The sequence below is a fragment of the Impatiens glandulifera genome, chromosome 1 (assembly GCF_907164915.1).
Source record: "Impatiens glandulifera chromosome 1, dImpGla2.1, whole genome shotgun sequence".
In the NCBI taxonomy this organism is placed as follows: Eukaryota; Viridiplantae; Streptophyta; class Magnoliopsida; order Ericales; family Balsaminaceae; genus Impatiens; species Impatiens glandulifera.
In genome coordinates this window covers 155442680-155503627 of record NC_061862.1, presented here as the reverse complement: position 1 = coordinate 155503627, position 60948 = coordinate 155442680, and the positions used below count along the sequence as shown (strand labels likewise).

At 28.1% G+C, this 60948-nt stretch overlaps 1 protein-coding gene and 1 pseudogene across 1 annotated transcript; both read left to right on the top strand.

Moving 5' to 3' along the window:
• The first annotated feature begins 7159 nt into the window (after positions 1-7159).
• Positions 7160-8256, top strand: LOC124912264 (annotated as a pseudogene).
• Positions 8257-21540: 13284 nt separating this feature from the next.
• On the top strand, positions 21541-22068 carry LOC124912255 (F-box/kelch-repeat protein At1g15670-like). The gene has a single exon (XM_047452826.1). The coding sequence runs from the start codon at positions 21541-21543 to the stop codon at positions 22066-22068; it is 528 nt and encodes a 175-aa protein (XP_047308782.1).
• The last annotated feature ends 38880 nt before the right edge of the window (positions 22069-60948 follow it).

Below are 60948 nucleotides of genomic sequence, written 5' to 3'. Positions count from 1 at the left end.
TGAGGTTGAACTTAGACGAAGTAAACGAGCTAGAACCGAAAAATCATTTGGTCCAGGTTATATTACTTTCATGATGGAAAGTGAACCTCAAACGTATAATGAGGCAATTAACTCATCTGAAGGGCCTCAGTGAAAAGAGGCAATTAATAGTGAGATAGAATCTATCTTGCAAAACTATACATGGGAACTAGTGGATCTTCCTCCGGGAAATAAAACACTAGGTTGCCGATGGATTTTCAAAAGGAAAATGAAAGCTGATGGATCAATTGATAAATATAAGGCAAGACTGGTGGTAAAAGGATATCGCCAACGAGAAGGTCTTGATTATTTTGATACATATTCTCCAGTTACGAGAATAACTTCTATTCGATTGATTCTTGCGATTGCTTCTTTGCGCAATCTAGAAGTTCATCAAATAGACGTAAAAATAGATTTCTTAAATGGAGACTTGGAAGAAGAAATTTACATAGATCAACCTCAAGGGTTTTCTTCTCAAGGGCAAGAAAATAAAGTTTGTAAATTAGTTAAGTCATTGTATGGCTTAAAACAAGCTCCAAAACAATGGCATGAGAAATTTGATCATGCTATGATCTCAAGTGGATTTAAGATCAATGAATGTGATAAATGTATTTATATTAAAGACACAAAAAATGGTTACGTCATTTTATGTCTTTATGTAGATGACATACTTATCATTGGAAGTGATGATAAAATGGTTAAATCCACTAAAGATATGTTAAATTCAAAATTTGACATGAAAGATATGGGATTGGCTGATGTGATTCTTGGAATCAAAGTGATTAGAACATCGGAAGGGATAGTTCTAAGTCAGTCACATTATGTGGATAAAATCCTCGAAAAATTTAACAATGATGATTCTGCATTGGCTAAGACTCCGATAGATACGAGTCAACATCTATCTAAAAATCGCGGAGAGAGTGTTTCTCAATTAAAATATTCTCGAATAATTGGGAGTCTAATGTACTTAATAAGTTGTACAAGACCAGATATAGCTTATGCAGTAAGCAAACTAAGTAGATACACGAGTAATCCGGGTAATAATCATTGGAGAGCCATTGTACGATTACTTAGGTATTTAAGAAATACTCGTGATTATAGTCTGCACTACACGAGACATCCTGCTGTTATCGAAGGGTACACTGATGCTAATTGGATTTCAGATATGAAAGACTCTAAGTCAACAAGTGGATATGTATTTACACTTGGAGGTGCAGCTATATCTTGGAAATCTTCTAAACAAACTGTTATTGCTAGATCCACGATGGAATCTGAATTTATAGCTCTTGACAAATGTGGTGAAGAAGTTGAATGACTACGTCTATTCTTAGAAGATATTCCAATATGGTCTAAGCCTGTACCAGCAATTTCTATTCATTGTGATAGTCAATCTGCGATTGGACGAGCTAAGAGTCATATGTATAATGGTAAGTCTAGACATATACGTCGTAGACATAATACCATTAGACAATTACTCTCTACTGGAATTATCTCAATTGATTACGTAAAATCAAAAGATAATATTGCGGATCCGCTAACCAAAGGGTTAAATAGAGAGTTGGTGTTAAAGTCCTCACAAGGAATGGGACTTAAGCCTACAATAAGTTAGTATGAAGGGAAACCCAACCTATGATGATTGGAGATCCTGAGAACTAGGTTCAATGGGACAACCTAATTGTACTAAACTTGGTAGATTGCTATGGGTAAAAATCCTACGATAAAATAGCATTTTGGGAAAGGATAAGCACACATGCTTTTAATGATTCTTTATGAATAAAGAGATCACCTATGTGAGAGAGAAGTGGGGCCGCTTCGAAAGAATTGCACGGCTCAATTCTAGACCCTCTCACTGAACCAGGCGAGTGTTCATGGCCAAAACGAACACAATCATGAGAACTGACATGTATCAGGAAGAATTTTATGTGAAAGTGTGTAATCGTTTACATAAAAGGCAGAATAGTTCAAGGACATCGAGTATACTAATCGGCTAGTAAAGTTATATACTTTCATAAGGGAAGGTTCAAAGGGTTACACCTACCTATCCTATGTAAAATTCAACTGTTGAACCTTTCACCGGGTTAATCTTTCAATTTCCATTAATGTGGGGGATTGTTGGAATTAAACTAATTCCATTAATTAAATGGAAATGATATTTGGGCTAATGAAATTCACACCAAATTCAAATGTGAATTAAGTGTGAAATTAATCCAAATGAAATTCACATGAAATTCAAATGTGAATTAAAGTGAAATTAATCCAAATGAAATTCACATGAAATTCAAATGTGAATTAAAGTGAAATTAATCCAAATGAAATTCACATGAAATTCAAATGTAAATTAAGGTGAAATTTCATTCAAATGAAATTCACATCAAATTCATTGTGAATTAAATTTGTTAATTATTACAATTAACATAAATGTCTTGAATGAGGCAATTAACAAATGATGTTAATTGTCATTGTAACTACAAAATATTTATTGTAGGATGTAACTTGCAAAGATGATGAAAAGGCAAACAACGATAACCGTTGGATGAATGGATGATGGATTAATGACCGTTGGATTAAAGAATTGATTATGAGTTTAATTTTCAACTATAAATATCCCTTCACATTGTATTCCTCTCTATACATCATCTCATCACTTCTCTCTCTAGAATTCTAAAGTCTTTCCTTGTTCTTGTGAGTATTCTTGTGATTGTGATTCAGGTACTTTTGTCTAGTTCGCTGTTGTAGTGGTTTTCTGTGCTAAATCATTGCAGGTTCCGTTGTACCCTGGGAAGCAGCCACCGACGAAACTCTCCAGCACAAACGGGAGACGGTGAAACTGTTTTAAGGGAACTGTGATTCCACAGGCCTCGGAGCAGACGAGAAGATTTTTCTTCATTTCTTAAATAATCTGTTGTATTTGTTTTATTATCATTGTATTATTTTTCATATATCATTTACGTGTAATTTTTATGAGATAAGATTACCAACAGATTGTGTATATGATTTTACTGTTTTTGCAGATGACACCAAACAAAACCCTTATTAATGATTTTAATGGTCGTGTTTCATGGAAATCCACCGGTCCCAGCTTGGCAAAAATAAAGGAGAGGTTTACTCACCATGATCTTTTGGATAGGGCTTTGCAGACCCAATTCCAGTATATATTCAAAGCCCCGACATTATATTTTTCGGGAACCATACTTCATCAGATGCTTATAAAAAAAATCAGCTCAAATTCGAAGGAGATAAGGTTCTAGGTCAATGGTAAGGAGGTCTGCTGGGGCATTAAGGATTATGCATTGGTGATAGGCCTCAACTTTGGCATATTTCCTTTGGTGGAGGAGGTTGAAGAATGTCCACCCCTTGTCATCAAATATTTTAAGGATAAAAAGGATGTTAGACTGAAAGAGCTTGAAGACATTTTCGTCGGATGCTCAGATAAGGAGGATTCATGGAAGATGGGGCTCATATTTCTCATTTACCAGTATCTGTTCGCATCTAATAATAGGAGAAAGATAAGTTTGAGAATCTTTCACATGGTGGAAAATATGGAGATGTTCCTCTAATTTCTATGGGGAAAGGTGTCCTTCAGAGCAACCCTATAGGGTATTGACAAAGATATGAAACACCTCCGCGGGTTATATCTCGCCAAGAAGAAAACCTGGGAAAAGAAAAGCATTTGTGATGTCGCTTATACTTTACATGGGTTCGCACTAGCATTCCAAGTGTGGACCTATGAGCTTATCAATACATTCGTCCCCAAATTTGCTGAAAGGACACTGGAAGATGATCCTACAAGCCCAAGGATAGTGCTCTATAAATCTTTTAGGACTTATACCGGACCTGAGGTATCCACAGCCATCCAGAAGTGCAATGTTTGAAGAAAAATTCATGAGTCTGCGGAGGAGAAGCAGATGTACTCTGGGGACGACTTTGAAGATATGACAGACAACATTTATGATGAATTCTTTGAATTTGATGGGAGGAAGAGAAAGATTGAGGTTTGTGAAGAAGAAGAAAAACATGAAAGGACTCCCAAACCACCGGTCAAGAAGAAGAGACATATTAGTCCCCTGGTCCCTGAAGTTAACGATGAAACTAGCCAAGACAACTCTCATGAAATCCTTTCTGCGACGACTCCTCTTCCAACTAATGAAGACAATTCTACATCTTGTGCACCCAATCGAGTGTCTCGTGCCTATACTGATGCTAAACTTGATGAGCTGACTAAGTTGGACTTTAATTTTGTCCACTCTATCTCATTGGCATCTTAATAAATTAATCGTACAAAATTTAAAATCTATTAATTCAATAGGGTAACTCAAATAATATAATCATGTTTTACCAATCAAATAAGACTGATTTAATTCCAATTAAACGTATTCAATTGAGCGAGAGTACTGATAAAGTGAGTCAATTTACTTTTTATATTAAAAAGGATTACAATTTATTAAAACTTGTGTGATGTGGTTTAATTGGAATTTTTTTATCTCAAAAGTTCGATCATTTTATTTTTTAAAAATAGGAAAAACTATAATATTTACCATGTTTAAATATATTTATCAGAAATATTATGAAACTTGACAAATTATATTTGTTTGTCAGCTAGTCTTTTTTTTTCAAAATTTGATAAAAAAAAAATTCCTGCTAAATCTTTTTTATTTCGAACGTGGTGAAATCAAACTGGATCATTTTCGTGTCTACAAATATGTGTTGTTTAAACTTTAAATCCACATTTTTTTTAATTTTTTAAAATATTCACATTCTTTCTTTAAATCCATTAATTAACTAATTAATTATATATTTCTCACTATTAGTCACTTAATTTTATAAATATAAATATATATAAATAATTAAAATAAATTAATATTATATATTAAAATAACAAGCATATTTTATATTTACTTAATTTTAAAAATATAATATATAAATAAAATTAAAATTGCTTAAAATAATAATTTTATATATTTTAAATAAATAGAAACATATATATATAAATTAAAATTATTAATCTTATTAAAATTTTTTTTATTAATTTTACTAAAAAATATTAAAATATTTTAATCTAAAATTATATATATATTTATATATATATATATATATATATATATATATATATATATATATATATATATATATATGAATTGAAATTATTAATTTCATAATAAAAAATTAGAAGGCATGATTATTATTGTTGTTTCGAATTTGTTAAATTTAGGTTCAAATTATGGATAGAGTCATACAGAGACTTCAACTATAAAATTTTGTACGTTCGGTCTATCTCTTTTATTTAAAGTGTCATTTTATGTTTTAAAATTAGATGTAATTTGACTGCCTTTATAAGATATAATGGAAAAAACTAATAACCTGTGTAGAAAGAAATTTTTAGAAATTATATATATATATATATATATATATATATATATATATATATATTTATTTAGAGAAATATAGAAGAAAAAATTTGTGAGAGAATTTTAATAAAATTTATTACACATGTAATTCTTTTCTCGTATTCATCTCATGTCTCACGTACATTGTACATGTATAATGTAATATATATATATATAATTTTTTTTTGGTTGTTGTTGAAGTATGTATTAATTATTAAGACTTGTTCAAGTTATTTAAATTAAATCACTTAATTCATTATTCAAAATATTAAAATAATTTTATCAAAAACATTTTTACTTTCTTAAAATTAGTAATAATCATTCTCTTATTTTTTTCGTTATAAAACCCCATCCAAACAAACAAATTTATTTTTATACTTTAATATTTTCTAAAACAAATATACTTTAGTTAAAATTATATATATATTATATCTGTAGACTAGGCCAATAGGCATATAAAAAGAAGAAATATGACCGGTCATGTAGCCATTGGGAAAGAAAGAGATTGCCAATATCGAGGCCACACTCCATTTCGATGTCCATCAATCAATCAAATATTAGTTAATAATGCATTTTTTTTAATTAATTTCTTTTTTTAATATATAATATTTAATTTAATATTTTACTTTTAATTATATATATTTTAAATTTATATTAAATAATTTAGAAATTTAATTAGAAAATATAAATAATTTAGAAAAAATAATAAAAAGGTGGATATTTGAGGGAAAAAAAAGGTATAAAATCCAATTTTTGTTCCATATATATTATTTATGAATTTTACTGAAAACCTAACTATTACATTCTTATTCGTTAATTAAATTATTATATGTATTAAATAAAATATAAAATTATCTTATTTTAATATTTTTAAATTTATTATTAATTAATATATATCAATAATAAAAATAGTTAGAAAATATATAATTAACTTTTTTAATTATATTTTTATTATTAAATTAATTAATTATATTTAACCCCTCACATAAAGAGAAATTTGACGAAATAACCCTAAAATAATAGGCTTATTTCCAAATTTAGCATAGGCATAATAAGTTTCGCAAAATTAACCTTTTGCCATGGGTAAAAGACAATTCTACCCTTAATTAAAAATTTGGATTATTTCTATTTCTTTTCCTCTCTCCTCATTTCCTTTCAGTTTCTCCTCCACCGACCTTTGGTTTTCCTTTCTCTCCTTTCAGTTTCTCCCATTTCAGTTTCTTCCTCGACGATCTAAGCGAAGCAACGAAAAGAATGAAACCGATAGATCAACTCCCCAAAGCAACGCCCCGGAATGCCTTCATCATTTCAGGTGAGTTATGCTCATTTTTCTGTCGTTTTCCTTGCATGAATGCTGAAATAGAATAATAGTTTAGGGTTTTAGCGTTTTGGGGGTGGATGAATGGTTTAAGGTTTAATATGCATCTGTCGCAGGCGAAAAATGCATCTGTCGCCTGCGAAAAATGCATCTGTCGCCTGCGAAAAATGCATCTGTCGCCTACGAAAAATGCATATGTCGCCTGCGAAAATACATTTTTCGCCTGTCGGAGTTCACAACCTTCGCTGTTTGCGCGATTCTACTTGGAATCCTAGTTATTTTGATCATACACTTTTCTTTCTAACTTTTAGATTTAGAATCTCATGAAATTTTCTGAAATCTACCCGTGAATAATACAACAAATCTAGTTATTAAGGGTTGAAGTTTCAAATTTGTAATGCAGGTTCTCAGTTATTAAGGAAAGATGCATTCAACACAAATGACTTATATTGCAACAATTTGTTGTTTAGTGATTACATTGTTGGTTTCTACTAAATTAGTCTTGACATATATATTATGCTGGAGGGAACCAAAGGAACAAAATGTTATATTGGTTATCATTCTCATGGCTCCTTTATATGCTGTTGTATCCTACACTTGTTTGTTACAATTTAAATGGAGCAATTCTTATTTTACTTTTCTTGAATAAATCAAGGGAATGCTATGAAACTTTGGTAAGTATAGTATCAAACATTTTTAAGGGTTTTGTAATTCCAATGAGAGATTATTCCGTTGTTGTTATAAATGAAGGTGATTGCTAAGTTTATGGCGTTGATGTATAGCTATTTGGAACATATCTTTGAGAAAGAACATAGTTCCAGATGGGGTAAAAGGAAGAGAAATTCACCACTCGTTTCCAATGACTCTCTTTCAGGTGGGTAAAACTTGTTTTTTTTGTGTAGTTTTTGAAGATTTTATTTCCTCTATTTCAAAGATGTGGTTCTTTTTATACTAATTGCAGCCCCATACAGTTCGGTTGAATCACCAATTGCTAAAACTTCTAAAGTAGTGGACATGGCAGTTTGTATGTTCAATCTTGATGATAATTCTTCAAAGAATGAGAATATATCCGAGTTGGATTAACTGGACATTCACTATTATCTTAAACGTTTTAGTCTCACTTGCATTGTATTCTCTTGTGATCTTTTACCATGTGTTTGATAAAGAATTGAAACCACACAGCCCTCTAGCGAAATTCTTGTGCATCAAGGGAATTGTCTTCTTCTGTTTCTAACAGGTAATATTCTAACCTTCCGTTTGAATATGGATCCAAATCATTATATTTGTGAATCATTCAATCTATTGTGTACAAACAAAACAGGAGATTGTGCTTGAGATTCTAGCTGCCATGGGGTAATAAAATCCCATCATATTTGGATTGATGTGGAGCAAATTGAAGAGGCGTATCAGAATGTGTTGGTGTGTCTGGAGATGGGTTTTTTCGTCATTATTCAGCAGTACGCTTACAGTGTCGACCCCTATAGAATTGGTGTTGTATCATCTTCATCGTCAATCAAGGAGAAGAAGAAAGTCTAGTAGTTTCATCTCGTTTGTATTCTGTCGTGGGAAGATGATGAATTATGTAACTTTGTTCTATTTTTGTTAATTATGTTGTGGGATGTAACTTGTGTTTGTCTTGGATTTTATTAAGATCTTGAGATTTTTGTTAAAATAAATTATCAAATAAATAAAACATATATTATATCATTTGAGTAAGTTATCAAAAAATAGAGACATATTAAGTTTAATTTATGTTAAATGATGATTATATTAAAAAAAAAGTTCATCTATGCCTTTTGTAGTGAGTATGAAGACAAAAGAAAGATCAATCATAAATTCAAAAGAAAAAAGATGCATCCAAATTCTTCTACTGTGTTCTACTCATGTCATATTTTTCAATCATCTTTTTCTTTTAAACATCTTTGACGAGTTTGTTTAATAACTTTTACAATATCCCAGTGTAGGAACAAAAACAAAAGGTGTCTGTCCTGTTTTACTAAGTAGTTTACTATCACAAAGACTCAGTTATCGTCAAGCTAGTTTCCATCATAGATTAAAATCCAGATTTATCTGATTCCAAAGGAGAAGTGAGTCAACACATAATGCAACAATTGTAGAATGATTGAACTTATGGAGTATTAGATGAATTGTGAACCTTTATGGAGCTAGTTCAACTGACAAGATTTCTCTAAGCAATGTACGTAGAAGAGACATAGATCCAATATACACACATATATATGATTTTCAGTGATTAACTAAGATATTATTATCACCAAATGATAAGAAATAAATAACAAATTTTAAGTATAAATGACCCAATTCTCACGAGCAAAAACCTTTATCTTTCACGAGGATTTACTAGCTGCGAGAAAATAGCACTTGTCGCCACATCTTCCTCCCCATAACTCGCACCCTCCACCCTAATTGCGCTGTTGTTATCAAACGCTTCCATAGGTGGAGGATTCGATGCAATTCCTTGAATATGGTTCGTGCTGTTGTCTTCCGGTTCTGTCAGAGCCGATGAAGATTCCTCAAGCTAGAGAGTATACTCCAAATTCCACAAAACATCTCCAATTGACGGTCTGACAACTCCATGCTCCTCTAGACATTTCTCGCCCGTATCATTGTACTTCTTCAGGGAAGCAAGGTTCACTTTCCTTGAAAAAAACAAAGAAAAAAAATGATACTTTATCTTACAAAACACAAAGGACAATAACATTTTACTTCATTTTTTGCTCAACAACAAGAACTCAACACATGCAAATGCAATTTTCGTAGGCGCAAATGCGCAATTTTCGCAGGCGACAGATGCGTAATTTTCGCAGGCAACAGATGCGCAATTTTCGCAGGCGACATATGCATATTCGCAGACGATAGATGCATATTCGCAGACGACAGATGCATATTCGTCTGCGACATATGCATTTTCGCCTGAGACGCCTACGACAAATGCATATTAAACCCTAAACCATTCAGTCACCATTTAAAATCTTAAACCAAACCCTAAACTATCAATCTTTCGTTTCAGCATTATTGCAAGGAAAACGATGAAAAACGGACATAACTCACCTGAAATGATGAATGCATTTCGGGGCGTTGCTTCAGGGAGTTGATCTATCGGCTTCATTCGTTTCGTTGCTTCGCTTAGATCGTCGGGGGAGAAACTGAAATGGGAGAAACTGAAAGGAGTGAAAGGAAAACCAAAGGTTGGTCGAGAAGAAACTGAGAGGGAATGAAGAGAGAGGAAAAGAAACATAAATAACCCAAATTTTTAATTAAGGATAGAATTGTCTTTTACCCATGACAAAAGGTTAATTTTACAAAATTTATCATGCCTATGCTAAATCAGGGTTATTTCGTCAAATTTCCCCACATAAATAGAAATGGCACATTTAATGACATGTTTGACCAACGATATAGTGGTTTCGCTAGCTGAATTAGATATAGAAGAATATTAAATATTATGAAGACTTCATCCCATAATAGAGTTTTAATTTTGGCAGAACTCAAACAAGTGTCATCGTTTAAGCAAGACATTATGTGTTGACAATATATAGATAGTTTTCACGTGGGACATTGCTAGAAAGTGTTTACTAAGATGATTTATTATAATTTTTATTGGGAAAAAACTTTGAGAGTCAAATATTTCATACAACATTTTGTTTTTGAATAGAGCATTATTCATAGTGAAATTCTAGCAGATGATATGTGCATGAAAAAATGTTGTATTATGGCGAGTCGTATGTGTCAAAAATATGTTGAATCGGTTACTCATTTACATTTACATTGTCGAGGTTGACTAGTATTTGGAGCATTTTGTGAAGTATTACTGTAATTAATTAGGTGATGCATGAGTCTTTAGGTAGTTGTTGGAATTCATTGGGTGATGTATTAGTCTTTAGGTTTGTTGAAAAGTTTGGATTGATGCGCCTGATATGGTAGACCTACATATTTGGGTTACCATCGTAATTATTCTTTGGTTAATTATCTGGTTGGAGAGAAATCGTCGAAATTTTAATAATCGTAATCATCTGATTCGTATCATTCATAATACTATTATTATGATGCTTTCTATGATTCGTTCACAAAAGTTAGTAGAGTTTGTTGAGGAATTAATTGTTTTTTTTATGATTTATGAGTTCGATAACTTTTAACTATAGTTTTTTTTCTTTTATTTGTCATTTTCATGTAATATTTTTTCGTTGTGTTTAAACATAAATTTTCATTTTAAATATACATAGACCTTTAAAAAAAAAATTATATCATTTTTACCTAATTCTCATGCCACAATCCATCCATTAGTCAGTCAACCATTATTTATACATTAAAGATTTAACTAAATCATTAGCATTCAACTCAAATTATAACAGTTTAATACAAACGAGAGCAATCATTCCTCTTTTGTTCTGCTCTAATGGACTATAAATGAACGGTTTGATAGAAGATAGTGCATTTCAGTGAACATTATGAGCAATGATTTTTAAAACAAATGGTCACAATGGTATTGATGGGAAAAGTAATCTTAAAAACATGTTGTTTTTCTAATTAATTAAGTATAAGAAATGAGAAAAAAATAGAATGAAATCAAAACGATAATATAAGACAAATTTTAGCATAAAAAACCTCTATTTAAATTGAGAGTAAAACCACGTAATCAGTCAGGCCACTTAACAATGCACAATCATCAACAATGTTACAAACAGGGGACACTAATCAATTGCATCAAGATCACTCAATAATCTTGGTAATAACAATAAAGAACAGAAAGAGTAAGATCAACCAACTTTACCAATTATGTAATTCTGATTTCATTTCAACAGACTTAGAAGACCTAGAAAACAAATCTTCACCATTTAGAAACATAGCTTCAGAAATAACCAATAAACAGTCAATGTTTGAAGTCGATCAAACGGTGCAAACTCCGGTAAACATAATCTTCCCTAGCTGCTAGCTTAAACCCTTGAATTTGTTTTTCTTTGATCACTCTTTTGTTGTTCTCAAAACACAATACGATATTGGATCTTGAACACTATTTTTAAAGAAATATAGGCTAACTATTCATCAACCATTGTGTTGGATTTGTGGATTGGTATCAAAGAGCAATATCTAGAAAATAAGGGCTCACAATATTTTCTAATTCAGAAGACAATAAGTAATTTACGATAATTTACTCTTTCAATTGAAAAATATTATTCTAAGTTTAAGAAACTATGGGATGAACATATGGCCTTTGAGTCATTACCATGTTATAATTTTGATCCAAGAACACCTTGTTGATGTAGAACGGTAAAATTTGTAGTTCAACCGGACACATCTAATAAACTCACATAGTTTCTTATGGATTAAAATGAATATTATAATAATGCAATATAACAAATAGTCCTTATGAACCAAAAACCAAGTATTAATCGTGCTTATGCGATGTTGCTAAATATATAGAAAGGAAAAGATAAATTTAGTCATTAATGAAAGATCAAACAAAAAACTTTGCTATGTTAATTAAGGATCATTTAGACCCACAAATGGGACAAACTATGTGTAGAAGTAATAGAGGTAGATGACGAATACAGTCTACAAACAAAAGTAATAACAAACGAGCATCCTCGTTTTAATACCAGGATTAGGTAGGTGGAATAGTGCAACTAGGGCGGGGCCATTCAGGATGAGGTGCCAGTTCCGGAGGAGGAAGGAAGTATAGTCTTATCACGGGTCGGCAGAGGTTTTTTATCCTAAAAAGATGGATATGCGGATTTGGTTCGGCGGCAATTACAGTCTGTTTCCCAGGGTAAGATTACTCCAAAAGATCAGCAATCTAGCCCAGTCGCTTCCGGCTATTCTCGATCCCTCTGTCAAGTTCGTCGATCCTCTCAAGTTTCTTGTCCCGTTGAAGGATTTTTCTCTTTTTTTATGAATTGTATACTGCACTTATTATAGAACTGAGGGACATAATCAAGAAGGTGTTTCGAATTAATTAGTTACCCTGACTCGTGTAAGGGTGTTTCATTTACTTATTTACCCTCCTAATTAATTATAGTTTTCATTTTTTCACTCTAAATATTTAATATTTAAAATATAAATTTAAAATAAAAAGGGTATTTTAGTCTTTTTGGAAATTATTTTAAGTGATGGAATAAATAAGAAGTGATTGATTTGAAAAGTGAATTGGTGGAGATTAAAATAAAAACCTTACAAGAACAAGGCCTAGAGCCTAAGACAATGTTGAAAAGATAACACACTGATCTTGTGATACTTGTGACTTGAAAGTTAGAACTTATCACCATCTAACACACGGTAAAAAAACAAAAAGAAAAAGAAAAAAAAGAAGATAGATATTATCCGGTAATACTTTAATAGAAGAAGAAGAGCACGGTCCGGTACAGTATTGGACCGGTGGTAGTGTTTTAGAGAGAGAAAGATTTAAGTCAAAATGGAATATGCTTAGGTCATCTCCAATTCAAATACATATTCTTAAACTCAAAATGCAGTAAATATCTCATCAAATAATAATTCATCTCCAACTCAAATTCAAACTTAAAAAAATATTTTCACAATATTCCTTTTTATAATAATTTTTTAATTTTTAATATTATCTATATATTTATCTAAAATTACAAATTGAACCCATAACTTTACAATAGCTTATTAAAGAAAATTTTGATAAAATTAAATATAAATCAATAATTTATTTTTTCAGTTTTTCTACGTGTTTTATTTTATTAAAATTGTTTTTATTATTTATTATTTTTTTTTATCAATATTGTTTATTTTTATAAATTTATAATACGTAAAAAATATAAAATATAAATATAAATTATTCATATAACAAATTAAAGTTATCATGAATTAAACATATAAATAAATTAAAATATTAATAAATAAAACTTGTAATCAAATTAAAATATAAATAAGTTATATAAATTAATTAAAACAAACTAAAAAGATTTAAATGAATGTTTTGAAAACTTTTGAGTATGTGAACAGTCTCCTTGCATATTTGGGTTTGGAGGAGAAAGATTTTGCAGGAAAACAAAAAATGCAGTTGAGTTTGCAGGTGAATTGAAAGGTTAAAACCTATAATGAAGTTGAGTTTGCAGGTGGGTTAAAGATGATCTTACTATTTACAAAGCTTAGATTCAAACAAAAGATCAATTATTTTGAAGAAGTCGAGGAGTCCTCGTTAATACGAAATAGTTGAGTTAATATTTGTTTAAAATTGATATTTGAAATTGAGAAAAAGTATAAATAATAAAACTTAACGATTTTTTCGTTTTTAACGTTTTCAACGATTTGACCGAGTCAATACGCGAGTCATCGTCAATTTTATATTTCTGCGATTTTTTGTGACACGCAAACTTGGACGAATTTACGAGTTGAGTCGCGATTTTGACCGCACTGGTTTTACCCGCCTTTCAAACAATTTTTCTCAAAATACTTACCTTTTCATTCTTATTCCCAAAATACTCACATTTTTCTCTTTAAATCATTAATTAACATTTTAATTACACATTTTCTACACTAATCCAATAATTATTTTATTTTATAAATATAAATATATATAATTAAAATTAATAATACATATATTAAATAAAATATATTACACAAATATTAAAATAACAAATATTAAAATAACGTATATATTTTTTTTACTTAATTTTATAAATATGATAAATTCATAAATATAGGCGTATGAAATTATTTTTATTTTAGTTAACAATATTTATTTGAATTATTTAATTTATAATGTTTATTTTTAATTATATATATTATATTTATAAAATTAAGTAAAAATAAAATATATATATTATTTTAAATTTATGTAATATATTTTCTTTTAATATATAATATTAAAAGTTTATGTAATGTATAATATTTATTTAAATTATTTAATTTATAAGGTGTAATTTTAATTATATATTATATTTATAAAATTAAGTAAAAATAAATATATATGTTATTTTAATATTTATGTAATATATTTTATTTAATATATATTATTAATTTTAATTATATATTATATTTATAGAATAAAGTAATTAGTGAATTTAATTTTGAATATGAGTAATTAAAATGTTAATTAATAATTTAGAAGGTGAAATGCGTATAATTTGGAAATATAAATGAAAAGTTGAGTAGTTTGAAAAAAAATATTTGAAAGATGGTAAAACATGAATTGATTCTAGTTCCGATTATAACTCTCATCTCAGATGGAAATTTTCCGGATTTGTCAAAGTTCTATTCAATACCATTAGAAATTAAGGTAAAATGCAGCTCTCCTATATAGCCTATTTTCCAAGTTTAATCCATTTCCCTTATCTATGAAGAAGTTTAAATGTTTTAATACTTCTGTTAGTGAGTTCTCATTTATTTGGTTACTCATTTCAGTTGTGCTTTGATTGACTGTGCTCCCTCATAATAGGGTTGAAAATAATTAATAAAATAAAAAAATAATCATTTCAACCCTACGAATCAAATGGTCACAGAAAACATGTCTCTCTTTAATTGGAGTCTCAAAGATGAATTTGACGTAAGTTTCATCAAATTGATTTTTTTTTTCATAGAAATTAAATAAACAATGAAGATTTTTAATAAGATAGATAATATCCATATCTTTAATATATTATATTGATTATATTTTATATAAAAAAATATTATGAAACTAATTGTGATCTATATCTCAGCTAATTATGTTTATTTATTTTTTTAATTTAAGTGGAAATGCAGGTTCATAGTTATAATTATCTTTTTGAACTAATGGTGATCTATCATACTTTTCTCACCTTCTTCTCCTCTCTTTTTCTTATTCCTAGTTTTCTCTCATTGTCTTCAGCATTCTATAGCTTTGTAATCCTATTAGTTTAGATAACAATTATACATTTATTTTCATCCTCTTACATAATGCTTATTAAAATGGATGTATCTTAATCAAATTATCTCGATGATTTTTTTTTTTTCCAATTTAACCAATAATTGATTAGGTATTATATTTGAATGTCATACGTCTATCCCTAAACACGCAAAACAAAATATCAAGTTATATTTATAATGTCATTTATAGTTATATAATATTATATATAAAAAAAATAAAAATATTATGAATCTAAATAAATTATTATTATATTATATTTTAATTTTGAAATATTATTTCCATAATGTATAATAAAAACGTATGCTCACAAAGATTTTTCGAACTCTAAGGATTATACTTAGAGATTACAAAGATACTCTACCCGTCGATAAGTGAAGTACGACTCCGACCCCGACCCGACAAATATATTTATTTTCAATTTCATCCTCGATTCGCCAGATGAAATGTGTACCCATTACCCGATTAAATAAATGTAAAATTATAAATATTGAAAAATAAAAAATAGAACTTTAAATAATTTTACAACTAATTATAATATTGAGATTTAAAAAATAAATAAAAATAATATTTAATTATATATTTATGGCCCGAACTTGAGTCAATTTTTATCGAATTAGCTCGAACTTTAAATTGTGTCATAGAAGGCTCTATCGCAAATTTAGTCATTTATGTTTTTTTACAAACGGAACCCCATAATTTTACTCTAACATAATATTTTATTCGAATTAATTTACCATATTAGTAAAAATAAAATAGCAATTCTTGTTTTTCGATTTTTCCAATTATTTTCATACATTACACAAATTTTAAAACTTTCAAACCGTATTTGGTTATGTAGATTGTGTATCTCTAAAAAATACTCAATTTAAAATGTAAATACGTCCAAATTGATAAACTCTACACAATATTATGTCGTTATTACGTTGTTTGAAAAATAAATAAAAATCTATTTATATTCTAAATTTCTCAATTCTTTTTCTTAAATTTCACATTAGTTTAGTCACTTAAAACAACTTCAACAAATTATAATGCATAAATCTCAAAATAATATTTAATTTTTTAAAAATATGTTCAAAACGTTTATATATATACCGCATCTAGTAAATAACAATATATTTTTTAGAATTAAAGGAGAACTAGCATGACATCCGTTTAAAGTTTCATCCATGATGGTCTTTCTACCTTGGGATGTGGGATGTGTGATATGAGGAAAGACAAATAGTCTGAGTTGACTCGGACCATACAGAGTCTCGGCTTTAGCGGATGTCAAGTAATTGAGAACAAATTTATTGTTGCAACTTTTTGCATCTTATCTATCACCAAGAATATTGAGATATACAATTTTAAATTAAGAGAATGTAAACAGATTTAAAGTAATCTGTTGTGTTTGAACTACAGGCCGTATGAATATTTCTTTGGGCATGAAACAGGTGATCGGATCTTGGCAATTTGTTCAAGCAAAGACTCGTGATGTAGATTTGAAGTTTATATACTATCAGTGGGTGATCGTCGGTTATTCGATCTATTATAAGATAAGAAATGATCAAATATTTTCATTCTCTATAAAAGAATTTAATATGATTCAAATTGAGGTCCCTAATCAGATTTATAGTGACATTTATCAATGTGATAGAGATTAACCAAATCTAATTGTTATTTTTACAGGTGTAATAATATTTTCTAAAACAAATAAAATGAATTTACTCTTAGGTAGTGTTTGGTACGATATATTAGTTATATAAGTACAAGCTGTAAGGGGTATAAATTTACTCTTAGGTAGTGTTTGATTTTACTTAAATTTTCTCTTAAGAACCTTTATTTCATAAAAAAAAATAGGAAAAAATAGGTTTTTAAATTTTGAAAATTAATTTTTTATTTGTGTTTAGAGGATATGGTTTAAATAAAAGAATGTGACTTAAATAGAGATATAAAATTAAAGACTAATTTTAATATTTAAATGAATAAAATTATTGATTAGATTCTTGATATAATGTTTTAATTTTGAGATAAAAACTAAATTTTATATCAATAATGAAACATCAAACAAACCCTTACATGTATTTATATTTTGCAATATGGACTAGTGCTTAGTTAAAAATAAGAAAATAAAAAATTATAATTTGAACTTGATTGCCTCTAATAAAAAGCAAAGCAGAAATCATTTCACTTTCTTTTTAACTTTATTTATTTTAATTTTTTTTACTTTCCAAAATACTTAAATTCTATCCTAAACTCATTAATTAAACTAGTAATTACATCTCTCTTTCAATAAACTTAATAATTACTTAATTTTATAAACATAATATATATAATTAAAATTAATAATATTTTATTAAATAATTAAATTTAATTTAAATATTTTATTAAATAATTAAATTTAATTTAAATATTATATATTAAAATAAAATATATTATATAAATATTAAAAAATATATTAAAAAAATAATAACATAATTTTATATTTATTAAATTTTATAAATATAATCAAATAATTCAAATAAATATTGTAAGTTAAAATAAAATATATTACAAAAAATAAAATCAAATAAAATTTTATTTGATCTTTATATATTTTGTATAATTTACTTATTTGAATTATTTATTTTTATTTTTATTTAATTTTATAAATATTTAATATTTAATTTTATTATAAAACATGAATTCTTATTAGGTGATTAAGACATAATTAAATCTATTTGACTAGTCAACTAAGAAAGAAGGATAGATGTATTTTAAATTAAATTATTTAAATAAATATTATAAATTAAAATAAAATATATTTAGTAAACATTAAAATAAAATGTATATTTTATTTATATAGTTTAATTTTATTTATATAACTTTATTTTGACGTTTATAAAATATGTATTTATTTAAAAAATTTAATTTAATATTTTTAATTTTAATTATATAAATTATAATTATAAAATTAAGTAAAAATAAAATATGTTTGTAATTTTAATATTTATATAATATATATTTATTTTAATATATAATATTTAAATTTATTTTATTTTAATTATTTAAATATTATTAATTTAATTATATAGATAAAATATATTTATTATTTGATTATATAAATAAATATTATTAATTTAATATTTATTTGAGAATTTTTAAATATTTGAAAATGTGTAATTAATGAGTTAATTATGAAGTCAGAGATAAATATTTTGAAAATTAAAAAAAAATTAAAAAAAAATAATAAATAAAAAGTGAATATAAGGCCTTGTTTTGTTTTGAATATAAAATTAATTTTTCAATTAATTACTTATTATCAATTATATCACTTATTTCATTAACTAAAATATTAAACTATCATGTATTTTAAATTATTAATTTTATTTTATTTATATATATTTATATCTTTTAATTTTTTTTTATCAAAAATAATTACTATCTCCTCAAAATCATCCACCGTCATTGTTTATTCTTTATCTAGGTTAACCGTAATTTGAACTAGTCCTAATTGTTTATGCTGATATTCCAAAGAGGCCACTCCATTTTGTATGTCAATCAATGTTAGTTTGTAATGCATTTAATTTATTTTTTAATAAATATATAATGTTTTCATTTTATTATTTAATATAATAGAAGTATAGAAGGATGAAATTTGAAAAAAAGGGATATTGTGCAATTTTATTGGCATACAAAATATTTCCCAAGCAATTTTATTGAAATTCTTTATTTTGTCGGTATTCTTAATATAACATGTTTATTTTAATTATATATTTATATTAAATAATTTATAAATTAAAATAAAAAATATATGATTTATAAAAGATAATTAAAAGGTGGATATTTGAGAAATAAAAGGTGTATAACATTCAGTTTGTTTCATATTTTTGTAAATTTTATTTAAAACTCAACTATTATATATCTATTTATTAATTAAATTGTTATATTTATTAAAGAAAATATAAAATTATTTTTTTATAATTTAGTTATTAATAATATTTACCAATAGGATAATTAGATAATGTATATTAAACTTTTTTTTTAAATATTTTTATTATTAAATAAATGAATTATATTTAACCCTTGCGTAAATACAAGGTTAAATATGAGAATGACCTATATCATTTGTAGCGGCTCCGAAAGCCACACTCCATCAGTCATGCAGTCACTCGACCATTATTTATATATTAAAGATTTAACTAAATCATTAACGTCCACTTTTGTGGATCTCTTCTTCGGTGGCCAGTGATTGGCTTATAATTTAGATTATGTAAGAATCTGGTATTATAATTTTATATAATAAAATAATGAATAAAATTATAATTAAACATATATATATTTTTTTTCCTTAAACACAATTTTATCTTTGTATGTGTTTAAATTTATAATCTTAGGTTTTGTTCGGTTATTAGTTTTTTTAGAAAATTAAGAGAGAAAAATATTGAATGATAGGTAATAATTTTGAGAAGGTAATGATTATTTTTAATAAAAAAAACTTAAAAGTATTGATATATATATATATAAATAAAATATAAAATAATAATTTAAATTAGAAAGTATTTTAGTATTTTATTAATGAAATAAGTGATGTGATCTATTGGAAAATTGATTTGGGTTAGATTTTTTTTAAACTAAACAAGAACTTAACGGTTTCTCTTTATTCATTTTCATTCATTTTTTACCTATTCTTTTATAATTTTATAATCTCTTTTAATTTCTTTAATTTATATAAAATTATTATAATAATAATAAAAGATAAATTTAAACATATATTATTCTCTTTTTCATATGCCTATCATTTAGGCCTGGTTCTTTTATAAGTTATTTTAAAAACCTAAATAAAATTAATTTTTCAATCCATCACTTTTCATCAATCACATCACTAATTTTATTAATTAAAATATAAAAATACTCTATATTTTAATTTTTTATTTATTTTATTTATATATATCAATACACTTTAAGTCTTTTTATCAAAAAAATAATCATTATTTTCTCAAAATTATCACTATCAATTAAGACAATTAAGGCCTTGTGTGGGATTGAGATTTTTTTTAAAACCTAGAAAGGGGAAAAAATAATGATTAGTAATGATTTTGAAAATGTGATAATTATTTTTGATAAAAAGACTTAAACTTATGTTTGATAGTGAGTATAGCACTTATTTTTATAGGAAAAAAGCTCACTTAGACGTATGTACTTGTACAACTAGCTAACTTAGACATATGTACTAATAAAAGATCATTTAAACATATGTACTATCAAAAATTGGCTCATTTAGCCTATTTTAATAACCATGCTTAACTTTTATTTTTAAATTTATATATTTATTTAATAAATATTAATATATTTATTCATTATTTAAAATCCAGCTACACTCTAATTCCAGATCCATTCTTAACTATACCTACTTATTATGTTTGTCATTAACAACTTACCTAGCTAGGCTATATAGAAGAGGTTGCCTGAAATCATTTAAGGGCTTGTTCGGATTGAGGTTTTTTTAAAAACCTAGAGGGAGAAAATAATAATGACCGGTGATGATTTTGAGAAAGTGGTGATTATTTTTGGTAAAATAACTTAAAGGGTATTTAAAGGGTATTGATATATATAAATAAAATAAAAAATAATAATTTAAAATAGAGAGTATATCAATATTTTGGTTAATGAAATTAGTGATGTCATTGTTGAGAAGTGATTGATTGGAAAATTGATTTTGTTTGGGTTTTTCAAATAACCCATTACATAAACATTATATACTAATGGATTGATTGATTATAACATTTTTATCAATTTCTATCTTCTATCATCGCTCAACCAAGTATTAAATAAAAAGCGGCCAGTATTAATATCACAACAATAACGTTCCTTCTGAATCTCTTCGTATCCTCCCAGGTTAATTAAATACCACCCACCATTAATGGAACTGGCAATTCGAAAATTGATCTATTAATATCTCATGTTCTTCATCTCTGAAACACCAACAATTATAGAAAATGAAACATTCTCGTCTGTCCGAAGATCTGATTCTTGAGTGTCTGGTTCGACTTCCCAGAAAGTCCAGATACACGGCATCTCTTGTATGCCGTAAATGGCTTCAGCTTATCGAAAGCCGTCAATTTTACCTGCTCAGGAAACAACTTGGACTTATCAAACACTCGGCTTGCTTGCTCCATGCCAATCCTGAGATGAGATCAGACGAACCTCCCACTCCCAGTTATGTTATCAATGTTTTAAACCCGTTGAGTGGTGAGTGTAAAACACTGTCCCCTCTTCCTAATTCCACAGTTGAGTTCGATGATCTTAGCCAGATTGTTAGCTCGCAAGGGAAACTCGTCCTTTTGAATAGTTCTGATCCGTTCGTTAGTTCACTTTCGAATTCATTGTTTGTGTTTGACTTTTCATCTGGACGCTGGCGGCAAGGAAAGAACTTGCCAAAACGGAAGTTTTCTTTCGCGATGGCTGCTTCCGACGATTGCCGGGTATTCGTCGCCGGTGGCTATATAATAACAGGAAGACGGTGACTCAAATTCAGCATGGATGTACGATGTGATGAAGGACGAGTGGTCCGAGCTGCCTCCTGTTAGAGATTATAAAGAAGGCCACTGCAGAGGGGAGTTGATTGGTAACGAATTCAGGGTTTTATCCATGTTCTGGACTGATATATACAATTTTAATGTTGGAGAATGGAGACATGTTCAGAATTTTCCAGATTTTTCCATGTTTCTATGTTCCAACTTCCATCCGTTTGATACAATACCGTTGGGGGTTCGAACTTTATTGATTGAATATCAGAATGCACTAGATGGGGGATCGAACTTTATACGCCATGAATCAGCCGGTCATCTTGATAGGTTTGAGGTTCCTTATCACATTTTATCAAGCTGTTCTGTAGAGTTGCACTAAATTGAGAAAGGTTAGAAATTATCAAATGTTATCAGATTTATGATGATGTTTATTCAATGTGTTGTTTAGAGGTGCATTGAATTGGAGAGTAAGGTTGTGTTTTGTTTTTGTTGGTTTTCTTATCAAGAGAGTCCTACTTGTTTAAGGGCATCCTCTCATCTTCTTAGTGTTTTGTTCTTTTTCTAGCTATAACTTGATTATGTTGTTCTTAAGGCTGTTTCAATGAATATGCATTCTTAAATTCCTTTTCAAAATGGATTTTATTTAAATAAAAAGTTAAATTCATAATACTAATTAGATATGTTATAGTATTTCCATTTTGATTTATATATATATATATATATATATATATATATATATATATATTTAATTTTAATAATTTTGGCTTAGTTTAATTTATTTTATTTTAATAAGTTTGACAAAAAAAAAATTAATGTATCTTATTTTAGATTTTTAATTAATGTTTACTCAATATATTTTATAATGTATTGCCGATAAAGATATGAGATCTCTTTCGAAAAAATTAATAGATTTGGTCGAAGAACTCATTAAATTTTTTCAGAACCCCGAGATTGTTAACGCTAAATTTTATCTTATTTTTGTTTGTTGATAATTTTTTGCTTATATTTTCATTATTGCTCTCAAATGGTTAATTACGTTATATTTATGGTTGTAGATAATTATCTTTCAATAAGTGGTTAGTGAATATGTGAATAGTCGTATTTTTTTTGTAATGTTTTAACGTTATGTTTAAACGATTATCGTTTATATCATTATAATTGACCTTTTAAAAAATGTCATTTTGATAAAATATAAATTTTACTCTAATAATATGAATGAAAAAATATTGCTAACAATAAACATTATAATGGATTATAACATTTTACCGATTCCCAGAACAAAATAGACATGATCATTCATGAGTAACTCAGCCATTAATTAAATGGTCGAATTGGCTCATATTTAGATCAATTTAAATTTCGAAGCTCTTCTTTAACACCAATAAGGCTTTCATTGTTACAACTATTAACGCTTATGTCCACTCATGAGACTAAATTAAATATGAACAATGATAGTGAGTATGCACACTACTATTGGAACTAACCTATCCAGTCTCCTACTAGGGAAGGGCTTCCGTAACACCCGTAACCATAATGACTAAAATCCCTTTTAGAAAGAAAATACATAATCCACCGTAGGGCTGAAAATGAGACAAGTTGCTCGTGAGTTTCCCGTGAGCAGCTCGGTCAAAGCTCGGCTCGAGCTCGGCTCATTATATAATCGAGCCGAGTTCGAGTAGTTATATACCCGACTCGAGTACTCATCGAGCTACCCGAGTTTATAATATCTATTTTTAATTTTTAATTTATATTTCATATTTAATTTTTATAATAAAAAAATGCATTTAATTATATTCACTCTCCAATCTCCATCCAGTCCATCAATCTATTGTATCCAACCGTCAACAACAAAGAAAGCTAGGGTTTCTTTTTAGAATCGGGTCCTCCTTTGTATTCGGCGGATCAACGTCAATCAGGTTCTTTCTCTTCTCTCTTCAGTCTCCAGAATCCTACCACATGTTTCGGTTGAAGACAGATCGGGTATAGTAACTATTCCATGTGTTCTTCTGCGTAAATCTTCTTCTTTGACAGATCAGGTTCTTGTTCTTGAAAGTCATATGCTTTTGTGTTTGATCTTTTCTTTAGAGAGAAAGTAGATGCATGAATGTTAATACAGTTTCCCATGGTTAAACGGGTTTGTGTTTGAATTGATTACAAGTTTAGTTGCTGTTGTTGTTTATATATGAGAAAGAACAGAGAGGTGATGAAATTAGTTGCATCAACGACTTGCGAGGAGTATTTTTAGAACACCAACATGATTTTGGTAAATCCATAGTTGTATTTTGGGTGGCTTTTAGATCAATCATGTCCGTAGATGGTGGTGTGGCTGAAATTGAGAGCAATGAAGTTCAACAAGATGAAACATTAGGAATGTTGAAATTAAATTCTACTAATGTTGATGGGGGAAGAATCACAACAAAATCAAAATCAAGAAGAACATGAGGAAGGTTTTCATATCAATAAAAGAAGAAAAACGTCAACTGTTTGGAATGATTTTGAAATTGTTACGGCGGTGGATGGAAATGAAAAGGCAAAATGCAAGCATTGTTTTTCTCTTTTAACAATATGTAAAGGATCTACAACAAGTCTTTTGAGACACAGTATAAACTGCATTAAGAAAAAGTTAAATTTGAGAGAAGTTGAACAATAAATGAAGCTGAACTTTTTGCCAAGTGATTCAGGTTCAAATTCTCTTCCTTATTTACATACTGGAAAATTTGATATGGAACAAATGAGAGAGGCAGGCTACTAACTGGGTTATGATGCATAAGCATCCATTCACTATTTTAGATGAGGAAGGATTTAATTTGATGATGAAAATAAGGGATGCCTAAATGGAAAAAAAAATTAATAGAGTTACTTGCAAGGCTGATTGCGTTAAGATTTTTGAGATTGAGAAAAGTAAGTTGAAAAAAATTGGAATGTGTTCATACATGGTTATTACAGGCCATTGGATTGATTTTTCTTGGAAGTTACAAAAAAGGTTCTAAGTTTTGCCAATATTCCACCACCAAGAAGGAGTCTTCAAATTTCTAATGCTGTTTTCAAAATGTATGAAAGATTAGGGTATTGAGAATAAAGTTATAACAATTACTGTTGACAATGCTTCGAATAATGATGTAGTTATTCGGTATATGAAAGATACCATTCGAAGGTCTAGATCATTGACATGTGATAGAAATCTATTCCATGTGCGTTGTTGTACGCATATATTAAACTTATGTGTTTAAGATGGATTAGGAGTGATTGAAGATATCATTGGTGATATTCGAGAAGGCGTGGAATATGTTAATCGCTCAGAGACAAGGCGTGTATAATTTGCTGAGTGTGTCCAACAATTGCAGTTAAAAGATCAGAAATTGATTCGTGTTTGTAAAATAAGATGGAACTCTACATTTGAGATGTTATGTTGTGCACTCAAATTTAAAGAAGCTTTCAATATGTTTAACGAACGCAATCCCTTTTACGATTTTTGCCCTTCAGAAGAAGGTTTGGAGAAAGCACAAAAAAATTGCTCATTATTAAAAGAATTTTGGACAGCAACACACATCATTTCGCGTAGTAGTGAATATCCCACTTCTAATTGTTTCTTCAAGAAGTTCAAAAAATAAAATCTACCTTGGATGGGCATGTGAATGATGAGGATTCTTTTATCAAAGAATTGGCTTTGAAAATGAAGAAAACATTTGACAAGTATTGGGGTGATTGTAACTTGTTGATGGCTTTAGCTGTAGTTCTAGATCCAACCAAAAAAATGTTAACAATTGACTTTTGTTTTCCAAAACTATATTCTCATGGTGATGCCTATTAGAAATCTTGTCTTGAAATAAATTACAGAAATATATATAAAATGATGTAAAAATAAATGAAATAAATAAAATATATGAAGAACAAAATTACCAATTGAGATGTTGATTTGAGGCATGTGTTAGACACATTTCCCTTAAAACAGTTCTATTGTCTCCCGTTTGTGCTAGAGCTTATCGTAGAAGGCTGTCTCCCAGGGTACAACGAATCCAGTAGTGATTCTGCACTGAAATCACTACTCGTCGAACTTGATCAGCATACCTGAACTATCACCGGGTTTTAACGGAAATATCAAGCAAATAACTCGAAGAACACTCACAAAACAAGAAGAAGATTTTTGGAAATCTAGAGTGAGAAAGAATAAAATGATGAAGTGAGTTTTAGATTATAGATGAGAGATTTTATATGTTGAAAAGTTAAATCATTAAATAAAATCATCATTTGATCCAACGGTTGACATTGTTTGTCTCTTCATTACCTTAACGTTTTTCTCTTCGTTATAGAATAATTGTTTGCCAAAACAATTAAGGCATTTACAATTCAATACTAATACATGGTTTCCAATTTGTTAATAATAATATTAATTATCATAACAAATAATAATACTACAAATTAACAACATTTTGTTAATTGGTCATCAAGGCATTTTAGATCAATTAATTGAAATTAATTGATTTAAATTATAAATTTGGATCAAATTTCACCCTTTAATTCACGTTTGAATTTCATGTGAATTTAATTTGATTTTATTACCCACATTCTAATTTCCATTCATTAATGGAATTTTTAGAACTAGTTTAAAAATTCCAACAATGGCCAAAGAAATATTTGTAAGGTTAAAGATGCTCTTGCTAGCCTTTATGATGTCTATGTTGCTGAAAATGATTGTGAAAGGATTTCTCGTTCATTCCATTTGGAAAATCTTGGCTCTTCCAACTCTATTGCGATTCAACGTGATTCTTCATCCAATTGGGATGACTTTGATGCTTATTGTGCGGAAATTAAGACTTCAGAGCCTTCAAAATCTGAATTATTAGACTATCTTGAAAAGGGTCGTTTGAAGAAGACTGAAATTCCCAAAGATTTTTCATGTTTAGATTGGTGGAAAATGAATAGACTACAATATCCAGTGTTATCAAAAATGTCAGCTAATATTTTAGTTATTCCTGTAAGTTCGGTAGCTTTCGAAGCAACATTTAGTGTTAGGACGAGGGTCATTGATTCTTATCGTTCATCACTTTCCCCAAAGACGGTGCAAGTTCTTTTATGTGAAGGAGATTGGCTTCGACATTTGCATGGAGTGAAAAAAAATTCGAAGGTAAATTAAATTTCAATACTCTTTATTTTACGTTAAAATATATTATTATTTGAACATTAATTTAACTATATGTTGTTTTTTTACAGAGAGATAAAACTTATCAAGAAATTTGTCTTCCGGTGTTATTTTATGTTCGACCGATTTAATATGTTATATTTTTGAACTTTTGAGTTTGGGCTTTGGAATTTGGATTCCGAATTCTAAGTAATGTTTTATGTTGGACTAATTCAATATGTTGTATGTTTGGACTTTGGATTTTAGATATTTTAGTTGGAATGGTTATGTTTTAAGTTGAATGGTTTAAATGTGTAATGTTGTATTTTCAATTTGATGGAATGCTTATATTTTAGGTGAAAGGAATGATTTTAGATGTTTGTTCATTTTGTTGTGAACTTTTGATATAGTGAAACTATTTTGAGTTGAAATGATTTGATATGTTTTAATTTTATATGTTTTCGAGTCGAGTTCGAGCTCGAGCTATAAATCGAACTAATCGAGTCGAGCTCGAGTTGAGCTCGAGCTGAGCTCTTGAGCTCGGTTAAATCCAAGTTAATCGAGTCGAGTTTGAGTCGAGCTCGAGCATTTATTTTGAGTTCGAGCTCGAGCCTTAATTTTGGTACTCGGCCGAGCTCGAGCTTGAGTTTGAGTAGTTGGAATTTTTCGAGCTCGAGCTCGAGTAGATCTCTACTCGAGCTCGGCTCGACTCATTTACAACCATAATCCCCCGTCTGCAGTTCTTCATAGACAAGTCAGGGATCCATAATGACTTCATTGACTGATCACCGAGAAAGAAAGACATTTTACGCAGCATTTTAGGTCAGAAAATCCAACCTTCTTAGAAACACGCTTCAATAGTGAATCTATCATCTCAACCTTGGGTGATTGCGTGCAGACACATGTCCGACTGAAAAAGTTCTTTTTGGAAGATCAACCAATTTGAGGATCATTATAGTTAAAGTTATAACAAATAAGATTTTGTCTTAAAAGTTTGAAACGTCGTTAATGTATTAATTATGTGACATTTATAAATAAATAAAATATTTATATCATTAATTTAACTATCGAACTTTAACAAATTAAGAGTTTTAACTACTAAATTTTAGAGAACCGAGTTTTTACATTTGTGGTTGTCTTTGTGTCTAGATTAGCGTAGATAAATTGCATTTTGTGTTGTATGCATGGAAAGAATCAAAGTCGAAAACTAAAGTAAAGGTTTGTGAAATTTTGGGTTTGGGGATAGATTAGTAAATGTTTGTGAGCCTCGCGCGGTTTAGTTGTCGACCGAGAAAACTAGCTCGATCAAATTAGCTAGCGATCGAGAATGTTGGCATAGTTTTTGACCGTAAATAGAGCGCCATATCTTGTTTTCTTAGATGGGTGTCCAAAAAGGAATTCGACCGAGAAAACACAACGTAAAGAAAAATATTAACTTGTGCCTCACACTACTATAAAAATATTAACTTTTATTAATAAAAAGTAAAAATTTAAATGAATAATTTTTTTTATAAATTAATATCATTCAAATTCAAATGATATAATTTTTTTTTATAAATTAATATTATTAAAATTCAAATCATATATTAGATAATATAATAGGTTATAGTTTTATTTATAATGTAAATTTATTTTAATTAATATAATTTTTTAATTTAATTTATATTAAAATAATTTTTACAGTGTAATAAAATAAATAATATATATATTAATATTAATTTATATTAATATTTAATTTAGATAAGGTTTATTTATAAATTAATATTTGTTATTCAAATATATTAATTTTATTTTTTAGTATAATATTTGTTTGAATCATTTAAAATTTAAATGTTATGTTAGATAATATGGTATGTTATATTTTGATTTATATTGTGTTTTAATTTTTATTTAAAATATTTAATAAAAATATTTAAAATGAAATAATTTCATAATTTAATTTATATTAAAATAGATTTTAAAATGTAATGAAATAAATAATATATATATATATATATTAAAATGAATTTTTATTAATATAAAATAAAATATTTAATTAAAATATAGTTTTAGTATTTAAATAATAAAATTAATTGATTATATTGTTAATATAATATTTGAATTTTAAAATTAAAACTGAATTTTATCCCTATAATCTATCCATCAAACAAGTCCTTGCACGAAATAAGAAATGAGAACCCATAACATAAACAAAATAATGGATTATAACATTTTTTTTTTTTTTATTAATTCTTAATGCTACACTATATACATCGATTCTATTCTCCATGAGTCACTCAAGCATATTAATTAAACATAATAACGTTCGTTCTTGGTCTCTTCGTCTCCTCCCAACTCCCAAGTTGATTAAACACCGCCCACCATTATTAATGGCATTGGCAATTCCAAAAGGCAGACCTGCTAGTTAGAATTTCTCTATTAATATCTCTCATTTCTTTGTCTTTTTGGAACAACAACAACCAATAAAAATGAGTCTTTCTAGTTTGCCCGATGAGCTCATACTCCAGTGTTTTGCTCGTCTTCCCAACAAGTCCAGATACACCGCATCTTTTGTATGCAGTAAATGGTTGGAGCTTCTTGAAAGCCGTGAATTTTACTTACTAAGAAAACAGCTTGGACATATCAATCGCTTGGGTTGCTTCGTCAAGCCACATCCTCCTCTTCCGACATGTTCTTCGAACCCACCTCCTACTCCAACTAGTCATGTTATCATTGTTCTTGGCATTGGGAGTGGTTTGTTTAAAACACTCCCTCCTCTTCCAAATCCCTCAATTCAAATTGATGATGATTGCAAGATTGTTAGCTCCGAAGAGAAACTTATCTTGATGAAAAACTCTGATCCCTTGAATCTTCATCTTGGGAATCCATTGTTTGTGTTTGACTTTGCAACAGGACGCTGGCATCAAGGAAAGAGCCTGCCGGCAAGGAAATCAGCTTTCGCGATGGATGCTTCCGTTGATGATTGCCGGGTGTTCGTCGCAGGTGGATACCATCCAGAAGAAGAAGGAGGTGACTCTGACTCTTCATGGATGTATGATGTGAGGAAAGATGAGTGGTCTGAGTTGCCTCGATTCCAACATGTTCAGGGCATCAGCACTGGTAAAGTAATTGGGGATAATTTCGTTGTTATGACTCTGTGCAGAATCAGGACTTGTTTGAAGACTCACATTGAGGTATACAATTTTGAATTACGAGAATGGAAAAAGGATCCAAAGAAATTTTATCGTTTAAGTTGGAGGCTTTGTGAATATTGCTTTATTCCCAAAAACTCAAACGAAATTCAATTTTTGGGATAAATCAATCAATAAACAAAAATCAAACAAGCCGTGAATTGTAGAAAACAGATTGGACGTATCAATCACGCCGCTTGCTTGCTTGCTCAAGTCTCATCCTCCGCTACTACGTTTTACCTGAGAGTCCTAGATTCATGTTAACGACATCTCTCTTCTGTTTTCTATTTCTATCTAAAATTCCATGAAAAATCTTATAAAAGAAATTGATTATGTTGTTCTAAGAGGTTGTTTGATCCTTGGGTTATCTGAATTTTATCTGAATTCAAATTTATTAAAAAAACAAACCATTATATCAATGAAAAGTCATACTTGTTTGGATGGATATGGTTATTCAAAAATTGTTTAAGGGTTGGTTTATTTGATGATATAGATTGATACTAATGTTCAACTTTTAATTTACCAGACTAACTACTACATTATTTTTTATAATATATATTTAATATTTGTGTTATTATAAAATAAATTTAACATTTTCATAAATATTTACTCATTTTTCAAAAGTATCAAATAAATTTAAAAATATTTATTAATTTACGGAAGAGACATTTTATATGGCCATAACAATATATTTAAATTATTGTTTTCATAAATATTTACTCATAATCCATAATATTAAATAAATTTAAAACATAAAAAAAATATACGGAAAAATATTGAACATGGTGGTGGGTGGGTGAACTTATTGATTTTATTGAGAATCTTTTTAAAACTACTTATAATAATTAAAATTAATGATATTTTGGAATAAAATATTTTTAAATAATTTTTTTTTATTTCTAAATTAAAAATTATAATATATTTTTAATGTGGGTTATGAGGCTATGATTATCGAGCCGATGCACGATAATTCCAAGCATGGATGATAATTATAATTCGTCACGCAGTTTTCGATCTGAATTGTCTTGTCAGGGGCGGTTTTTTCTCGGTTTAACTGGTAGCTTACCAAGGGTGTGGCGTAGATGATATTTGTGTTTTCCGAATTCGCCCCAATCTCACCATGCTTATATAATTAACAATAATATATTAAATTAATAATATTATATTACAGGAGAGAATAACTTTAGAGATTTCCGGTATGAATTTTTCGACGACGAATTCTTGAAATTCTTCTCCAAGAACTTGCACATCATTCTACTTAGCAATAATAACAAATCGGAAACTCAATCACATCACCAGAAAAGCAAGAAATGACGTTCGTCGATTGAAACACGATCGACACGATTGGCATAGCACAATCGACGACACGAATGACACGATCGACACGAACGACACGATTTGCAAAGTAATTTCTGTTAACCCTAAATCTCTCAGAATTTCTTTGGTGGCTTTTATATATGCTTATTTCCTGATTGCGAGCGGCGATGTGTTCTCTAATCTTTGGTGTTCTCGGAGGTTGTCTTTTGAAACGATTTTGTTGTTAAATCTTTAGGGTTTTTAAATTGCCATATTTCTGCATTAACTCTGCTTTATTATTTTGTTCTGCTCTTCAACAATTGAAGAAGTCATTCAATAAAAAAACAGGACAAAAAACAAAGGAAAAACAAATGTTGTAGAAAATTCAGAAGAAAATAATGCAAGTTAGCAGGAAAAGAAGGTTTCTAAAGAAAATAATGCTGGAAAACAAGGAAAAAAGGAAGAAGTTTGGAAGATTGGTTACAATGAAAGAGCCAATCTGTTTGGCCTCAAAAATAAAATCACCAAGCTTCTGATGCATTCTAAAAAAGGAGAGATTGTTCTTAACAAAGAGAAAGTCCAGCATATAACAATTCAACTCAATATTCATTATCTTCAGAACTGGAATTTGCTGGAAAAAAAATATAAAAAGGTAGTAAATTGGTCAGTGTCTATAATGAGGGAGCTGATGAAGGCCCCTAAATCGAAGACTTATACTATCATTAGCAACTCTACCTGGTAAGTAATGAGGTATGGCATAAAAATGCATGAAAAAAAGCTGAAGACCATGCATACAAAGGGAAATCTTCTTGGAGGATGTTAAAACAAAAAGGGAAGTACTTATTTCTTCTTTTGAATTTAAACTTTCCAATTAAGTATAAGAAAAGTGCATAAAGGAATGAGAAAATGTGGTGGTAGGAAATTGTATTAGAAAAAACAGAGTATCATTCTCAATCACTAAAGAAGGTTTAATGAAACAATGGAAAAAAATGGGCTGGAGAGATCTCTACAAATATTCATGATCTCTACTTTCTTCAATTCAAGAATGGGTCGAATCTGAATTAAATTCTGGAACATGGGCATGCATATATTGGATCCAACTGCATGAAGTTGGAAAGATGGTCTGAAAATTTGAACCTGTTAAGAAAATCTAAGTAGACAACACTAATATGGTTCAAGCTTTGGAATATCCCTACACACATATACAAAGTAGAAGCCATTAGTCATTTTGTAGGGTTATTGGGAAAACCTTATACACAGACTCAATAACAGAAGAGGATAGAATTTATCATTGCTAGAATTAGCATATAAGCGAATCCTCGTAGCACATTGCCGAATAATATGACAGTGATTGACAATAAAAAAAATATAATGTCATGGGAATCACTTATGAGTGGAGACCGAACATATGTGCATTCTACAATACGTTCTAACATGTCAGCACAAAATGTGCTCAAGCTATGAAAGATGAGCAGAATATACTGAAAGGTAAGAAACAAAAAATCAGGAAAAAGAAATAAGGGAGTCTAAAAGCAAATAGCAAAATGTGGAGTAAGAGAAAGAAGCAAAAACCAAGGAGGACTCTAAAAATGAAGAAATCAATAAAACTGAAGAAAATCTATTAAGGGGATTTCTGTTAAAAAAGAAAATAAATGTAGCAATGAAACATAGAATGAAGAAGATGAAGGAAGTTGATTTTCAAACAAGTCAAGCTATAATGTAGGAAATCAGAGAGTAAGATACTCAGAATAATCAAGCTGAAGTAGATGTTACCAAGGCTGTTGTAGAGGATACCATAAATGAAGTTGAAGGAAGCGAAGACAAAAATCTTGAGACTGATCTAGAAATTCAAGTTGAGAACAACAAAGTGAAGTGCCCAAAAATCATGGAAAATAATTCTTTCTATCAAATCAGAATATATTACTATAAAAAAAATTAAAATGAGAATAGACAGTATTCATCAACCTCTTCAGTTCATCCTTTTTTTATTTGAAAAGGAAGAGGAAGGAGAAGGGGAAGAGAAAAACAATCAATTGATACAACAGGTTGGTATGGAAATAAAAATAATAATTTGAATAATTATGATTTAATACAATTTATAATCTTTGTTTGTAATATTTGTCTGTATAATTGATTGTTACTCATCATTTTTTTAGGGTCGTTTGATTGTTATCTTTTAATCATAACTAAAATTTGTGTAATTTTAATCATTGACCCCACTTTGGATTTTAATGAAATGTTTTAATCGTTTTTAAAGAAAATAAATAATTAACAATATGTTTATTTATTTTTCATATGTTTATTAATTTTTTTTTATAATAATATAAATTTTCATTAATTACCTTATATACAATTATAAAATCATTTATATAATTTTATAATATATATATATATAGTTTACGAAAATATTTCAAAATCAAACGGGATAAAAATAATAGTAAAAAAAACTTTAAAATAGAATTTTATAAAATATATATTTAAATATACAAGTATAACGGTACCTACGAAAATTCTCAAAAATCAAAAAGATGCAAATGACAGTAAAAAAGAATGTGAAAATTCTCAAAAATCAAAAAGATGCAAATGACAGTAAAAAAGAATGTGAGTGAGATGTTCGATGCATTTCTCCAATCATATTTGGGTATTACATAATTATTTTTATAGGTTATTTTACCCTTTATATTGAACTAGTTAAAAATATATAATCTATAAATAAATTTATTTTTTAAAATCTAGTAAAACTAAATTTATTTGGATATTATAAAATATCATCTCCTTTAAATATATATAATTTATTTCACTATATTAAAATCAACCATATTTCTAATTCCAGATACATTATGAAGTATCCTTACTTAGGTTTGAAAAAAAATGTCAATCCTTAAAGCTTAAGAAATGAGAAGCCATAACATAAACATAATAATGTATTGATTATAACATTTTTATCAATTCCCAAAGCTACACTCATCGATCTTCCATTGACAAAGTATTAATATGACAACAATAACTTGATCTCTTCGTCTTCTCCCTAAAGTTTATTAAATACCACTCACCATTAATGGGACTGGCAATTCGAAAAGGCAGTATCTCATGTTCTTCATCTCTGAAACACCAACATTATAGAAAATGAAACATTTTCGTCTGTCCGAAGATCTGATTCTTGAATTTAATTATTAAACTTGTTTATATAAATTATTTAAAACATTTCTTTTGGTGTTTTAATTTTTAATTTTAAAATAAAAAGTTATAATATTTTTTAAATTTATAATTAAATTATATTATACTTAAAATTATATATATATATATATATATATATATATATATATATATATATATATATATATATATATATATATATTATTTTATGTTATATTTTGTATAACTTAAATTTTAATAAAGTATGTTTGTTTATTATATATTATTGAATTATTTTGTTAGGTAGGAATTATTGATATATAATTAATTTTATTTTAATTTTATTAAAGGAATAAGAAAAGTTTATGATTAAATATGTAAAGTTGATAAATATATAGATAATATTAATAAGATCAAAAAGTTAGTGTAAGAAAGGAATATTCTAAGAATATTCTTTTGAGTTTGGAAATGAGTTTTTGGGTTGGAGATGAATTAGTATTGATGTGACGTTTACCGCATTTTGGGTTTGAGAATGAGTTTGTGAGTTGGAGATGGTCTTAGGGCTTGTTTGATTGAAAGATTTTTTTTGATTTTACTTAGATTTTCTCTTAAGAACTTTTATTTCATAAAAATAAGAAGAAAAAAGAAATATATTTTTAAAATTTGAAAATTAATTTACTGTTTGTGTTTAAAGGATATGGTTTAAATGAGAGAATGATGATTTAAATAGAGATGATAAAATTAAAGAGTAATTTTAATATTTAAATGAATAAAATTATTGATTAGATTATTGATATAATGTTTGAATTTTGAGATAAAAACTAGAATTTATACCAATAACGAAACATCAAACAAACCCTTACATGTCTTTATATTTTGCAATATGGGCCAGTTTATATTTTGCAATATGGCCAGTGCTTAGTTAAAAATAAGAAAATAAAAATTTATAATTTGAACTTGATTGCCTCTTATAAAAAGCAGAAACCATTTCTCTTTCCATTTAACTTTTATTATTATTATTTTTTACTTTCCAAAATACTTAAATTCTATCATTAAACCCATTAATTAAAAATAAGAAAAATTTCGATTACACGCGAATAAAAATAAAAACAAAATAAATTAAAAAATTATAATAATATCTATTCAATATTAAAATTTCTTAATAAATCACGAATAATATATTAAAATAAATAATATAACGCTCTCATTCCACATTTTATTCACTTCGATAAACACAACTTATTTTCTCATATTTTTCATCACATATTTTTTTCGAATAAATCTCTCATCTCGTGATTTTACACTTTCACTTTGTCAATCAAATATTTGATTCATATTTTTTAATAATTAGCATCGTGACATTACACTTTGGTCAATCAAATATTTGATTCATATTTGTTTAACCACTTTCAAATGATATCAGTCTATTATCTCTCGGCAAACCATATCTCAATCACACTTGGTTAAAGGTTGTACTTGTTTTGTTAGGTTACAAGTTCGAAACATACAAATAACATTTTTAATTTTATTTTTAACCGTTTAAGTTTATGGGCAGGTCAACCCATAATCCGACTCAAGTATTCATTTATTCTCACATAAATATCCAAATTAACCACAACTCTCGACCCGACAATCCGGATATTTTAAAAATTAAGCATCATTATATATATATATATATAGATTAGTTAGTTAAAAATTTAAACTTTTATTGTTAAAATGTCTCGCGTTCATCAAATTTGGGGTTGAATCTAAAATATAAAGTGTTGTTAGCCTAGTTGGTTAAAAAGATGTACTTGTTTTGTTAGGTTGAAATAACATTTTTAATTCAACTCATCGTCCGACCCAAATATTCATTTACTCTTACATAAATATCCAAATTAACCACAACTCTCGATCCGGCAATCCGAACACTTTAAAAATTAAGCATCATTATATATATATATATATTAATTAGTTAAAAATTTAAACTTTTATTGTTAAATTGTCTTGTGTTCATCAAATTTGTTGTTGAATATTAAATATAAAGTATTGTCAGTCTAGTTGGTTAAAGAGTTATATTTTTTTTTGTTAGGTTGCAAGTTCGAAACATAAAAATAGCATTTTTAATTGAATAAAAAATTCATCTAGACGAATGTACTTGTACAACTAGCTCAATTAAACGTATGAACTAATAAAAGTTTATTTAGACGTATGTAATATTATAAATTTGCTCATCTAGCCTCTAGCCTCTGTTAGTAAACTCCAACCTCTGTTAATTTTTTTTTTAAGTTTTTAATATTTATTATTTAAATATTCATTTTTCTCTCTTTCTTTATTATTAATTAATTATTCTATTTATTTCCTTTTACTATTTCCTTTTTTTATTCTTTTTCTATTAATTAATTAATTAATTAATTAATTAATCTATTTATCTCTTTTTACTATTTTTTTTTTGTTATTTGAGTATTTTATTTTTATTTTTTTCTACTATTTTACTTTTTTTTATATAACATAATATTACCTATAAAATAGGTCATTATTTACTATAATATTTAATTCTATTAAAAATTATAAATCATAAATCAAAGATTAAACATAAAGACTATTAATTTCATTTTTGTCTATATTAAGAAAAAAAATCACAAACAAATTGTTAAATCTTTTTCACAAAATTAGAAGACATGTTACAATTAAACAAACTCTTCTCAAAACATTATAGTAGAACCAAATTAACAAAAAAAAATTGTTAAATCTTTTTACAAAAGTAGAAGACCTATTACAATAGAACAAACACTTCACAAAACCTCCAAAAAATAATTTCTGAAATACATCTAAAAGATCTCAAATACAAACAAGTTGTCAAATCTAAATTATCTCACAATATCAACTAAGAGCAAGTACATCTATTACTCTAAACACAACCATTTATGCTATATTAGATTTTTTAACAAAAAAATCTTCAAAAAAAGACCATACATCAGTTAATCTAAACATTAATTTTAAAATAGAAAATTCTAAAATTTTGACTCTCCTAGTTTAAATTTAGCATACAAAATACAATTTTTTTAATTTTTTAATAATTCTTTCTCTCTACTCTCTCTTCTATAATTTTTTAATAATTCTTTCTCTCTCATCTCTCTTCTCTACCATTCTTTCTCTCTTATTATAATAATAGATTTTGGAGGGAATGAATATTTTATAATTTTGTAAGATAGAATTGTAAAATTTAGAGTAGCTGATGTATTGACCAGTTAAAATTTGAGATGCTAAAGTAAGTTTATGTTGTTTTAATGTATTTTAGATACTCAGATTTAGAGTAGCTGATGCAGTCGCTCTAACACTCTTGTGTTGGTAAAGATTGCGATATTTGACCGTTAACTGTAGCAATCATTCGTCTTCTTCGTCTTCCAGGCTATAAAATAGAGTACACATTTGTAAATTACAACAAAAAAATAATTAAAACTGAACTTACATTTTCAACTGTGATCTCATCATTAGTTTGGTAAAGTTTGAACATAAACACTAAAGTGGGAGAATGATAACTAACCTTTGAAGTCGCAAATAAATGATTGAACGAGCTTCTTTGGTTGAAAAAACTTCTTTGGTTAAGCAAAACTTCTTTGAATAGGAAGAAAACTGATTGAGAAAGAAGTTGAAAGAGGAAAAAGAAAGAAGATGGAGAAAAAGAATATGAAAAGGGGGAAAAGAAAGAAAATGAAAATACAAAGAAAAATATAATTAATAAAGAAGAAAGAGAGAGAATAGAAGTTAAATATTTAAATAATAAATATTTAAAATTTAAAAACAAAATCAACAGAGTTTACTAATAGAGGTTAGATGAGCCAATTTTTAAAAGTACATACGTCTAAATGAACTTTTATGAGTCCATACGTCTAATTGAGCTAGTTGTATAAGTACATACGTCTAGACGAGCTTTTTTTCTTCTTAATTTTATTTTTAACCGTTTTAAGTTTATGGGCGGGTCAACCCACAATCCAACCCAAATATCTATTTATTCTCATATATATATCCAAATTAACCACAAGATCCAACAATCCGAACATTTTTAAAATTAAGCATCATTATATATATATATATATATATATATATATATATATATATTTCAATAAACTTAATAATTATTTAATTTTATAAACATAATATATATAATTAAAATTTAAAATATTTTATTAAATAATTAAATTAAATTTAAATATTATATATTAAAATAAAATACATTATATAAATATTAAAAAAATATTAACATGTTTTTATCTTTATTAAATTTTATAAATATAATTAAATAATTCAAATAAATATTGTATGTTAAAATAAAATATATTACAAAATATAAAATCAAATAAAAATTTATTTGATCTTTATATATTTTATATAATTTACATTATGGGTTTGTTGGGATTCATGTTTTTCTAAAACCTAGAGGGAGAAAATAAATAATGATTGGTGATGATTTTGAGTAGGTGATGATTATTTTTGGTAAAAAAAAGACTTAAAGGATATTGATATATGTAAATAAAATAAAAAATAATAATTTAAAATAGAGAGTATTTTAGTATTTTTGTTAATGAAATGAGTGATGTGATGGTTGAGAAGTGATTGATTTGAAAATTAATTTTGGTTAGGTTTTTTTAAAAACTCAAAAAGAACCGGCCTTTATTTGAATTATTTATTTTTATTTTTACTTAATTTTATAAATATATAATATTTAATTTTATTATAAAACATGAATTCGTAGGTGATTAGGACATAATTAAATCTATCGACTAGTCAATTAAGAAAGAAGGATAGATGTATTTTATAAATTAAAATAAAATGTATATTTTATTTATATAGTTTAATTTTATTTATATAACTTTATTTGACCGTGTATAAAATATGTATTTATTTAAAAATTTTAATTTTAATTATATAAATTATAATTATAAAATTAAGTAAAGATAAAATATGTTTGTAATTTTAATATTTATTTAATATATATTTTATTTTAATATAAAATATTTAAATTTATTTTATTTTAATTATTTAAATATTATTAATTTAATTATATAGATAAAATATATTATAAATAAATATTATTAATTTAATATATTTGAGAATTTTTAATTATTTGAAAATAGGGAATTAATGAGTTAATTATGAAATTAACATCGTAAATATTTTGAAAATTGAATAAAAATAAATAAATATAGGGCCTTGTTCTGACAAAGTTTTAAAAAAAAGCTATATAAAATTAATTTTTTAATTAATTACTTATTATTAATTATATTATTTAATTTATTAACCAAAATTCTAAAATACTTTATATTTTAAATTAATATTTTTTATTTTATTTATATATATTAATATCCTTTAAATATTTTTATTAAAAATAATTAACATTTCTCAAAATTCTCTGCCATCTTTAATTTTTTCTTTCTCTAAATTAACCACAATCTGAACTAGTCCTAGTTGTTTAAGCTGATAAATGGTTCCATTACTCCATTTTGTATGTCAATCAACCATTAATATTAGTTAGTTTGTAATGCATTTAATTTATTTTTTAATAAATATATAATATTTTAATTTTATTATTTAATATAATAGAAGTATATAAGGATGAAATTTGAAAAAAGGGAAATTGTGCAATTTTATTGGCATACAAAATATTTCACAAGTAATTTTATTGAAATTCTTTCTTTTGTCGGTATTCTTAATATAATAGGTTTAATTTAATTATATATTTATATTAAATAATTTATAAATTTAAATAAAAAAATATATGATTTATAAAAGATAATTAAAAGGTGGATATTTGAGAAATAAAAAGTGTATAAAATCCAGTTTGTTTCATATTTTTGTAAATTTTATTTAAAACTCAACTATTATATATCTATTTATTAATTAAGTTGTTATATTTATTAAAGAAAATGTAAAATTATTTTTTTATAATTTAGTTATGAAATAATATTTACCAATAGGATAATTAGATAATGTATATTTAACTATTTTTTAAATATTTTTATTATTAAATAAATTAATGGAAAAAAGCTCACTTAGACGTATGTACTTGTACAACTAGCTCACTTAGACGTATGTACTAATAAAAGGTCATTTAAACATATGTACTATAAAAAATTGGCTCATTTAGCCTCTTTTAATAACCATGGTTAATTTTTATTTTTAAATTTATATATTTATTAATTAAATATTAATATATTTTCTCTCTCCTTCTTTTTCATTAATTAAACTAGGTAATTTATTTTTAAATTTTTTATTATTTTAATATTAATTTCTCTTTTATATTTCATCTTTTTTTTTTATTAATTTTTATTTCTCATATTTCTTAAATTCTCATTTTTTAAAAAAAAATTAACAACTTATTTATGAATTTTATGTTTTACTGTAATATTTTTTTGAAAAGTTTTTTCTTATTTAATTTAATATAATATAAATGAAAAAGAGTTTTTTCTTATTTAGTTTAATATAAATAAAAATGAAATTAATAAATTTTATTTAATTTTTATTCACGACTTATATTAGTAGTAAAAGAATTGTTCTGTCTAATATTTAATTATTACTCTTTTAGTGTTTGATGAATTAGTTTTTATTATTATTCAATTCTTAATTAATTTATTTTTGTGTTGAAGGATTTTTATTGTTGAAAGAATTTTCATTGTTATATTCAATTATTGGGATCAAACAATTTTAAAATAATTAATAATTAATGTGAATATAATAAAAATATATAAAAAAGAAGAAGAAATATAAAGTTAAAATAATTAATGATGAATGTTCATATGTATAAAATAAAATTAAAATAATTAATCATAAATATTCATATAAAAATAATAAAAAATTATAAAAAAGATAAAAATAGAGGGTTCATTTATTAGTAATAAATGAAATAATAAATGAAAAAGAAAGAGAGAGAAAATATATTCATATTTAATTAATAAATATATAAATTTAAAAATAAAATTTAACCATGGTTACTAAAAGAGGCTAAATGAGCCAATTTTTGATAGTACATACGTTTAAATGACCTTTTATTAGTACATACGTTTAAGTGAGCTAGTTGTACAAGTACATACGTCTAAGTGAGCTTTTTTCCTAAATTAATTATATTTAACCCTTGCGATAAATATGAGAATGACCTATATCATTTGTAGCGACTCCGAAAGTCACTCAACTCAACCATTATTTATATATTAAAGATTTAACTAAATCATTAGCGTCCGCTTTTGTGGATCTCTTTTTCGGTGGCCAGTGATTGGCTTATAATTTAGATTATGTAAGAATCTGGTATTATAATTTTATATAATAAGATAATGAATAAAATTATTATTAAACATATATATTTTTTTCTTTAAACACAATTTTATCTTTATATTTTTTACTTAGTTTAAATTTATAATCTTAGATATTGTTCGGTTATGAGTTTTTTAAAAAATTAAGAGAGGGAAAAATTGAATGATAGGTGATGATTTTTAGAAGGTAATGATTATTTTTAGTAAAAAGATTTAAAGAGTATTGATATATATATAAATAAAATATAAACTAATAATTTAAATTAGAAAATATTTTAGTATTTTATTAATGAAATAAGTGATGATTTGTAAGAAGTGATTAATTAAAAAATTGATTTGAGTTAAATTTTTTAAAACTAAAAAAGAACATGACCTTAACGGTTTCTCTTTATTCATTTTCATTCATTTTTCACATTTTCTTTTATAATTTTATAATCTCTTTTAATTTTTTTAATTTATATAAAATTATTATAATAATAAAAGATAAATTTAAACCTATATCATTTTCTTTTTCATATGCCTCAGGAACTTGATTCTCCACTATATTAACAAAAAGTCATTTAGGCAATGTTCTTTATAAATTATTTTAAAAACTTAAATAAAATCAATTCTTCAATTAATCAATTCTCATTCATCACATTATTAATTTCATTAACCAAAATACAAAAATACCATATATTTTAATTTTTTATTTATTTTATTTATATATTTCAATACTCTTTAAGTCTTTTATAAAAAAAATAATCATTATCTCTTCAAAATTATCACTATCAATTAAAGCTTTGGGTGGGATTGAGATTTTTTTAAAACCTAAAGAGGAAAAAAAATAATGATTAGTAATGACTTTAAGGAAGTGATGATTATTTTTGGTAAAAAGACTTAAAACATATATTTAATAGAGAGTATAACACTTATTATAGTATAATTAGAGAGTATAACACTTATTATAGTATAATTATATCTACAGTTTTGTAAGTACAATAATTTAAAAGGTATAAGTTATACCTTAAACTAGATATAAAATTATAACTCCCTCCACTTGTTACTAAAATCTTATTCTATTATTATCCTTATATATAATTTTATTATATTTTATATTTTCCATAAAATTCCCTAAGTTCCTCTCTATCATTTTCTTCATCCTTGCACCTTGCTTACATAATATTCAACAAATACATATGGATTTATATATTTATATATTTATATTATCCTTTCATTAAGAAAGATACATAATTAGACTCTTGTGTTAATTTTATTTTATTTTGTCGCCAATAACCTTTGATTTCATAGTTTATTTATGTATGTCATTAAAATGTTTCATTCGTTTTTTTTAATATGTTAATAACTTTTGATATTCCTTAGTTTCTGATGGCTACACAATAAGAAATGAAATTGAAACTAATGATAAGGAATAACAAAATATTAGAAACTAATATATTTTGTTTGTGAGTATTAATTTTTGATAAATATTTATATAATTATATAATTTAAATTATAAAGAATTATATATAAAATAATATAAATAATATAATAGTATTATTTATTTTAAAAATTTATTTATATTGATAATTATATATTAATTTTTTTAATATAATTAATAATAGAAATTTTACCTATAAGATAAATATTATAATAATAATTAAAAATAATTTATATAAATACAATGATAAAATAGTCTTTTTACACGTTTTACTATTTTTTATATCACTAACCAAACACAAAATAATAAAATCTATATAATTTATACTCTCAACCAAACACTAAAAACATATATAATTTATACCTTATAATAAATTATTACAATTTATACCCCTTAAAAATTATACTTATATAACTATTATCACGTACCAAACATAACCAAAAGGTATTGATATATATAAATAAAATAAAAAGTAATAATTTAGAATAAAAAATATTTAATATTTTAGTATTTTGGTTAATAAAATTAATAATGTAATTGTTGAAAAATAATTAATTAAAAAATTAATTTTGAATGAGTTTTAAAAAAAACCCAATAGACATTGGCCTAAGTTTCCTCTCTCTCATTTTTAAATAACTCATCAAGAACCGAAGAAGGCCTTAGTTAATTTTAAAATATAAATAATGAGTAATTTGAGTAGTTAGAGTATTGTATGTATAAATATAAATTCAGTTTAAGATCGTCTCTGTAATCAAAAATCCCTTTTCAAATTTATTTGGGTGTAAATGTCATTCAAACTCATTTTGGTGTAAATATTACATTAAACAATAATTATTCTTCAACCGAAAAACTCATTCTCAAACCCAAAAAAATATTCTTATAATATTCTTTCTTACATCAACTTTTATAACTTTTTAATATCACTCATATATTTTACAAACTTATAAATTAAACCACAATATTATAATATCATTTAAATATTTTAAACTTAAATATAAATTAATTATAAAATTTTATTAAAAATATTATATATATATATATTAAAGTAATTTTATTTTTTAATATTATTATAATATTTTTTAAATATTATTAAAATTTATGTTATATAAAAAATATTATATAAATTAATAAAATTAATAATTATTTAAATAAGTTTAATATAAAATATAAGATAGAAATAAAAATATAAACAAATAAAACATATAAATAAATTAAAATATAAATAACTTATATAAATTAATTATATAAATAAGTTTAATATATAAAATTGATAAAATAAAAATTCAAGGATTAAAATGTAAAAATAAAATTATGCGTTTGGTAGCAACCCAAATATGGGTGCTTTGGAGAGAGAATTTAGGATATCCCAAATTAGGTTTCCATTTGGTGTACAATTGGAGCTGTTAATCATATTTTGGGTATTATTTTATAGCTCCACTGGATTTGCTCTAAGTCTTATATCTGTAATTTTTTATCTTATATTTTTTTAATTTTATAAATTTACTGTTTAAAATTTTATTTACGGATTAACCTGCTATCAAATATCTATTGTTCCATATATATATATATATATATTTAAATTAACCACGTATTTAAAATTTTGAAATTGAACATCATTATATATAAGAATTATAAATTTGAAATTTTATTTAATTAAAATGTAAATTATTAAAATATTATTTATATTTTAAAATTTTAGTTTTGTATAAAATAAATATAAATATTTTGATATTTTAATTAAGAAATTAAATATTGTAAAATAATCAAATAATTCAAAATAAAACATTTAATCAGACTATTACAGTTTCATTCAAATTTAGAAATTGTTTAATATAAAAAGGAAAAATATATTATTACATTTACATTTTTTTTCCTACATTACCCTTTATTTTATTTATAATAATTACATTTCCATTTTTTTTCTAATAAGTACACTTTCTTTTTTATTTGCTAATAAATATATTTCCTTTTCCTTCTTTTTTTTTCTTTCTAATAATTATATTTTCCTCTTAGGTCCAGATTGACTTTATTATTTTGTTTCAACTTTTAACAATATAATCATATGAGTCAAACAGTATAATCTAAACAAGGCCATAAAATAGGATTATTGTAATATGGTTGGATAGTTGTAATCTTGGTGAGATTACAAAAAATGAAAAGATGAATAATTTCTTACTGCTACACAAAAACCATTTTCAGCAGAATCTGCTTGAATTGATTTCAGGTATGAACAAGAAGAGGGTCATCCTAACAATCACAAATGACAAAGCTAAGGAGATTTCAACAAACAACAACGACATTCAAGGAGATCGCAGCTGGAATTCAACCATGGACTGGACTGAACTTCCAGGTGATACAGTTATTCAACTTTTTTCTCTTCTGAATGATCACGATAGAGTGAATTTATCATCTGTCTGTCAAAGTTGGTGGTCTCTAGCTGCTTCTCCATGCTTATGGCGCTCCCTTGATCTTCGAGCGCGCAAATTTGATATCTCTACAGCCACATCTCTTGCTTCTCGGTGTTCTTCCCTTCAGAAACTTTATTTTGAAGGAGAAGAATCTGCTGAGGCCATAATCAGTCTCAAAGTAAGCACTTTGATTGAGCTAAGCGGAAACTTTTATGGTAGAGTTAATGACATAACTTTATCTACAATTGTTGATATGAATAAGTTACTTGAAATCATTGAATTCGGTTCTAGCTATTGTAATGGAATCAGTAGTGAAGGAATCAAATCAATTGCTATGTGCTGTCTTAATCTCAAGAAGCTTTGGCTTTCAGGCCTGAAAGAGGTTAACTCGATAGCGATTAATGCTCTAAGTAGCAATTGTCACAGTTTGGTAGAAATTGCGTTTACGGATTGTGAAAAAGTGGACGAGATAGCCCTGACAAATCTCGTATCAGTTCAATTTCTCTCAATTGCTGGAACAAAACGGTTGAATTCATATCATGTTATAGAGCATTGGATTAAGTTTGAAAATTTGCTAGCATTAGATGTCTCGAGAACAGACATTAGTGCAAATGCTATTGATAGATTACTTTCCTATTCTCCAACTTTAAAGGTATTATGTGCTTTCCATTGTGGGGAAATGGAGCAAGATATTAATTTTAGCCCTAGAAATAAAATGGGTGTAGAGTTGATATCCATTCTAACTTCCATATCCACATTGTTGGATTCTCAAGATATCATTATGATCATGCCATGGATTGAACAAGTTTTATCGCGTTGCCTTCTTCATTTTGCAAATATCAATCAACTTCTTCCGACGAGACATTTTTGGCTTTATGGAGGTATAGCTTTAATGACTAAGTTTTTAAAAAGTTTGGAAGAGGAGGTACAAAGAAGGGCAATTAGAATAATTCCAAAATTTGCGACGCTTACTTATAGCGGGGTGGACGATGATGATATTATTGATCAACGAGTGGAGGCAATAGTAGATTGGGTAACAATCTTTTTAAATCTAGTCAAATCATCCGGCGAAGGAGTTAAATTAGAGGTGGCTAAGGTATGTAAGAATATATAATGCGAGGATTTAGATATTTGCATTCTTCTACCTATTCTTCTACCTGTTGTAATTATATTTGTTTATATTTGTTTTTCAGGCAATAAATATGTTGTTTTCGAGTGAAGAATTTGTGAGTGTGACAGCCAAAAGAGGGATGGAAGTTCTAATGAAATTGCTTGAGTCTAGGAATAAATTTATCCTTGAAGAGGCTAGTAATGCATTAAGGTGTTTGCGTGAAAGGGTGCCAAAGAATCAATATAAGGTTGTTATTTTTATCATAATTCTTTATTTTTGACTATCCAACTAATAAAAAGTTATTTATAACTTTTTCTTTTGTAGAGTATTATTTTCGAGTGTGGTGACTTAGAAGTATTGAAGAACCTTTTACAGAGATGGACTTCTATAAGTGAAAATGTGTTGGTAAATTCTACGTCTTATTTATTTGTTTCACTTTATTTAATTTTTATATTTGACCACTCACAAAAATCTCCAGTTAATTTATGACATTCTTGAAGAGAATTAACTTGAATAAATTTTTATTTTTATTCATCTTCACTATTTTCTTATGAACAAACTTTTTTACAGAAAAATATTCTTGGTACACTAGCAATTATGACATCAGATGAAAGAATAAACATGGAAATTAGCAAAAATGGTTGCTTAGATGCACTTGTGGCTATTACTCAGGATTGTGTGTTTGTTGGAGTATTGGAGCAGGTAACATAATTTATGTCTTTTTAAACTTGCTTTCTGATAAATATTAGTAGGTAATATAAAATCTATTTTCAAAAGAAAGAATCTCAATAAAAATATTTAACCCAAATTCACATTTAATTTACGAAATGATTACATTCAAAATATATCTTCACATGTGAGTCTATTTATTAATTTTTATATCGTTTATATATATATATAACTGTGTTTTTTTGTGTGTAGGTTGTTCATGTCTTTGCTAACTTGATAGGAAATACACATACAAATGACAACAATATAATAGTTGGATACAAATTACGTGCCCTTCAAACACTTGTACAGCTCATTCGTTCACCAGATAAACATACATGGTATTTATTATAACAACTTATTTTGAACGTTACTTAGTTTAAATGTTTGTAATTATTGTATATGTATTAACGTGAAAAACTCAATTAATAAGCGTGAATTCATATATTTTTTTAAATTTGGATAATCTCATTTAAATAATTTACACTAACAATAGATTATTGTGAATTTATTATTGGTGCAGTCAAGAAGCTGTTGAGGCACTTAGTAACTTGTCTTTTGATGAAAGGAATCGGGAAGCAATTGTAGCTGTTGATAGCATTGAAACTTTGGTAAGTAAATCTTTATGATAAAACTTTCATTGCTTCTTGTTTAAATTATATCTATTTTTTTCTTATTATGTGAACTACACTTAAATAAAAAATTAAAGTGTTTAATAAAAAAAAGTATCATGAAATAGATTCATACAAGTACATAGATTCTTTTGTCAATTATTTCAAAGTTACAATTTTCATTTCAACCATAAAGTTACAAAGTTGAAATGAGTTCTACCACTAGATGAGGCCAATCACAAATAAGGGATACAATTAAGTTTTCTCATTAAGTTTTCTCATTGAATTGACTATACAAACTAGAATAACACGGAAAGCAACACAATAGATCGAAAAAGCTTTAAGCACAATCCTTTTTAAGAATCCTAAATTATTCTCAATTGAAATGGAACAACTCCGACCATGATGGATGGACTAAAGATACCCAATGGGAATGAATCTGAAATGAATCAGATATGATGGAATCCATTTGGTTTCAGTATTTGTGGCACCCACGAGAGGAATGTGGTGCCACAAATAATTTTATTTTATTTTTGCTTGAAAAAAATTGAAAGAGTGAAAAAACAAGAGTGAACTCCCCCAATTAATGCATGCATGGATAGTAGAATAATTCGATTAACTTTTTAGGAGAGTTTCTCTGTAGGGTTTTATTCACGGTTTTTTTGACAAAACTAAATCTCTCTCAATTGACACCATAAAGTTTGGCCTAAATCTACCCAAAGGGAATGAAGCCGAAATGATTTAGATATGATGGAATCCACTTCGATCTCAACATACCCAAAGATTTTAATACCATAAATAAAATTTTTTTTTCCGAGTTTACTTTATATCAAACTCAATCATGGTTTCATCATTTCCACAAACGACAAGACAAACTCAAGAAAAATTAAAAGAATGAAAACACAAGAGTGAAACTCTCCCCAATGGACCATAGAATAATCCAATTAGCTTTTTGTGAGTGTTTATCTCTAAGGTTTTACGCATAATTCTTTTTGACAAATCAAAATCACTCTCAATCGGAAGACTATAGTGTATGGCCTAAATCTACCCAAAGGGAATGAAGCCGAAATGATTAGGATAGGATGGAATCCCTTTAATCTCAACATACCCAAAGATTGTAGTGCTGTAAATAATTCTTTTTTTCTTTTTGTCAATTTCTTCTTGCCTTTAAATGTATGTTTTTCTCAAATATAGCCGAGTTTACTTTATATCAAACTCAATCCTGGTCTCATCACTTCCACAAACGTACCCGACAAACTCAGGAAAAATTAAAAGAATGAAAAAACAAGAGTGAAACTCTCCCTAATGGACCATAGAATAATCCGATTAGATTTTTGGGAGAGTTTATCTATAAAGTTTTACAATTGTTTTTGACAAATCTAAAAATCACTCTTAATTGGGATGGAACAACTCAGACTAGAGTGTATGACCTAAACCTACCCAAAGAGAATAAAACTGAAATGGATCACATGTGATGGAATCCCTCTCTGACTTAGATAAGGATTGTGGTGCCAAAAATAATTCTTTTATATTTTTCCTTGTATTTCAACGCGGGTTTCTCAAGTATATCTCATCTCACTTTATCTCAAACTTAATCATGATCTCATCAGTTCTCAAACTTAATCATGATCTCATCAGTTCTACAAACTAGTAAAGTATCATAAAAGTTCAACCAATCGAGAAATCCAATCTCAGAACAAATGAAAAACTTGAATGCCTAATTTAATGAATTTTTCTTCCAAACTCTGGTCTCCACCACAAATTATGCCCGATAATTTCCTTCAAAATCTTCACTATTAGAGGAAATAATAGTAAGCTTCGGATATAGTCTAAGAATACCAAATCACTTATGTTTTCCACTTGTTCTGTGTTTTGTTTCCACAATCTAGGCATTATTTTACCGTTTCATATTTTTTAATTGCGATATAGGTTCCATCTTCGTTTTTCATCTTTGTCTCGATTTATTTTTTTTCTTTTCTTACTTCATTTTTAACTCCTAATATATTTTTCTTCTAAGTAGAGATGAAAAATTCATACATTTTTTTTATGTATTGTCAAATATCTCTTGTGATCTAAAATCAATAATTAACTAAAGAAATAAATTAAAATTAATAATGTCAATTTTATTGTCCTTACTTGTTTTTATTATAGTAGTTTCAGTTTATACTTAAAAAATGTCCATTTTACAGGTTTGTTTAGCAAAGGAAACTACCAATTATTCATGGATAAAATGGAAGAGAGCTAGTGAGGAAAGAATTCGGACGAGATCACAAAACCTAATAGGTAAAGTAAAAAATTAAGTTGATTTATTTAGATTTCAACATTTATTTTGGGTTGAATTTACTATTTTTAATTTCATTTAACAATTTAATTATTTTTATAGGACATTTTAGACGTTTTAGAAGTCTAGCGTCTCATGCCCTCTGATGTAAGTACATATTATGTTAACTATTTAGAAATAAATAAATAATTGATAAATGATAAAGAGCGGGAAAATATTGACAGAAATATGTAAGGAAATGATGTGTCATCTTTCCATTAAATTGAAAATGTAATATAGGAGAGAATTTTAAAATTTTCAATCTAATGAAGGAATGACACATCATTTTCTTATATATTTTTGTCAATACTCTTTAAATAACTATATAAAATACTTAATGTGAGTTACATTTAAAGAAATATTTGACTGATTTTGCTCAGGATATACATGTCACTATAATGGGAACCCTTTGGAATCTCGTATTCAAACCGGAATTCGCTCTTCGTGTAGTTGAAAAAAAGGGAATTCAAGTTCTTGTACGCATTTGTTTGGTTTCCGGATCTGAACTAGCAAGATTCTTGGCTATTTTAGTAATGGCTTACATTTTTCATGTCCTCCCGGAAGGATGCATATACACTATAAGGTACTAGTTTAATATTTGTTTCTATTTATTATATGGTTGGAACATTTATAATAATATGTTTTTATGAATAGAAATTCATCTAATGAACCAACAAAGACTTTAAGGATTGGAATGAAGCATATTGAAGATTTTATTAACAGTTTATTGGATGATGAAACACTTAAATGTGATGATTTATCTTTAACATCCATCGATTTGTATCGAGCTGTTGAGTTTGCTCGTATACGGGATGTGCATCAATTGAAATGCAGGTATCTAATGGAAGCATTATTTCCATAAATATATTATAATTTCAAGTTTTAACTTTATCTAAAAAAAATTTTTGAAAATTTTTGTTTGTTTAGTGGAACCGAAATTGCACGTTTTGTTGACATGTTAGGAAGTTCATATTCTTCAATTAAGTCATGCGCTGCGTTCGCTTTAATGCAGGTATTCTTGATAATTACATCTTTTGATCTTTTTAAAAATTTTTAAATATCTTTTTTTTTGTATTGTAGTTTACTACATCAGGTTACCAGAATAGAGTGCATCATATTCGTCTTATAAATGACAAGAAAACGGTTAGGATTTTGCGGTCGACATTCTTATGTTGGAGTGTACCTTTTGCGGCCAAGATTTTTTCTAAAATAGTAATTCGCAATTTGAATTATGATAAACAGTCATCCTCCTCCCAACTAATTTGTTAGTTGTTGAAATGGTTTATGGTTGAATAGTGAAACATCAATTACTTGTGTTTGAATATTCAAATGTCTACAACTTTTGACATATGGTTTCTGCTCTAGTTTAAGAATTTACATAATTTTGGAAATGGTCAAACTAGTTTGTCTTTTCTTAAGTTATATGTAACTATATTAGGTAAATAACTATTTATTAAATTCTCCTTATAACATCATAAATTATCTAAACAAGTTAAAAATATATATATAAACAAATATTCATTCATATATTTATTTTTCTTAAAATTATACACATTCTTTTTAGTTAGATTATGTCCTTTTTTATATCAGCTAATAAACTAAACCCTTAAGCAAGGCCTTTGTTTGTCTCCCTTCCCCTTTCTTTGCCCAAGAAGAACAACTAACATTAAAGTATAATTTGCTTTTCAATAAATGAGATCAAACCAATCAACTAACATAAGATAAATTATTAAAATTTTAATTGTATTAAAATTTTAATTAATAAATTAAATAACATAATTGTTTAAATGATACAAAATTAAGTAAAAAATAAGTACAGTGCTATCGACGTATAAATTAAACCAACTCTAAAGCTAGTTCGAATGGTTATCATTATTATAATATTTAATCAAGTATATAATATATATTTTTTTAATTATAATATAATATATCCAATTAAATATATTTTTTTCAAACCACTCTCAACGTATATTCATCCATTCATCTTCTAACAACTTACTAACTCAATTTCTCAAACTAACATTCTCATCTTTCCAAACTACCCAATATCTCTTTTAAACAATTAAAAATAACTTAAATATCAAACATTAAAATAAAATACAACTTAATTTAAATATTATATATTATAATAAAAATAAATTTATTAAATAAGAAAAGTCCAATAAAATATATATTTAATTTCAATAAATTTAGCTTAAGTTTAACCTAGCTTGTAATGTATTTATTTAATATATTTTATTTAAATGTTTCCTTAATATATTTATTTTACTATTTATATAATATGTTATTTTGATAAAATATGTATTTTATTTTAATAAATCGAGTAATAAATTTGACTTTTTTTTTTGTGATGTATCTTGTTTTAATTTTATTTAATGTTTATATATATATATATATATATAATATATATTTTATTTAGATGATTATATGATATTGACAATAACGGAGTCTTTTCTAGAAAATCAGTAGTGCTAGAAAACCAGTGAACTCATTGATCTTTTTGAGAATATCTAAATTCGTTGACGAATAAATAATTATGTTAGGAGCGTATTTTATTTATATTTTCATTATTGCTCTTAAATGGTTATTTTTATGGTATTTTAAGTGTGTTTGGAAACAAAATAAACACTTATATTTTTGTATTATTTTTGTCATTATGTTTAAATCATTTATATCAGTATAAACATTAAAAAAAAATTGAGAAGAAAGTTCATGAATAACTTTTATTTGAAGAGTTTAAGGTCATATCTAAATTGAATTGTATTACTTTTGATTCAATTACGCAAAAATATATGTTATAGTTTATTCAAGAGTTAAAATCCAGTTACTCTCATTCCAGATCCATTCCTAACTACTCTACTTATGTTTGTCATTAACAACCTACCTAGCTAAGCTATATAGAAGAGGTTGCCTGAAATCATTTAAGAAATGAGAACCCATTACATAAACATTAATATATAATTATGGATTGATTCATTATAACATCTTTTTATCAATTCCCATCATCCCACAACTAAGTATTAAATAAATAAAAGCGGCCAGTATTAATATCACAACAATAACGTTCCTTCTGAATCTCTTCGTATCCTCCCAGGTTGATTAAATACCACCCACCATTAATGAGATTGGCAATTCGAAAAGGCAGTAGGAGGGTAAAATTGATCTATAAATATCTCATGTTCTTCATCTCTGAAACACCAACAATTATATAGAAAATGAAAATGGCTTCATGATGCAGCGTATGATGCAGCGTGCGTGGCTAGGATGAACCTTTATCAAGATTCGTTGATTCTTACGAATACCGAAAGTTGATAGATATTGAGGAAACCTCGTTTTCTGATTAATAATCTTCCCATAACAAAGTGTTTTAAGATTCTTTAAATACTCAAACCCTAGCTTGCAAAAGAAATAAACAACTTTTAATAAATTGCAAAAAACACCCGAAACTAATAAAAATGCGATTTTGAGCCCCTAAACGTCGTCAGATGGCCTTAAACCATCATACCTCATGGCAAAACCATGACTTCTTCACAGCACCACATTTCCGCCCGAAAAACACTAGGCAATCGTCGAAATCTGACACTTGCGAGATATTTTCGGATGCTGCAACTTTCGCATAAACGCCTCTTCGACTCGCACCGCATCATTCCCCCCAGGGTAGAAAAGATTCGTCCTCGAATCTGGAACCGCATCATCCTCATCAGAAAAAGACTCACCCACAAAAGGAACAAGATGCTTCACATTGAACACATCAGAGGTACGCACATGGCTGGGAAGGCGTAAACGATAAGCATTGGGGTTGATCTTCTCCACAATCTCAACAGGACCAATCTTCTTAGCAGCAAGCTTGTTATATTCATGAGCTGGAAAACGATCCTTAGTCAGAATAGCCCACACAAAGTCACCAACTTCAAAATCAATAGCACGCCTTCTCGAATCAGCCTTCTCCTTGTACTTGGCAGTAGCAGCAACCAAACGGTCATGAGTGGTCTGATGAACCTGAGCCAACTGACCAACAAAATCCGCAGCAGTGGAATGAGGACGCACCTTGCTGGGCAGCGCTAACAAATCAAGAGGAGCACGCGGAGACAGCCCGTAAATCACATGGAAAGGACTGAAACCAGTGGAGCGATTAACAACATGATTGTGAGCAAACTTCCCAATGAAAGGGCGAAGAGCCTGGTTCATCACACGCATAAAGGTGCTAGGAGCATTCGACAGACCAAACGGCATAACCAGCCACTCATATAAGCCCTCACGAGTCTTAAAGGTAGTCTTCCACTCATCACCCATGCGAATACGAATCTGATGGTATCCACTCTTGAGATCCAGTTTGCTAAACACAGAAGCACCACCCAACTGATCCAACAAGTCATCCAACCGGGGAATAGGAAACCGATAACGCACTGTAATCTTGTTGATATCACGACTATCAATGCACATACGCCAAGACCCATCCTTTTTTGGGGTAAGAAGGGCCGGGACAGCACAGGGACTAAGGCTCTCTCGAATGTGTCCCTTAGCCAGCAAGTCCTCCACCTGTCTACGCAACTCTTCATGTTCTTTGGGACTCATGCGGTAATGAGGACGGTTGGGTAGGGCAGCACCTGGAACCAAGTCAATGTGATGCTGGATATCACGCAAAGGAGGCAAGGCACAAGACAGATTCTCAGGAAAAACATCTGCAAACTCCTGTAACAGCGGCTGCACTGGAATAGGCACCTCAGAACTAGCACCACAGGTAATCAGCGAACAAAATAGAGCAAACACCATGCCCGATTCGACCATGGCGGTCTGAAAAGGACCCCGAGACAACAAGGTGGTAGGGGGGGACGCATGATGAGTGGGGGCAGCACCCTTCTTGGGTTGATTTGGCATCAACACAATCTTGGTACCATGAAATAAGAACGTGTAGGTATTAGCACGCCCATCATGTATAACAGAATGATCAAACTGCCAAGGGCGACCAAGTAAAAGGTGACAAGCATCCATAGGAACCACATCACAATATACAGCATCACGATAATGGGAACCAATGGAAAAATTAACAAGTACGCGCTTGGAAACTGTAACATCCGTACCTTGACTCAGCCAGGACAGGCGATAAGGCTTGGGGTGAGGTTCAGTGGACAGACCCAGTTTTGAAACTGCAACCTCAGAAATCACATTCTCACAACTCCCAGCATCAATGATGAAGGTGCAAACTTTGCCACCAATGGTACAAGTGGAATGAAACAGATTATTGCGTAACCACTCGTTGTCAGGAGCACGAGGGGTTAAACATGATCGACGAATCACCAAAAGGGGGCCAACATCACCAGAAACATACTCCTCCGCTGCCTCATCATCATAAACATCATACACTGGGGCTGAATCTGAAGGAAGAGCAGAGTCAGGATCATCCACCTCAGTAAAAAGACCACGATTGGTGGACTTTGGGTTGCGACACTCTGCTTGGCGATGGCCAACTTCACCACAATTGAAACAACGCAAGCCACCGGGACGTCCCTGCGGGGGGGCTGTAGTGCTGCGAGGGGGGGCTGGGGTGGGATGGGCCGGCTGGGAAGAAGAACCAATGCCACTAGTGGGGACAACCTGTTTTCCAAAGCTACCCGAACCGCGCCTGGCTAGCTGTTTCTCAGCCTGTGAAGCACGCTGATGTGCCTCAGAAACAGTCAAGGGAGCAAACATATTCAAAATATCCTGCAACTGGAGGCGAAGGCCACCAATATAGCGAGAAACCAACTGGAGAGGGGACTCAGACAGGTCAACACGAGCCACAAAGGTGTAAAACTCAGTGGAATAGTCATCCACGGAACGAGAACCCTGACGAAGATTCTGGAACCGCTGGTACAGGTTACGTTCGTAATTATATGGTAGAAACGCAGCCCTAATATGCTTCCTGAATTTGTCCCAATTCGTGAGCTTTGCCTTACCATGACGAACACGTGTCTGTTTCAACTGCTGCCACCATGCTTGTGCACGACTATGTAAGCGGATCGTAACAAGGGGTACACGACGATCTGCAGGAACTTCCTTGAAATCCAGAATCTCTTCAACCTGAGAAAGACAATCAATAAACTCTTCCGGTGGTAGACTACCATCGAACTTAGGGATGTCCACCTTGAAAGCCTGCTCCCAGCGATGATTGGGGCGTTCAGGGGATCGATTCCGAAGACCACCGAGAGGGTTTTCATCTGTCATCGTAACATCATCTTCAGGGTGGTGCATGTGCATAGATGCATCCATCCGTTGCGTCAACCATTCAACCTGCCGCCTCAAATCGTCGTTATCACGGCGAAACTCAGCGTTTTCACGTCGCAACTCAGCAAGGTCACCATCATCAGCACCAAGGGTAGGGTTGCGCGGCTGTCTTCGGGGCGGCATACCTCAGGGTCGACTGGAAACTGATACCAACTGATGCAGCGTGCGTGGCTAGGATGAACCTTTATCAAGATTCGTTGATTCTTACGAATACCGAAAGTTGATAGATATTGAGGAAACCTCGTTTTCTAATTAATAATCTTCCCATAACAAAGTGTTTTAAGATTCTTTAAATACTCAAACCCTAGCTTGCAAAAGAAATAAACAACTTTTAATAAATTGCAAAAAACACCCGAAACTAATAAAAATGCGATTTTGAGCCCCTAAACGTCGTCAGATGGCCTTAAACCATCATACCTCATGGCAAAACCATGACTTCTTCACAGCACCACATTTCCGCCCGAAAAACACTAGGCAATCGTCGAAATCTGACACTTGCGAGATATTTTCGGATGCTGCAACTTTCGCATAAACGCCTCTTCGACTCGCACCGCATCACTTCAGCTTCTTGAAAGCCGTGAATTTTACTTGCTCAGGAAACAGCTTGGACATATCAATCACCTGGCTTGCTTGCTCCAATCCCATCCTCCTCCTCCTCCGAAAAAACGCAAGATGAGCTCATTCTTGAACCCACCTCCACCTCCACCTCCAAGTAGTCATGTTATCAATGTTTTTGACCCTGTTAGTGGTTTGTGTAAAATACTCCCTCCTCTTCCTAATCCCGCATTTCTCATTGATGATGATTGCAAGATTGTTAGTTCTCAAGGGAAACTCATCTTCATTAAAGACTCTGACCCCGTGAATCGTCTACTCGGGAATTCATTGTTCGTGTTTGACTTTGCAACTGGACGCTGGCGTCAAGGAAAGACCCTGCCGGAAAGGAAATAAGTTTTCGCGATGGCTGCTTCCGACGATTTCCGTGTATTCGTCGCAGGTGGAATCCATCCAGAAGGAGACGACTCTAATTCTTCATGGATATATGACGTGAGGAAAGACGAGTGGTCTCAGTTGCCTCGATTCCAACACGTTCAAGGCATCAGCAGAGGTGAAATAATTGGGGACAAATTCATTGTTACGACTCTCTGCAAAAGCCTTACGAGTTCGAAACGCGACATTGAGATATACAATTTTGAATCACGAGAATGGAAAAGGTGTCCAAACAAAGTTTTGATTTCGCAATGGAAGCAATATGAACATTTCTCTCCAAACGAAACAGATGACGCCTGTCATCGCAATTTAAATTTTATAATCTACCGCTTGGTGATCGATGGTTACGGATTTATTATAGGACAGGGAGAAAGGAAATCGAGTTTATGTGTTTACAAGAGTACGATAAGAATGTTAAAATTGAGGTGCCTCTTCAGATTTATGGTGATGTTTATTCAATGTGTCCTATAGAGGTCCACTAAATTTATTTCCATGAATGGTTTTATAAAAAAATGATTATGTTGTTTGAAGTTGTTTTAATGAATATGGTTATTTGTGTATCTTAAAAGGTTTAAGATTATCATTCAAATTAATATAAATTTAAAATGGGAAGTGTGATAGTTTTGTTTAGTAACATGCATGGCTACCAAGGGTCAAGTGTACTATGTACTGAAATATTAAGGTATTAAAGATTGTAATCTTTATACAAATGGATGTAATCCAGAATTTTAGTTCAACCTTGGTGGAAAGTCAAATAGGTTTTGTTGCTATAGGTTTGGGTGTATGATGTGAGGGAAAACGAGTCGAGCAAATAAATATTAATACAGTTTGTGAAGTATATGTATCAAGTTCATGATTGTCACATATATAATATTTATAGTAATAAAAAATCATTAAAATATTAATAGAGAGGATAATAAGATTTTGGTCCTGCCCTCAATTGATTTTGATGCTTATTTATAGTTCAGTATCATTCTGATTTTTCAGTTTTAGTATTTTATCTGGTTTTCTAAAACGCAATGTTGTCGGTCATTGATCTTTCATGGTTGTCTTAAATCTGAAAACTCTTTTGATTAAAATGTGCAGGTATTGCTTTAGGATGGAAACAAGAATTGTTGATTAAAATGTGAAACTTTAATTAGTTACTCTTCTAAAGATGGCAAGATTGTGAAAAATATCAATCTTACATCAAATTACCGAGAGGAAAAACAACCCGAAAATGAATAATTATAAATCAAACATTGAGTAAATAAATAATGATTTTTATGGTAAAAAAAAACTAATAAGGTATTAATATATTAATAAAATAAAATAATAATGATAAATATAGAATATTTTAATATTTTAGTCAATTAATTAAAATATGATAATGGGTCCCGTATAGTCTAGTGGTGAGTAATCGATGGTCGGAGTTGGGAAAAGATTACCCTGATCGGGGTCGGGATTGGAGTAGGGCTGCAAATGAGCCGAGCTCAAGATTGTTTGAGCTCGAGCTCGACTCGATTAAGTATTTATTAGCTCGACTCTAACTCGAGTCGAACGAGTTTATAAATTTGAGCTCGAGCTCGACTCGACCATTTCCCTCAACCTCGGCTCGAAAACTTTAACAAAAATTAAATTTTCAAATCAAAATTTATTTTCAAAATGAAAATATTAAACTGCTATAACTATTAACCTTCAAAACATATGATATTTTAAAATGAAAATATGAAAGCATCACAACTATTCAAAATTTCAAAATATAATATATAAAAGAGTTTTTTTTTTCTTTATTGCTGAATTTCCTTATAACAAAAAGAAATTAAAGTTATTTAAAAGCAAAAATTAATAGCGATCCAAGATAATACTACAATTGTGAATAAATGAGAGATAATAAAAAAAAATGAAACAATCCCTTGTAAACGAGTAAGAAAAATAGTGTAAGTAAGAGATAATATAAAGATATAAAAAAACTTATGAATGAATGAGAGATAATATAATGAAATAAAGTACTTTTGTGTGAAATGGTGAAAAAAAAGTATTAGGGTTTTGCTTTTTAACTTTTTGGTAATAAGATATAATAATGTGGATCGTGAGCTTGATATGGACTTTGAAAAGAGAGTAAAAAAATACATTTGTTTAAAGTTCTTAATATTAAAATAAATAAATATATTATATATTGTCATGCTCAAAAAAGTTCGAAAACAATCGAGAAAATATTATATGAGCTCGACTCGAATATTAAACGAGTCGACTCGAGCTCGACTCCAACTCGATCAAAGTCGATCTTTGATTGAGCGGCTCACAAGCGGCTTAGCTCATTTGCAGCCCAAAATTTGAGTGTACAAAAATTAAACCCGAAACTCGATACTCAACCATATTAATATATATATATATATTATTATATTTTTTTTTGTTAATGAGATAACTTTCAAATTCATAATTATTACAATAATTATATATTATTTATTATACTCTTATTCACGCTTCGTTTCCATAATAATACTTAAGGTCTCGTAACTAGGGTTGTAAATGAATCAAATACTTTTGATTCGATTCGGTATTCGTATTCGAATTTTGATATTCGTATTCGTAATTTTGTGATTCGAATTCGAATAAAAATATTCGATTCAATTCGACTAATAAACGAATACGAATACAAAATCAAGATATTCGATTCGGTATTCGCTAATATTCGATTAAATATTCGATTATATATATTATATATATAAACCATTTTATTAATTTTAATTTTATAAATATTATTTATTCTAAAACCCTAGTACATATATATATATTTTCGGTTGAAAACTTGAAACCCACATCTAGTCATTCAGCTGCTAATCACTCAAAACCTACCACCGCCTCCATCTTATCTCTTCTCTTCACCAGTCGACGTTACTTCGGTCGCCGCCGCCGCCTCCATGTAGTTCTCTTCTCCGCTCGTCGTCTTCTCCACTCGACACTACTCCAGTGATTTCTCCGGTGAGTCATTTTCTTCTCCGGCCATGTATTTCTTGACCAGCTGTAACCCATATCTAATATGAATATTAAATATTGTAT

Coding starts and splice junctions, on each gene's coding strand:
- LOC124912255 (XM_047452826.1), top strand. CDS start 21,541: ATGAAACATTCTCGTCTGTCCGAAGATCTGATTCTTGAGTGTCTGGTT.